Consider the following 72,089-nt stretch of genomic DNA (forward strand, 5'->3'; position numbering starts at 1 on the left):
AGATACGATGACTTTCGGCTGCTTTTTTCTTCATATTAAAATAATGAAGAAGAATTCCCCGCAAAAACACATTATTTGGCACGAAATTCGACATTTTCAAGTGTGGTAAAAATATTGTTGTTTACGCTTCAAATAAAAAACTTATACTGACGTTTGTGCCTTACGACAGTAGCTCTCCAATGAATGTTTGGAAATGTGGATCGATGGAATAATAATCAAGTTACGCCATCTGTTGTAAAACCGCACGAACTTATAAATAGACCTATTATATATCATACAAAAATAATAAAATGTACCCAATGAATTCGAATTTTCGTTAATTTCTTTTAATTGATCACCCTTTATATTTATTGTATTTTAGCCACATATGTTTGTATACTAACCTTTCTATACATTACACACACATATTACCACAAAAAATATACAAATGTATATATGCGTGCTTGAAGAAATGTAAACAAAGTTCCACCAATTTCGGCCTAATAAATAAATACTGAACATTTATACTATGCAAGTTCTTTCACATCTATAACCATAAGGCGATGAGAGATACGCACGCACACGCGTATGCTTTTATATGGTTTGTTTACACCCAACAAACATTTTTGCTTCATATTAGCTTGAGATGTATTGCATATGAAATAGCTTTCGTAAGTTTTCAACCTTAATTCTCAAAAGCATGAACAAGCGGATTACAGACTTCTTAACCTAAAAGCCACTTTTTTAAATTATTATTTTCTCAGGTGTCTAGTTGAGAAATTGGAAATTCTCCACCTGAATTCAAAGAGATTTTTCCGGTTGGTATGAAATGAAATATTTTTTTGATTTCATAATTTTATTTTACTTCTTACTTTGTTCAATGCTTTCAATAAATTATATAAAAATAATTTATTAAAATGGTACGTTCCGCACCAAACTATCAACAATTCTAATTACTTATATTATATTTTGCAAACATTTTTATCCAAAACTTTTGCATATAAAAAAAATTACAAGGAAAATATATTTAAGTGCTTCGAGAAAGTTGTTAATGATTTCAAACAAAAGTACTTGCATTTTTATTTTGTGAGCTCAAGACCGGATAAGCAATGAAATAACAAATAAAGTTGTTATTGTTATTTATTTGTTATATTAATTTGCCGATATTTCGACCTCAATTAGAAGTCAACTTCAGGCACTCTTGGCTGTGACTGTTCGCTTTATTGTTCAACCGACATTGAGCTGACAAAATAAGAATCCAGAAACTAATTATTTTAAGGCTACTAAAGGGTCTTTTTTAGTTGCATGAGAACTATCGACATCGATAACTATGGTTTTACAGCTGCGAATAGCGTACCGTGTTGACATTCCTGGTAATACAGTTTGACAAGTCATCATAAATCGTTTAATTCCAAAACAACGCTTCCAAATTGTGTAAATTTGCTTTGAAAAAAACATAAATCTGTTCGTGAAATTCATGCAGAAGAAGAGCGAGATATTGAAGAAGACACTGAAATTCTTGAATTGAACTCTTGAATTCTTTGTGCCGCATTTTTGCTAATTCGGCTCATTTATATATATTATTCAGACTTATTGGAAAAAATAGTCAAAAATGGACTGATCAAACGATTTATGTAATTCATAGCCGCGGCCGACATTTGCTAGACACCATATTCAAAAAATAAATGCAATGAATTTATCTAATAGATTACATTATAAATAGTAAAAATAAGAAAAATCATTCAAACAATACTTTTGTTTTGTGTTATCATTTTAAGTTCTCAAGCTCTTAAAAAAATACTCGGGACAAAAGCTTAAAACATGTTTGATGAGATGAAGAGTTTGATATCAAATGATAACGAATGGTTGAGAAGTCAGGGTTTATATGATAGTTGTGGTTGTTGTAGCAGCATAAACTTGGCCTTTATATCCGGCTCGTTTCGGTAACATAGAACCGACTGTCGTGGAACCTATAGTCGAAAGGTCTTGCAGCTAGTACTCTCTTTAATGGTATAAGCAATCTTTTAAAAATTGTGGCTTAGGTGTGAGTCAAAGACCACAATTCAAAGGTTAGTCAACAATTTGCAAATTTTAAACAGCTGGTTATGTCAAAGATAGAAAAAGGACTGGCACACCAAAATTACTTGACGTTCTGTTGAGATGTTCTGTTCTGAGACTGTTTGGCGGATCTTTCCTGTAGTACTCACGGTGGACATTTAAATGATGTAATTTTTCACAAGTGATTGCTAAAAGTCGTATTTTGAATAAAAATAGTGAAACCTGAAAGCATCTAAATTTGTACATGCTTTATTTTAAAACGTTCAGGCGCGTCTTTTGAAAGACCCTTTATAATTCGTATATTATTTTAATTTAGAAGAAAGGGAAAAGGAAACCACGCTGAAATTGGTCCCCCGCCTAATGAATACAACAAATTATGTACTATTTAATTGTTTTAAAAACATTTTAACCCACAAGCGGCCATATAAACAAATATCCCCCCTAAGGCGCTGCGCAGCATTCTCCAAAAAATTAGATATTCTGCCTCCGAAAACTGGTAACAAGCCATCACGTCATCCTTGGTGGATCTTTAATAAATCAACCATAAACGTTTGCCTACATCAGTATAAGAAGGCCGCAACTAGTCGTGAAGTTTACAGAGCTCTATTTGGCGAACAATTTGAAGAGTATACTCAAGACAACTGGAGCTTCATCTACACAGATGGATCCAAAACCAATAATGTTGCCACATTCGCCGTAGTTTCCAACACAGAGTTAATCATATCAGGTGCTCGGCTTTTCGGTGGAACCTCGGTCTTAACAGCCGAAGCACTGACAATCAAAATTCCTATTGAATATGCGACAAAACTGAAGGGGAATTTCGTAATATGCACAGACAGTTTATCATGCTTGAGTGGACTCCAAAGCGTAAACACCTTCAGTAGTCTAATTCAAAATATTAAAGCAGCACTAAATACTCATCATAAAAAGATCAACTTATTATGGGTCCCGGGTCATGCTGGGATTCCAGGTAACGAGGCAGCAGATGCGGCCACCAAACAAATCCATCTCCAACCCTGCCTTACTTTTGCAACATTTGAAAAACACAATTCGATTAGGACCGTTGCAGCACATATTCAAAGTGAGGAAGATAAGAATTGGAAAGAATTTTCATCCTGGTACAGCAAAGTTAAGCCATCAGGACAAAAGCCCCACTTTCCAAATAATAGCACTTGGAGCCAAACCACTACCTTTATACGGTTACGCATTGGGCACATCCTCTTGACACACGTACACCTCCTTACAGGGAAACTCTAAAACACATGTCCTTGGTGTGGATCATTTTCCACGGTCGACCACTTACTAGATGAATGCCCCAATCTCCGAAGCCACAGGATCAACATATTTGGCGACATTAAACCCTCCGCACTTCTTGAAAAACCTTCTTCTGAAAACATTCACAAAATATATAACTTTCTGAAACAATGTAAGTCAATAAAGATTATTTAAACTCCATAATTAGAACTAAATCAGCACAGGTGTTATATACTTAAGGAAAGAGTCGTAAGCCCTGGCAGCTAGTACTCCTCTATATTTAGATATAAGCATTTTGATATATCTAATAAATAATAATAATAATAAACAGCTTTATAAACGTTGGAAAACATATTTTCCTGTGTTTGCTGGGTAAGGATATATTCACGTTCACACACACATGTCCTCACAAAACGTGTATACAAAACCACAACAATTCGGCAGACTACAAGAGAAATTCAGGCTAATGAAACCCGTTTCGCTGATTTTCAATTATGTACTCACAGTGACATACATATTTACATGTGTATGCATACTGTACACAGTCCCATAAATTTTATATCTCTATACTTATTTAGCACGCTATTATGTCAGTATATTACTGCCTCTCCTCATTCGCCTTTTGAGGATTGATTTTCTGGCTTCCCCAGCAAACGCATAAGGCATACCTACGCACATATGTCTAATGAATAATCCATCTCATCTTGTTTTCTTTTTTTTTTTGCTTTTTATTTTGGTCCCCAAAGCAGTCAATTAAGAACATATATTTGCCGCGATGTGGTCCCAAAAGTTAAATATTAGGAAACAGGAAGACTGCTAAGCATTTTCGATTGTGTAAATATCAGCAAATACACATATAAATTACTTGATGCCTTATGTGATTTAGATACTAAGTCAATACTGGAGGGCACCACAAAAAAAAATATATATCACTGGACTGATTCAAAAATAAAGCGTAGGAATTATTTGGTAAATAGAAAAATGGTTACAGGCTATGATTATATGCATACATACATACAGTGCCGAACAAAGCTGAGCTACAAAGCCTTTCTTGGTATTTTATCTGTTTAAATACTGTATATTCTTTAACCAAAACTATATAAATAAATCAGGCTTACAAACTTTTTATAAAGTGTAGAAAATTTTCTAACACCACTAATTTTTAGTTTAATTTTTAATATGTAATCTGAATCCTAATAAAAATTCAGGGCATGCAGTTTTATAGCGTGCAAATTTTAAGCGGCTAAGAACGGCTTGATATTTAAAAGTTTTGTATTGTGACGCCTTTTGTGCTTTTGCTCATAGAAAAAAAGGAGTTTATAAAAATTAGAGTTAGTTCTTTTTAATTCTCTGCACGGTTTTGAGTATTTTTTCCCACAATAAATTCATTGGTATATGAAATTTACTTAAGTCCAAAAAGCCTTCAGAAATCAAAAAAACATGTTTTTAAACTCGAACGATTTTTTAGCCACATAAAACTAAAATTTCATTGGCCATTTTACTGCACATCCAAATGTTTTTCAAGTATTCAAAATAAAAAGTTCATAATTTAAGTAACAATTTTTTTATTAGATGCGCAACTAAGTTTGATGAAAATACAACTTCATTCTAAAAAAATGGTTAATGGTTACTTTTTCCCATCTTTCTGGTAGATTTTAACTAAAATTTCATGCGGTTCAAATATCCTTCCTCTACCACAGAACAACTACGAAAATAAAATTCGTTTTCATTTGTCCCCCATATTTCTGAATTTATCTTTACTGGCAGTCATGGTCCTCTTAAATGAAGTGAATGCGCTGTGAAACAACCAAAAACGCTAATTTATTCTATCGTATATCGATTTCCTCATATGTCATTATCTATTCTACTCATAGACGAGTATTCATATATATATTCTACTATCGAAAAAAAACACCGCCGCTGGAACAATGAACTGTATGAGCTTTACATCGACTTAGTGCCTGAATGAGTGCAAATGCTCCAGTTCACAAAAGCATTCCTACCGGTAGCTGCTAGTGGTGTCAAAGAAAATTCGAACCTTTCGTCTTGGGTGCACTTCATGTTTCTAATTAGCGACAGTTAGCAGGGGCTAAAGAAGAAACGAATGGGATCGACCAAAACAATAAAACCATTAGTGGGCCAATCAAGAGGTATAAAATATAAATTTGTACATACGCATACATATATGTATCCAAAGCAATTTATTTGTATGTGCGCCTATATACACTTTATGCAGTAATCATTCAATCATTTCTATAAGGATATTAATAAATATATCCATACATACGCATCGCAACCTAATTAAATTCAGGAAATAAAACAGAATGACTGATTGCGCCAATAAAAGCGCTATTGACTACAAAATGAACGAGCGGAATTTTATGAGTCAACCAACAAGAAACGCAAATATGTATGTATGTACCACACATTAGTCAATCCCTGAGGAATACTTATCAATACATAAGTAAGTGAATAAGTGCGTATGCAGAGCGGATAACGACACAAATCTGCAAACGACCGATGAGCAGACAAGCGCGCTTTGATGAAATACAAATGTACGCGTGTTTCTTTCCTGTAGTAAATCAGGCCCTTTTCAGGCCAGTTTGGAAGTAATACATTTTGGGTTGATATTAGTCGGAGTTATAGGTAGATAGATGAGACAGAATTCATTCAGTGATGTTGTAGAAATTCACTCTATAATGATGTAGTAAAAATTCACTATATGTGACAATCTGAGTAGAGGCAGGAAGGCACAAAAAATGGAGGGCTTCCAGTTATTTCAGCTTTAAAGCAGTCATTTTTGTTTCCTAATTTCCTAATCATAGCATTTTTATTGTTTTAGTATTGTTTATAAGTAGATAGAATTTAAATGTTTCTCTCAATCCAAATGAACAACTTTCTGAATCAAAAGCAATCAAGATTATTTTATATAAAAGGAAAAAATTTTGGGTCACTAATTTAAAGACAAATTTTTGTTTTTAATTTTACTCATAAAGTGACTACTTACAGTGTGGTAAATGTCAACACAATTTATTTTTATTGACAACTAACTATGAAACTAGTGAAAGGGTGACAAATGTAAGCACTATCTCATGTCCTTTTCTGACACTTATATTTACAAATAGAATAAAATGAACAAAAAATATAACTAAAAATGGGACTAGTTTCAAACTAGTGAAAATGTTACCAATGTCAATGCAATATTTTGTCTATATCTGACGCCGAAGGAACTAATAATATAACTAAAAACGGGACTAGTTTCAAACTAGTGAAAATGTGACCAATGTCAATGCAATATTTGGTCTATATCTGACGCCAAAGGAACTAATAATATAACTAAAAATGGGACTAGTTTCAAACTAGTGAAAGTGTGACCAATGTCAATGCAATATTTTGTCTATATCTGACGCCGAAGGAACTAATAATATAACTAAAAACGGGACTAGTTTCAAACTAGTGAAAATGTGACCAATGTCAATGCAATATTTGGTCTATATCTGACGCCAAAGGAACTAATAATGTTGGGCCACCAAGCTTTTTTGGCAGCTATTAATTTTGAAATAAATTAAACACTTTAATTTTCAAACCACTTTATAATTTTATTTTCACAGAGTTTACGCGTTCGTGTGTTTGTTACAAAAGTTAAGTTCACCGGCCTCAGCTGAAGTCGAGCTTCAAGTCTCGAAATATTTGCTTAGCACAGCTTATATACAATGTATGTACATAGAATGCGTTGATACGAACGTTAGGAAAATGACAAGTATAGGATAATGTGTATTAATATAATTCAAGGACAAGTACAAGGATTAGGGTGACCAGGTGTTACGAGTTAAAAATATTACAATCTTATAAGTTAGACTACAATACTAAATTATTAAATAATAACTATACAATTAACTCTATACTTAAATTAGGTCATGTAAATTAGGTGCTGCTCCCAACATCCTCCCCTCCGTTGAAAGTTCAGGGCTTTCAACTGATTCCTTAGTCGGAAGGAGGCACAATTTAGTAACAGCTCGACGTGTAAGGCCAGTGGATGTACGTAGAACAGCTACTCGTGCAACACCGTCCTCACCAGTAATGACTTCGATGACGCGCGCAAGAGGCCACTTAAGAGGCGCTGAATTTTCATATTTAATGCATACAATATCGTTGATTTGCACATTGGGGTGAGGGGTGCGCCATTTTGCTCTTTGTTGAAAAAGAGTGAGGTATTCTTCGCTCCACCGTTTCCAAAATAGTTGTTAGAAGTATGTGACACGCTGCCAGTGACCGAGTGGATTGTAATTCAAATGCGTGATGTTAGGCTCAGGAGCAGCTGTAAGCGGGCCGCCAATAAGAAAATGACCTGGAGTTAAAACATCAAGGTCTTCTGGATTTTCTGAAAGATGTACAAGAGGTTAACTATAGCAGAGATTTGGCATACCAATGTACGCAGTTCATCGAAACCAAGAATTGCAGAGCCAAGAGTGCGGTACAGGTGCTGTTTAGCCATTTTTACTGCGGCTTCGCACAAGTCGCCGAAATGTGGTGAACGAGGTGGTATGAATCGCAAGTCAAAACCATTGTTGAGGTAGTGAACGTGAACCTTACTGCGGTGCTCTTGGCTTAGGAGTAGGCGTTTTAGGTCTCTCAACTCGTTCTTAGCGCCTACGAAATTGGTTGCGTTGTCTGACCAAATACAGCTTGGCATGGCGCGTGTTGTCGTAAATAGCTTGAGAGCTTCCAAAAAAGCACCTGTTGGAAGGTCCTTCACTAGCTCTCTCCATACGGCCTTGGTTGCGAAACAGATGAAGACGCTGATATAACATTTCTTCTTAGGCAAATCAGCCATGATGTGCTCAAAAGGTTTTCGAGCTATTGTTGATAGTGCAGACCGTTTAGAATTTCTGGTGCCTCTAAGGTGTCGCGCGTCATCGAATTTAAGGAAGGTATCCCTTTCTGCATCAGAAATGTGATGAAGGTCCCGCCACAAAATGCACTGGGAAATGTTGTCGGCTGCAGATACGCGAACGCAACGATACATCTTACAAATGTCTCCAATAAGTGCAACGGGAAACGTACGAAAGCGAATAAGAATATCAAAAAGTTTGGGTTGTATGGTCGGCCTCGCCATTAGAATCTCGTTTAATGAGAGGCCCGAAGTTGTGACAGCAGAACCATCAAAAACGACCCTGAGCTTTGTTGTGGAGCTATCTTCCTTGCGCTCAAGGCTCTCAAATCGTCGCTTTGCTTGTGTGTATGATTCGCCTAATGATTCTGTGCCGAGTTTCCAAGGTAAGCGAACCGAGTACTCGCCTGAAGGTAAACGCGAAACATTTTGCTGAAAATGCGCCTTGCAGTCGAGCTCCTCCCTTGCTGTTTTAGTGATTGGCTCAAAAACGTGATCTACTTCCCAGAAGCGACGTACCAAATCGTCTCGTCGGGTATCAGAGTCGATGTCTCTCGAAGACCTTTGATTGGCCACAAATGACGAAAGCTTAGAAGTCTGTTGACCACCACCTGATATCACCCAACCGAGAAGAGTTTTTTGAAGAACTGGAAATCCGGGCGCCAACTGTATCTGCCCAACGCAGAGAAGTTCGAAAAATAGTCCTGCTCCGATAAGCAAGTCAATACGCTGAGGTATGTTGAAATTGGGATCAGCTAGTTGGATGTTCGAAGGGACGTTCCAGTCCGCGATGCTCACTGAAAAACCAGGCTGATTGTCAGTGATTGTTTGAACAACGACGGAAGTGATGTGCGTTGAGAAATCTGAAGTCCGCGACTTCAGTACGACATTGACCGAATAGCCTTCAGTTGACAGGTTGGCATCCCCGATGCCCGAAACTGCCGCCGAATATTTGGTCCTACGAAGTTGTAATTGATTAGTAAAACGATTTGTAATAAAGTGAAGCTGGGAACCCGAATCCAAAAGCGCCCGACATGGCACGAAGGTACCAGCACGATTTTTGACAAAAATGACTGCAGTGGCTAGAAGCACAGCATCAGATGGAGATCTCGAAGTGAGGGCATGGCCAGGGACAGATGATGTTGCAGCTATGGTGTTTGATTTCAATGTGGGTGGTTGCGTGACTGGGCCTGATATAGAAGTTGAAGCAGAAGATGTGCGGTCAAAATGCAAAAGCGTATGGTGTTTCAATTGACAAGCTCTACAGGGTCCAGATTTGCAATCTCTCATTTGATGGCCACCCTTTAGACAGTTAAGGCAAAGCGAGAGCTTCTTGGCTTCCTTTTGGCGAAGATTTGGAGAAAGAGTGGAAAATTGCTGACAGTGGTAAATTCTATGATCAGGGCACCGACAAAACGCGCAACCACCTACTGAGGCATTCGAAACGACAAATGATTTTCTTTTATTTGTACTTACAGTTTTACCGTTTCTGTCAACTTGATCCGTTTGGGTTTGTATGGCATGCTCCACATTTTCGAGGGTACGACACCGCTTTTCCAAAAATGCAGCTAACTGATCCCACGACGGCAGTTCGTTGCTTGATGAATTTTCTTCCCACTTGGATTGAGTAGCCTTGTCCAACTTCTGGATTAGTAGTTCAACTATAATGCAGTCAGCGATTTGTTCTTGTGATCCAAGCGACTGCAACGCGCGTATGTGTGATGTAACCTTGTCCGTCAACTCCCGCAACTTGCTTGCGGATGCATCTGCCCTGTCCAGCCCAAAGATCTGTCTGATGTGTGCCTGAAATATAATTCGCTTGTTATCAAAACGTTTTTTGAGTAAATCTAATGCATTTTTATAATTCGTTTCATTTATCTCCAGAGATTGGATAGTATCCAAAGCAGCACCACTCAAGCAGGAACGCAGGTATTGCAGCTTATCGCTTTGCGTCAGGTCGCCATCCTTGTCAATGACGGAGGTGAACATCGAGAAAAAGTTGCTCCACTCGGTATACGCGCCACTAAATTTAGGTAGCATTAGCAAAGGCAAGCGAGAACGATTGGCATTCACGATGATCGACTGCGAGTCACCAGTGTTCGCTCTGAATGTCGAGCAGTGCTGACCTGTGCTACGTCTCCCAATCTCTCGTTGCAGGTTCGCCTTAAGTTTCACCAATGTAGCATCGAATTTGCAGGGCAGGTCACTGGCAATAGACTCAAAGTCCATTTCCTCCAAACTGGTGTGAGCGGCGGTGAATGTTGCTTTCAAATCTCCCACTGATTCCATGATTGCTGCCAACCCGTACTCATCCATGCCTTGTAGCATTTCGGTGTTCATCTCTGCTGCTGTATGCTCAAGTCGATTAAAGACTGACATTGTTTTCAGCTTTAAATACGACACGCGATCTGAAGACGGTTGCCCACTCGATGGTACAGTATGTGGTGAATCGCTTCTAATGAAGGTACCATTACCTGGACTGAGCGACATCTTCAAGGTTTGACTTTTAAAATTGACTGACCGGTTATATCGATAGCAAACGAATTTATAGACACGGTTCTATGTACACGGAAACCGTTGAAAAAGTTAGTAAATAGAAAACGGTGCAAGTTAATTTTTAGCCGTAAATATAGGTTGCGGTTTTAACTGCTTTGTTTTACAAGTCCCGCACAAAGTTAACAAACGGTTTTATTTATTGGGTAGGTATTAGAAACGACTACGCGACAATAATTAACTACCGTAACAATATTTTCGAAGGGTTAACAAAATTATTATATCGAATAATAATTTCTATTTTACACAAATAGAACACACGAATATCACGTCGGGGTCACCAAAAATGTTGGGCCACCAAGCTTTTTTGGCAGCTATTAATTTTGAAATAAATTAAACACTTTAATTTTCAAACCACTTTATAATTTTATTTTCACAGAGTTTACGCGTTCGTGTGTTTGTTACAAAAGTTAAGTTCACCGGCCTCAGCTGAAGTCGAGCTTCAAGTCTCGAAATATTTGCTTAGCACAGCTTATATACAATGTATGTACATAGAATGCGTTGATACGAACGTTAGGAAAATGACAAGTATAGGATAATGTGTATTAATATAATTCAAGGACAAGTACAAGGATTAGGGTGACCAGGTGTTACGAGTTAAAAATATTACAATCTTATAAGTTAGACTACAATACTAAATTATTAAATAATAACTATACAATTAACTCTATACTTAAATTAGGTCATGTAAATTAGGTGCTGCTCCCAACAAATAATATAACTAAAAATGGGACTAGTTTCAAACTAGTGAAAGTGTGACCAATGTCAATGCAATATTTTGTCTATATCTGACGCCGAAGGAACTAATAATATAACTAAAAACGGGACTAGTTTCAAACTAGTGAAAGTGTGACCAATGTCAATGCAATATTTTGTCTATATCTGACGCCGAGGGAACTAATAATATAACTAAAAATGGGACTAGTTTCAAACTAGTGAAAATGTGACCATGGTCAACAAATATTTCGTCTATTTCTGACACTTAAATTTATAAATAGAAATAAAACTGCTAAAAATAGAACTCCAGGAAGGACTAGTTTCAAACTAGTGAAAATGTGACCATGGTCAACAAATATTTCGTCTATTTCTGACACTTAAATTTATAAATAGAAATAAAACTGCTAAAAATAGAACTCCAAGAAGGATTAGTTTCAAACTGGTGAAAGTGTGAGCAATGTCAACACAATATTTAGTATTTTTCTGACACTTGTATTTATAAATAAATTTAAAATAACTAAAAATATAACTAAAACAGGGACCAGTTTCAAACTGGTGAAAGTGTTACCAATGCCAACACACTCTTTTGTCTTTTTTTGACACATCTATACATATTTATAAATTAAACTAAAAAAAATAAAAATATAGCTAAAAGAGGGACTGGTTTCAGATTAGTGAAAGTGACCCTACTTTTTTTTATAATTAGCTTTATTTGGTTATAATTGCAATTATAAAAATAGTTTTCTATAATATAAATGAAGAATAAAAAAATAAATTTTAATATTATTTGATTTATTGATATTATAAAACAGAAGGAACGAAATATATAGTCTCGAGAAATAATTTTATCCAACTCTGCCATAACAATCCTGATTATACGTGAAACCATGTTTTCGAAACTAGCCCTTACTAATTAAAATGGATTACCCTGTATAACTGTATATACTATTTATCAAGCGCATATAGGTACTTTGCCATCTAAGTATGTACACCAACAGTATGTAGTAGTGTATGTATAATATTTATATAAGTACGCTTGCTTCCCCACATCGCTTCCGAGTATGGCTTTAGTCATGTTAGCCACGTTACCCCGTACACGTCATCAGCCCTTCCTCTGCACAACCAACGTCAACAGTTGTCATTATCTACTTTCCGGCGTTGAGATACGACACACTCACACATCCGAGTATACGCTTGCTAAATGAAGAACGCAAATATTACATATATAGATTTATAAATGCATGCGCGGTCATATATTGTGTGTCTATGTATGTAAATTTCATATGTATGTATGTGTACAAGTGCTTAGATGCACGAGTGTGCGCACATCTGCAGGGGCTGTTAATATTGTTTTTCGGTTCATTTGTTTACTTCTTCCGTTGGCTTATGCATATCTACGCCTTGAAATATGCCACACCACGACGTTGTCGAAGTTTTCCGCATTGACTTCTGCCAGTTTGGTTTTGCAACACCGCTTACGGGTATTCCTTTGATATTAGCTTTTGGGAATTTGCGAATAGAATGATGTGCTTTTTTACTTATACTTTTATCTTACTTTCCCTTTCTGTTTATCTTCTCTTCCTTTAATTTGAATTTCTTGTTACTTTTGATTTTGGTAACGTTTACTAAGTGCCACTAAAATGTGCATATAATAAAGTGTCACTCAGTGATTTTTGTGAGATTTGCCTGCTGAGATTGAGTACTACTCAGTTCGTTGCGTTTAAGTTGTTTTACGTTTTATGTTTTTTTTGTTCATTTGTACTACTGTACTCGTAAATGCATCGTAAAATTCAGTGCATTTGCAATAAAAGTCAGTAAAAATCTACCAAACACAGTGGACACGAGAAAATGCCTTAACATAAGAATGATCTGATCTTATAGAGTCTATTCACTTGCTCACTTGCTCACTTGCCTCTTGCTAAGTACGTAATTTATTTTATGCGTTGATTTATTAGCGATTCATTGCATTCTGAGAAGAAAGAAGAAGAAAAAAAAACCGGAACTAATTGGCTGGGACACATCAAATTGAATCTTTGTATTAGCAAGTTCTCTATAAAAGTTATTTTTATTTCTAATTGAGTGGTTTTCTTACAATTTGATTGATTGGTTCAATGGAAGAGTTGATAGTTTGGATGTGGGAAATAAGTAGTAGATAAGCAGTAAATTTGTTGAGCTCGAGCATCAGCACCACTCGAGTGCTTCACTTAAATAGCTCGTAAAGTTGTGCTGCTCGTAAGCAAAAATAATTCGGAAATTGTTTAGCTCTAAATTAGGTTAGGAAGTACATACACCCTTGTGCAAAAAATGTAATATTAAAAAATTCTATTTGATAATTGCTTAGTCACAGCCTTAACTAACTATAAGAGAAGGACTTATCGATAAGTTTTGAAAATTTATATATTTATAAAAAATATATTTCGCTCTCCTATAAAAACCATATTAATGCAAGACTCTGGTTCAATGCAAATTAAAAAAAATCAAAAAAAATTTCTCAAACTGTTGTTTTCCTTAAGCTTCCAAAATCTTGTAATATATTTTTATTTAATTTGTGTTAGTAGTCTATAAGAATTTTTTATGCATAGACTTTATATGTATATTTTTAATTATTTATTTATTTACGGGCGTGAAATTATAATACAATTATTCTTACACATAAAAAAGGAGCACTGGTAACAGATAGTTAGCTTAAAGGTCAAACATGTAAAAGGGGACTAGAAAACTTAACTAATTAAGACTATGGTTAAAATATAGTAACTATGTTAGGGGAGCAAACATCAAATCAGTTTTTTCAATCCTGATTTAACAAGAAATTCTGACATTTTTGAAATATTTTCTGAGGAAGTAGTTCTTAACAGCATAGAGGTCATTGGTTTCGGAAGATACTTTTCCTGATTTGTTCAAAATGTGGGCAGTCGTCGAGTAGGTTAAAGATGGTGAGTGATCGTGTTGGCAACATGGAGGGCTGGAACCATTAAAAACGTATGAATGTGTGGCAATTGTGTGCCCTAGACGAAGGCGGTCAAATGATTTGATGGGTAGATTGGTTTTATCCTGTTTGGATTATTTACGATATAATGTTGGGAAGAGGATCCCCAATTGACCATTTGTAATGCACAAATATTGCCTGCTTTATATAAATTTGTATACGTCTTTTTTCGAAATATATTCGAAAGTGATTAGTGGTTCTTTCACAAATAAATATCAAATTCTTGTATAAAGGTATTCAGAGAAAATTCGAGTATGCAGTTTAAAACCACTTGAATTCTGGTATCACAAAATGCAAGTAGCTCAAGAATTGTATTGATTTCTAAACATTTTTTTTTTGCGTACGGTGTTGCGTGTTTATCCGGCATTTCTTATACGGCGAAAAAAAAATCAAAAAAAGCCAGAAGCCAAAAAACAAATTGTCAATGGACTTTTGAGTTACTTTAAAGTTACAAATTCTTATTCCAAGATTCAGTCCGCTTTAAAACTAAATACTAGGAGTTATCAACGGATTTCATTAAATGTTTTGATATTTAGTTGAATTTGTGTTTAATTTATGAAATAACTTGTACAAAAGAATGCACCACAGTTTCATTTACAAATTCTTAAAAATAAATAACAAACAAATAAATTAAAAAATGTGTTAATAGATTCATTCCAAATAGCGTTTCTGTTAAAATTTATGAAAAAAGCTGGGCTAATACAAGCATGTAAATAGCGGCCGCCGTAGCCGAATGGGTTGGTGCGTGATTTCCATTCGGAATTCACAGAGAGGTCGTTGGTTCGAATCTCGGTGAAAGCAAAATTAATAAAAACATTTTTCTAAAAGCGGTCGCCCCTCAGCAGACAATGGCAAACGTCCGAGTGTATTTCTGCCATGAAAAAGCTCCTCATAAAAATATGTGCCGTTCGGAGCCGGCTTGAAACTGTAGGTCCCTCCATTTGTGGAACAACATCAAGACGCACACCACAAATAGGAGGAGGAGCTCGGCCAAACACCTAACAGAAGTGTACGCGCCAATTATTTATTTATTTTTTTTATTTGATAAGCATTTGGAAAAAAGCTTTTAACCCTATTGAAGGCACTGAAGAAGTAGAGCCTCTCTGAGACTGTCCTGAGCACGTTGAATATATTATTCCAGTTACACCTGAAGAAATTCGTAGGGAAATTAGCAAAATGAATCTTAGAAAGTCTCCTGAATTTGATTAACTCCCGGCGGAGGTCCTTTGCAATCTGCCAAAAAATTGCTTTGTCTATTTGACCAATTTATTTGGGAAGTGTCGCAACGAAGTGTCTCCTTACAGCCTAATTTCTGTTAACAGTAATGCTGAAGCTTTTTGAAAAAGTTCTTCCAAACCGTTTACAGCATTGGAAATAAATGACTGATTTTTATTCACCAATTTGAATCCAGAAAATCAAAAAATTCAACGATCGATCGAAGTCGTAAGCCACAGAGAAAGCGCTTTAGCGCTCGCACAGAGTCGTTAGCCATATAGAAAGCGGTAAGAAAAAGTGTGTTCAGCCGTTTATTGAAAAATTAAGTGTTTTAAAGGTCCGAGATCAAGATATGTGTGTCTAGAATAACGGGTTAAATTTTTAGCCAAATCGGTTGAATAGTTTTGAGTTAGTGATTCCCCGAAATTTTGAAAACATGGTTTTGATAAAAACGCGTTTAAAGTTTCGACAACAGACGTGTCGTGGCGTGTTACACGCTTTCATACACACTACGGCGCGCTCTCTTATTTTGGCTATAACTTCAAAAATAATTAAAATTTCTGTCTGATATTTTTAAGATATTTTCCTTCCGAAAAATGTAAAAAAAAAATTCGATTTTTTGAACCCGTCACACCGGGCTACTACCTTAAATGTTTCATGAAAAAATTAACCCAGAAATCTTATTTCATATGGCCAAACATTATACATACCAAGCAGAGAATTTATGCTTTAAATGTGATTTCTAATGTTTCAATACAACGTCTGTAAGAAATATGAAAACTTAATTGAGAAATTTATACTACGAATCGGACCCTTAGTGAGCTTTTATATACTCACCCGACGTCATAGTTCTGCGAAAGAATTTCTCACCTCCCAAAAATGGTGTAACACAGTATTAGTAATTTTCTTATATGTAGGTTTTTGTATTGAAATAAAATAAGTTTTTGCAAGAAATAAAATTCATAGTAGTAGTAATTTTTCAAGCTCACAACAAGTGAGTATTTAAATATATGCCATTCTGAAACATTAAAACTGGCTCTAAAAGATATATACTTTTAAATATTCTAGATCATTTATTAATTAGCTCTACACTTTTTTTATAAATTGTGCCAAAATTATTTGACACCACAACAAACTATTCTGAGTAAATTTGTTTGTGTGCATTTGCCTCGTTTTCGACTTTTTTGTTTTTGTTACCTACGACAATCAAAGTGATAGTGAAACAGCAATCACTTTAACACATTAACCCACATTTGTGCTCGTCATCTTGTCGCAACAGCTGATTTCCGCTTGCCATAATTGGTATGCCCTCGCTTTATTTTTCTCTCTCTCTCTCGCTCTTTTTGTCTCTCCATTTATATTTACATTTTTATAGCAACATTACTGCGCATGCTTCCTATCGCAGTGGGACTCTCTCGTTGCATGAATAGTAAACAGCTGATTTATTCAGTAGCTCATGTTAACTACCAGTTTTATTGCTCAAGCCTACAACTGTAATTGCATGAGAGCTTACATGACTTTTCTCTGCTCTGCTTTCGATGCCATTTTGCAACCAGATCTGAGCCTTTCCCAATATATTTTGGCTTTGCTAGTTAGTAGCTGTAGCGTCTTTTCTCTGTTTTTTCATTTGATTACCCTCTGGAGCAAACTAGTTAAGTTTTTGTTATGCATGCAGATTAGAGGCTATATTTGAAACCTTTGATATGTTCATTAATATTTAAATGTAAAAAAAAACAAAAATCAAAAAAATTGCTAACCTCGCCTACGAACATAACTTAAGAAGATTTGGAAAATAAGAATGAAAGTAGAGGCAAGCAAGCTTTTCAATTAAGACTTTAAGAACCCAATTAACAAAAATCAGCACTCGACTTGGAATTTGGGCAGCGTTCATTAAAATTAGCGAATATGCAAATTAGGAATCTCTCTACAGGTACAACTGGCAAATGTAAAGTGCTTTGAAAAAATTGTACTTTTAGATTTAGCAGAAGATGTAGTAGAAGATGTAATAAGCTTTTAAGTTTCGACTCATCGGAGAAATGGCCAGCTTCAATTTCCATTTCATGAAGTATATATATAAAAGGTGATTGGTTTGGAGTAATTTTCCCAATAGGGGGTTTCTGACAGATCACGCGTGACTACTGTCAATCTATAGGGTTTTCCAAACAGAGGTGTTATTTGGATATTCAAAGAAAAACGCTATTTTTTAATATAAATGACCGGATGTTCTTTTTATTATAAAGAGGAAGGTATGTCGTTAATAATGGAAAATAACATCAGGCAAATGATGACCATGACCACGCCTACAGGACAATATCCTTTTCATCAAACTTTCCATAACCGAATAGCAAAGTGGCTGCCCTATGTTCTCGATAGCCTCACGAATTCCTTCTTTGCGGTCTTAAATCGACCCTGGGCTGTTGGCGTAGACCATCCCTTTCACGTGGTCTCAAAGGAAAAGATCACAAGGTGTTAATTCTCAAGATCTTGGAGGCCAATTGTGTTCACCTCTTCGAGAGATAACACGGTCCGGAAACTTTTCCAGTAAAAGATCAATGGTTTCGTTGCTTGTGTGGCACGTAGCGCCGTCTTGGTCAAAAAATAAACGTTGTCCAAATCAATGCCATCCAATACCGGCCATAAGAACTCGTTAATCATCTCTCGATAGAGCAATCCATTCAACAATAACACCTCTTATTGGAAAACCCTATAAATATACAATTTTTTTCAGTGTTCTTTGACATTTCATCATGAAAAGGCTTACGCCTCAGCAACGTTTACAAATCGTAAAATTGTATTATGAAAATCGCCGGTATGTGAAAGCAGTTCATCGTACGCTCAGGCCAGTTTATAGTGTACATAACCGTTCAGCGATGAGGCCTATTTTTGGCTACGACTACGTCAATAAACAAAGTTGCCGTATTTGAGCTGAAGACCGACCCGAAGCCATTTAAGAGCAGCCATCACATCTATTGAAAACAACCGTTTGGTGCGGTCTATAGGCTGAAGGAATCATCGGCCCATATTTTTTCGAAGTGGGCTGGCGCCAAGGTAACAGTGAATGACGAGCGCTATCGCGCCATGATAAATGACGTTTTGATATCGGAAATTGAAGCCCGTGATCTCCACAATATTTGGTTCCAACAAGACGGCGTTACTTGCCACACAGCCCATGAAACAATGGATTTACTGCGTCATCGTGTAGGTGAGGAATTTATTTCTCGTCTGGGACCAGTAGACCGCCCACCAACATCGCGTGATATTATACCTTTGGGCTTTTATTTATAGGGATGTAAAGTATAATTGCTCTGTGGATTGCAGCATTAGAAGGCAACATTACTAAGGTTATTCACGAGATACCGACCGAAGTTCGGCGGCAAGACAGTCAATATTGGTGTTTCTGGATGACCAAATTAATCACCCATTATACACCAAGTTTTGGGAAGTTTCTCCTTCTACTTGTGGTGTGCTTATTGATGTTTCTCCTCAGTTATGCCACCACCGAACGGCAGATAGTTTTTTATTAGCAGCTTTTTTAAGGCCGAAATACACCCAGAGGCTTGCCATTGCCTACCGAAGTGCAACTACTTAGAAAATCACTTTTCTATCAGTTGGTATTTCATACCCATACTGGGTTTCGAACTGGGGCCCTAACGAATGTTAGTCACAAACTAAATCATTCGGCTAAGGTGGCAGCCAATTTTGCAGTTATGTTACAGCACCAGTAAATTTCAGCTACAACTACACACGCTGAATTTTTTGCTCTGTATTCCTTATTTAAACTGTAATTTTAGTTATATTATGTAGACTTAGATTTTTTGTCTACTTAATTAAAAAAAATTCAACTAAAAGTTTAACTCTTCCTATCAAAAAACTGAAACCTGCAAGCATTGATAAAATTAGCAAAAAATTGCATGATTCAAAATATTTATATTAATTTATTAAAAATTGCATGAGATAAAAAAGTAATGACTGTAGGAATGAATATGGAGCATGATATATTTTTTTATTTTTTTCCCTTCAACGCATTCCAGAGAAGCGCGTTTTCTGTTATGTTTTTCTCTCCCGATTTACTGTTGTTAATTTTCCACCCGAAGCTCTCTTTTGCTATAAAAAGGATGCTGTACAGAATATGAATGGAAATTTAACTCGTTAAATTTCATTCAAGGTAACTGAGTCATACTTAGTGGTATCCGTGGGAAACTATTCTTTTTGCACTCTATTAAAAGCGCACAACAGTATGAACTTGAAAGAGATGACATTTCTTTAAAATAATATGCAACAATAGGATTGAATTTGTGCGGACTAAAGCCAACGGATTTAAATGACTTGGAGTTATTATGAAAAATTTCTCCATAAACAACTGAAACAATGCTGCTCCCAGTTTGTTATTATTTTTTATGTTGCATATTTTACACTGTTTAGCGCTCTCTCCTCATCGTTTTCTCACGCATACATACACATACACACACACAGACTCTTGGTGAGTTGCGACGACCTTTAGCGTTATCTTCTTATGCGCTACTTTCACATTTTGTCGCTCCCATGCGTAAACTAATCATTACGCTCATCAACTCATCTACTCGCTGCTGTCAACGCCGTTAACGCTGCCCAACCGCCTAACTATTCATCCTGCAGCGCCTTGCCAAAAAATTGTGTCTACCGTTTTTAAGCCTTCTTCTTGTGAGCATTCACATTCACCTACTGCCTATTCGTTGCGTACGCTCGCGTATCTGTCGTCGCATTCGTTACTTTCGAAACCATCGTGATTACAGTTGCTTACAGTTAGCAGGCTGCTGTCGTTGCTGTCCGTCGCTGTTGAATGTCGCTGCTCGCCGACGACGATGTTTCGCACGCATCAAAAATACGCCATTCAGTTACTGTTCGACCGTTCGCGTGACGGGTGTATTTAGGCGCATCAAACGGCGAGTAAAGCAGTGCAGCAGCAGCGTAGCGCAAAGCTGAGCTGAGCAGAGCAGTGTTGTGTGGAATATTAAAGCACAATAGTGAATTGGCTGTCCCGATAATCGTCAATGAGAACAGCTGATGGTTGAAATATTTTGTGAAAAAAACACGAGTGATCAAAAAAATTTTAATTTATACATTTGATGAAAGAGAACCAATCGCTGGTGTTTTCATGATTTTCGGTTTTCAAGATTAGCCTATAATTAAGAAAGGTGTTGCGGCAATTCTTGCAATGCGTTGCCGCAAAGCTGACCATTGTAGTGCGCTAACAACAGATGGTACATGACGACGTACATTAGTGGAATAATAAAAAGAAAATATTTACTAGCACCATGTGAATTATCATAAATTTGAAATAAGAATAATAACAAAATATGCAACAACCGACTATAGCAAGCGCACAAGAAAAATGTGAAAGTGTTAGTGACACATAAATAAAGATAAATAGCACATCCGTAGAAATCTCCAGCTTCCTGCGGAAGTCATTACGCTTACGAATGAGTTGGCGCATGTGAAAGTGAGTGTGCTGTTTTTGTAAAAAATACGTAAGAGTAAATACTCGTACGTGTGTGTGCACCTATAAACATCCATATGCTTGTAAATATTTGTATAAATCTATTGTCGTGCCCACCTGCAGGTTTCAGGCACACATGTGTACATACAAACTGATATAGTGAGATCCCGTGCTATGGCAGCAGCCATGGCGTATGAGCAACATATTTTATGCAATTTAATTTGCACCCAGTGCATATATGCGGACGCTCATGTGTATGCGTGGATGTACATATATCCGTGATTGTTTTATGTGCGTTTATTTCTTTTTCTGCTACACAATTTCTGCATTTTTACATTCTCTTACTTTAACTCATTTTTCTTATTTTTTAATATTCAATGAAGTGTGTGCTTTTTGCTCCCTTTTGGAGAACAAATTTACTTAGCTCTTGTTATGCTGTCTGCTGCCTTAAAGCTATTACTTAGAGAGTTAATCAAATAGGCTGACAATCAGTCTGTCAGCCAGTGAGTCAGTCACTCAGTTAAGCAGTTAAGGGAAAGTGCATGTAAACGCACTGGGCGGACTGAGGATTGCTGGTTGTTGTTTTGAGTTTTGGTAACATTATATTTTGCGAATATTTTAGTTATCTATGCCTTGTCTTTCTTTGTTACTAATATCATTACTTTATCTCTTCATCTATTTTTACCATTGATAAGGGAAAGATGGAATATCAAACTTGGTAAAACATAAATTTCTGCTAAAACTATTTTTTCCAATCGAAGTTTTGTAAATTTTGTAGCATTACTTTAAGTTCTTAAATTAATTTTATGATTCAATAAAAATAATAACATCAATAATTTGATAAAAAAGGGTTTTAAAAAAAGTGCTTTTATTTTAGATTTCGCCTATTTTTTCTCCTTTTATTAGCAGAAAGTGCAGACTAACTATTTATTATTTTGGTAGTTTCTGCTTCTCTAATTAACTTGTCCTACTTTTAGTATATTATTATTTTTAATACCTTCAAGAAGTGATAACCCTACTAATCTAAGCATGGCATGATAAAGAATGAGCTCCGAGCCTAGATGGGACTAATAACAGAGCACAATATATGATGACAAGGATGATATGCTGCTACTATAGGCATCGTACGCGATTCACGATATTGTTTGGACTAGACTTATATAGTACATTTTAGCATTTGTCTATACAAACTGCTAAGATTCATACAAAATTTGAGAAGCTTACAGAGGACTAATGTATTCCCATCATACCCATCTTTCCTTAAGTTAGGTTAGGTAGTGCTGGCTGATCTGTAAAGAGGTCTCACCCCTAGGGTTTATTGTGTTACCTGTGCTATGTATTTTGGAGTCGATGATATCATTTTTTCGAATTCATAAAGTGCGTCTTTGCGAGTTTTACTAAGCCATTCAGCTATATCCTTCAAGCATGGAAAATATGTTGACTCTATGCACATTTGTCAAGCCCTACAGAGAGCAGGGCTGTGGCGAAGTAGATATTCCAAAGTACCTCTAGCATTCCGTTCGTTGCATGTGTTACGCGCATTGCCCTGGAGTAGTCCTATTGTGGGGATTAATGTGTGGTGACACAGTATCCCGTCAGTACTCCAACCAATATTTTGCAGTCTTTTCTAGACAGTGATAATATAAACTTTGCAGTTTTGATATTCCAAGTCCTAAGCATTATTTTGGCAGTTTCGTACGAGGTTGAGTGTTCCCCTATCGACTGTGTTTTCAAAGCTACTATCCTCATTTAATTCCGTTTTCAGAAAAGAGAGTTATGGGTATATGTCTGACGTGCTCAGTGACGTGTTCGGCAATGAATACCTGTCTCAGTTCCTTAGTATCTTGGCATCTCATTGTTTCCCCAAAGTTCATTTATTTTTGATCTGCATTGTTGAACACTTTCCAAGTTATTGCAAACAGCCATAATTGCTTTAATAGCCGCTTGACTACCAATGAAATGTTTGTCCGAGCATTAAGAGGAGTTAGTTGAAGAGCTAATTCAACTGCTTTTGCTGCAGGATAGAAGCTTAAAATATACTACAGTAATTTGGTAGTCTGAAAGACTTTTTGGGATCAAATTGCTGTCAAAAGACAGCCGCTTCTACTCCTTCTGCCATTTTGGATCCATCTGTAAAGAAAATGTATGAATGGTATCTGGATTTTAGACCTTTTGTGCCATCCATTTTGCCCTATACTGACGCTAGGCTTTCGCACAAATTTAACTCGTGGAATCACGTGGTCTGAGCTTTGGACTCCAGAATATCGCTGTGACCAAAAAGGTTCTGTGAGAATCGTCCTGACATCTTCAGTCTTCGAGCAGATCATTTGGTTGAGTTTCTTACTTTAAACTTTATAGCCTCTGTATTGGAAAATTCTGGTTCTTCTCAATTCTAATTAATCTACGGTAATGAAAAGTAGACAACCGTGTTTTTGACCCTTCGTCCCATTTGCGCCACTAAACCATTGACTGAAATGAAAATGCCAATTTGCTACAAAATCAGTAATTCCAATTTAAGCAACAAAAAACGGGAAATTAAGTTAAAGTCTGTATATTTATAAAAATCAAATCAAACTACGTTGGGAACTGAACACAAAATACAAAAAAAAAATATTATTTTGCTTCACTTTTTGCACACAAAATGAATCAATGTTGTTATCAAAATTACACAAGGAACTGATGCGTGTTAATAGGTGGGTGTCTGAAAATTTATTTGTTCAATACCAGGTACTACTGCATATACTTTTTACTGATTCTTCGTTTGTGAAATGAGTTTGGGCTGGATTTTTATTTTATTTAAATCTAAATTAAATTAATTTTGTTATACTAAATTTTATGATTATTCTTACAACTTTAAAAAGTTTGAAACTTCAAAGCAGAAAAGACAAAATATTGCACTTTAATACGAATCAAATGGAAGTCAACCTAAGTGACAAAGCTTTTAAAGATCTTTATATGGTATGGGCTAACATTTATTTGAATTGTACGTCAGGATAGGTTGGCTGCTATTAGGATGGGTTGAGTTAAGAAAGCTGGCACTCTCAACGGATTTCATAGTATTTTTGGAAATCTTCGAAATTCTCAAAGTGTATTGGTCTTTCTGGAATTCAAAGAAAGTCTTGTCAAGTTGGAGATGGCGCACTTTTCCCACAGTAGGGCAGTGGCCTCAATAGTATTCGATACCCCTTTTCATTTTTGCAGCTTCCAGAAAAAAAGTATTAGAAAGCCAATTTGCCGTGATTATATTATTTTATTAGCCTAACTTAATCCTTGGCTGTTAGTGCCAACATTCTACTTACACACGAAACAGCTAAAGACTTCAAAAACTACGAGAGCAGTTATCCAATAATAACCTATTCCTCACTGATTGCAGCGAATACTTTTCACTAAATTAAAGTACTTGTATTCGCTTTTATTCATTGTTGAAACGATCAATAGGCTGAGAAGAAGGTGTAGCTTTAACGACTAGAGTATTGCACCTGGAGGATTGGCTTTCTTCATGAATGTTTTTTAATATTAATATTAAGATTTCACAAGAATAGGTGACTGGTGGCTGAGTTTTTGTACATAAATAAAAGAAATGCGTTTTATATTTTGCGCCCAATAACACCACAGAGCAAAATTTAATTATATTCTGGGTATTGGAAACAGCTAATTTATTTTGAATATTAAGTCATAAGTAAACAAGGAACTTCTCTTTTCTTCTGTGCTTTTAGATTTCGATATTGGAGTTTTAGTGAATAATTATTTAAAATTAATGTGTGCAAGTAAGTGAAAAAGGAAAAATATGGTCGTGATCCGCTATTCCACCAACTGATAAGCTATATTTTTTTCGAATAAAATTGTTAACAGGTGCTTTAGGGGTCAAAAATCAAATCTTAGAAAAAAATCTCATATTAAAAAAAAATATTATCAATTTTTAAAAATAGGTGTTGCCGTATTGATCATACGGTCTCTTTTTTTTTATAAGCATAATTTTAAAAAGAACATTTTTTTTTTATAATAAACAAAATTTAACAAAACTAAAATTCAATCTTTTTACTGCTTGAAAACTCTTCTGTGAGCCAATACGTGCAAGCTTGCATTGCCTTAGTGAAGGCTGGTTCATCTTCAGCAATTTATTTTCCTTAATTTTCCTAAAATTTCTGGCAAACAAGTGCCACTAAAAATTTATTGCTCTTAGTTTCTCTACTAGTACATTAGCGATTTGATCAGATTTTCCGAAAAAGCAGGCGGCTATTCATTTTTACGTACTTTCTCTACGAACCACTTTTCTGAGATTAGGCTCAACTTGGAGCATCCATAATGTCAATTGCTGTTTTATTTCCGACTCATATGCATAGATCCAAGATTCAACATCTGTTACAATTTCCTAGACTTTTTTCAACCACCGTTGCTGAATTTCTTTATTATTTTTCTACAATAATCGGCACGATTGCTTTTTCGGGCCGTTGCAAAATTATGCAATATTGAATGTATGCTAGGTCCTCTAATGTCCGGATACCTCTATCTCACGATATGTCACATGACGATCTTACGTTATTGACTGACGCACAGCATCGATTAATTTTAGCACAACAACTGCTTTTGGACGACCTTCATCGAATTCATTTTGTAAAGATCAACGGCCACGTTAGAACGCGTTGTGAGGTGCTTCGACGCCAAAAGTCCAGGTCAATTGATCTGTGCACTCCTGATTCGATAATGCGCATCGAAAATCGTAACGCACGTAAGGTTTCACGAGTTTGTTCCATTTTTTGTGCGAGATGAATTTTTCAACTCACTGAAAAAAGATCAAGTAAATCTTCTAAATTTACTGATACATGGAATATACTAGAGTACAGAGGCTCAACAACTAAGTTTTGTATCCATTATTTTGGAATGCCCACATTAATTAAGAGGTCAAATGAGAGCTTAACGCCACTAGGCACAAAATAATGGGTGAAACGTGCAATTCTTCTGTGAAAAAACAACTTCAGTTATAAGATTATAAGATAACAACAATGTTACGCCTTTGTAAGTAAGAGAAAACAAATTGTGAAGTAGCACTGTTTGGGCTTGCAAAGCGTAGCATATTTCAGTGTATGCTACTGTTTTGTCCTTACTTTATACTTAACCATCTGCTTCTTATGTTCCTCCTGGTGTAGTTGTAATAATTCTCTTCCCATTTATCTACATCTTGGGCTTCATGCTACTAAAAACTAATGTGGTATTAGTTGTCCTCATTTAAAACACTTTTTTCTAACTCTCCTATTCCAACACAGCGAACCGCAAAGAGCATTTCGCTGTTACTCCCCCTCTTCAACTATAACCGAAAGCGGATGCGGATGCGAGTTCATTGCTACTACAAAATAAACAACAAACGACCGCCGGGAATTGTGCGTCGTATGTACTTGTACTTTCATACATAGACACTTTTGCATATACCTATATCTTGGCACAGGTACAAATATATATGTTTGGAACTAACTCTGAGGCTAATGCAGTGCTTTGTCGCTTTAGTTACCATCTGAGACGCACAGTCTACTTATTTGCTATTGGTCTGCTGGCAACAACATCAAATGTTAATACGTTTATAAGTCACTTAGCTGGGGCGCATCAAAGCACATTTTTGTGTCGCCAGATATTTACTTTGCTACCTGCCGAAGTATACAGTGCGTATACGTAACTAGTTAGTCCCATGCTTCGTGTATATATTTGGTAAAGTGATAAGGTAGATATATATATATATATATGTGATAAATATTTATGGATTATACACTGGAGCTATGCACGGCTAAACAAATTTCTTAAATTTATTATAAATTTGCCAGCTGATCGCGGTAACTCTCAGGCGGAAACCCTTGCTATGAGGAAAGCAGATAAAAGATAATCGAAGGAAACTAAATTACCAAAACGGTAACCGAATGTGTCACATATCGCTAAAAAACAAGAAAAGTTCGCATATTCAAAAGGTGCAATAGTAAGTACTATGAACCAAGTACCATGATTAAGTCCCCACTTCGAGAACAATACTGGCTGCAAAGAGGTATATGCTTTTGCATCACGGGTGCCATGAGTTGAACATCCGGCAATCCCTTAAATGCTATGCTTGATTTCCTCACCTTGGATCTTAACAACTGGAAGCAATAAAAGCAATGTGTAGACTCCATAAATATATCCTTATGCACGAAGATGGACCTTCGGGGCACATACAAGTCTTTAAGATGCAGCCTGAGCAGTAATACTATTTCTGGCACTTCAGGACGACTATAGTTTCATTTGTAAAGAAATCTTATGCCACTGGAGTAATCCAGAGTGCATTCCAAGAACTTTGACGAATATTTTCTTAACCGATGTGTCCAAGAATGAAATAGGGTCTGGAGCCGGATGGTACACAAATGATAGTAGAAAGTATCACTATGCCATGGGAGAAATGGCAACGGTTTTCCAAGCTGAAATATTCGGCACTCTGAAAGTAGCAGAATGGATAATTGAGAAGAGATGGAGCGGGAAACAGATTGGAGTCTTCAGTGACAATCAGGCTGCACAAGAGATTCTGCAGAGCAAACTGCAAAGATTTTTCAGGAATGAAAGTTAGGTTCTGTTGCAAGACAAGCTTGTATTTATATTGATTCCAGGACTCTGCGGTGTTCAAAGGAATGAAATTCCCCATAAATTGGTCAACTCAGCGGTTATCCCACTGAGACCAGAGCCAATAATCGAAATCAGTTCTGCAGGAATCATGAATTGGATCAGCGATTATGTACGCTATTTAAATAAAGAGCGATTGTCTTGAATGAAGAATGCTGCAGAGCTGCAAAGTGTTTTGTGAAAAGCCCAAACAGAAAACTGTCGAACTTTCTTCTATAACTTGGAAGAATAGGCGTTCGCTTGATGGTCGGTATTATTACAGAGCACAACCCATGGGGTCGGCATATAACCACCATTGGAATCATTGAGGACAGGATTTGCTTGGTTTACTTAGAGGAGATTTGCCAAAGGATCTGGAAAATTCTCACTGGTCTAGTTACCTCTATGTCCTTATTCTATGCCATCTCTTTCTTTTTGTTACTTCTCTCCTATCTTCCTTGAATATCTACGATTTTACTTTCCAGAGTTTTAAGTAAAATGGGTTTTTTTAAGCTGAGGGTTTTAGTAGTTATTAAGTCCCACGGCGTTCTTGACTCAACTTTTTCAAATTTCAATTTCAAACACAAAAGAAGAGAAACGTTTTGCCATCTCTAGCATTTATTTGCTCCATAGAAAAGGAGGGCTCTTAGGTAATTGGAAGTCTCTAAATTTAGGAAGGTAGCTGGGGTTTCAAAAGCAAAACGAAAATCATGACTAAAAGTTGCGAAAAGCGTTGATACTGTTTCGCAATAAGTTGAGCGCAAGGATGGCCAAACATATCCTAAGTTACTGGAAATGACTTTACTCCAAAGTGCAAATATCAGCTGATAAAATAAATCAAAAATTATAAAATTGTATTGAATTGTATTGAAAATTATATTTAGAATTTGAAGGGAAAAACCAAAAAATTAGGAAATTTTAAAATATACTTCATTTCATAAGGGATATGATTGCACTATATGCATAACTTCTATCAAGCGATAGAAAAGTTTTTTCTAATAGCGATCGCTCCTCGGCAGGCAAGGGCACACAAATATATTTTTGCATAGTGGAAAAATATCAAGACACACACCACAAATAGGAGGAGTATCTCGCCCAAGCACCTCAAAGGGTTTAAGCGTCAAATTTTAATTTAGTTAATTTTAAGCATTTCATATGCTTATGCAAAATATTATTTAGCGCTGTTATCCCATATAATTAATCATAAATACTTTTTCCAATTTTTAAATAAAAAAAAAAAAAAATACTTTTACCAAAAATTTATTTATCATCACAGGGTAATATTTATTTTAGTGTTATTTGCGCTTTAGAGTTTGTGCCATCTAATTTTTTACTCACTTTTTCTTTGCTACAAAATTTGCGTAGCCAATTTTTTATTATATTTTTCTACTCAAAAATTTGTCACTCGTCCACAGCTCGTTACAAATTTATGCGTCTGCTCCTGTCACTATCTCATGCTATGCATTCTATTCTCTTACTGCTTTACTGCTTACGTCCACTATACTATCGATGTGAAACTTACGAATATATTTTCTGTTCTTCTTTTTTTCCATTTCAGTTATTTCTACTTCAAGTACTTTTGCAGATTGGATTTGTGCCAAAGTGAAGCATGTAAGCTGGCATTGCGTGGCAGTTGACCGAGTTTCTTGAATATTAACAGATATTTGTATATACCCGTACATGCTGGTGTATGTGTACTTAGTATAGCATTTTGTTTGTGTTTGTGTAAATGTCTATCATATCTCCAGTTATGACTATTTTTAAAAAATTCCAGCCACAGAAACTCAGGTTACTTTGCAGCTGCTGGTTGTAGAGATCAATGAAATCCGCAACTCAGGAATAAATATGCATAGATTTATATTAGAGTAGGAAAATTGAAGAGCGCTGCAGAAAAGACTAAAATGTAGATTTTTATAGTAATGAAAATCTGAAGAAAAAGTTTTTTGATTTGCGCTTTTCTTTACTTACTTTCTTATTACTTGTGAATTAGCCTCAAAAAAAAAAGAAGAGAAAATTTGCATTTTATCCTGGGTTGATATGTTGGCAGGAATTTTTGGTTTGTTTTTTTTTTTATTTTAAAGAAAAAAGTATAGTGGCTCATATTTAAATTTCCTTTGCACCAATTGAAATTGCGATTTACCTCACTGAAGGCTTTACAAAATAAAGATCAACAGGATTATTTATTTATGTTATAAAATGTATAGCCAGTACTCAACATTTATTTTTCATATGGAAGGGAGTTCTCAACACCGTCAAGAAAAAAAATAAAAAAAGCAACGCAATTTTTCAGCTACTTCAAAGTTACAAAATTCAATGGGCTATAAAACGGGTAATCAATTTTTTGAATTCTAAAAAAAACTTGTGATTTTTGATGGAAATTTTTGGATTTTTTTATATTTGCACAAAGTTTTCAAATTAGATTTAAATAGTTTTTTTTTATTTTTATAGCAAAACCATCAAAGTTAAGTAACAACCAAATAAATTGCCAATAAGTCTTTGTGCTTTAGTTATTTACGTAGTGCAATATACCTGAATGGATTGGTGCGTGACTATCATTCAGAATTCGGAGTACTTTGGTTCGAATCTAAGTGAAACTCCAAAATGAAGAAAACCCTATTTCTAATAGAGGTCCCCTTAGGCGGGCAATGGCAAACCTCCGAGTGTATTTTTGCCATGAAAAAGGTCCTCATAAAAAATAGCTGCCGTTCGAAGTCATCTTAAAACTGTAGGTTTAACATTTGTAGGTCTAACATTGTTATTGTACTATTATTTAACTCTTAGTACCTTTCGAGATTTAAAATAATGAGTTCCAGAAGAAATAAAATATTTATGTGGGCATAAGATATTTATCAAAATTTTTGATTCTTGGAGGAAATAAAAGTGCATTAATATTTTAAGCTCGTAGGTGAACCACCCTGATTGTTTTATATATTGTTTTATGTTTTTTTTTTAGAGCTGCTTTATACTATATACATTTTTACCAATAAATTAAGACTAGCTTAAACTAATTACTAAGGATGATCGAAAAATAGTTGCCAGTGGCATGTCAATAGAGTGCAAAGGACATAAAAAATGCAAGACAAAATTACTTTGTGTGAAGTTTTCGCTTGCGAGGAAATCAAAATATATAGATTTGCATCGTAACGCGCCCACAATACTGTCATGGCTTGAATAAAAGTAGTTTTCTTTATAATTGCATATCTTAAAAGTTTGGCTTGTAAACATGACAAGTTTGTCATTTTTGTATTAAATGTTAGTTGGCAACGCGGTTGAAAAAATAATTCTGGTTTAAAGCTTGCGGTTGGATACAGTTTGATATTATTGTGATATGGCAAAATTTTAAATACTTTACGCTAGATGACAACCTTATGCAAATATTCTCAAGAAGAAAATCTATCCATATAAGTCTAAGACTTGATAAACCAGCCAAATCAGATATATCAATCATTCGCTTAATAAATAACACAGGCCGATACTATTTTCATCATTACTTTTACATCCGGTTTTTAAGTGTCAAATTTTGTTTTCTTTTAAGCTACTTATGAGTGGTTAGAGAAACTTTGTTTTTCATAAAAATTTGCTTTTATAATAAGTGAAAAAAGTAACTTTCGTCCTAATGCTTAATTTTATTTTCCACGTACAAATAGTGTGCCTGTTTTTGTAAAGTAGTTCATGCTGAAGTTGGGTTACGATTTTATTACAAAACCCTTGAGAATAAAATATGTAAATTAAAATAAAAAATGTTATCTGCATGCAAAGCATATGAACAATTGAGTAATTTGGGTAAATCAAAGCAATAAATAATGTAAAGTAAAACACCAAGAGCCGATCAGTGGGGCATTCCATAAGGTAGTTCGCCCATGTCAGAGTATTCACCATTCAGAGGTATGCAAAAGTAATGATTTTTTAAAAAACAATTTACAATATTTACCAAGGGTAATGGAAATTTTAAATTTACTAATTTCTTAACAAGTCTATTGCGATGTCGAATCAAAAGCTATCTCAATGTCAATAAGCATTAAACCGGTTGTTATCGAAATTAGATTTGACGTGATTATAAATTCGTTTAATTTGATGAGTCATACCATGGTGTTGTCAAAATCCAAATTTCTCCGTGCGTATAATCTTATGGGTGTCTAAGAACAGAGATATTTTATTTTTAATATTTTTTTCAAAAATCTCGCTTAAGCGGTTATATACCTTGTGAGCCCGAAAAAATGGACGATTGTCATAATTTTTTTTAAATACGTTTCAGAACTTTTATTGAAATGAGGCATATATCATACTGAAGGCTAACTCACGCAGAATACATTTTGGTGTTTTTATTTTAAAAAATGGTATTATTTATTGTTGATATCGCCCCTCCCCCGAAACGCCGTTCTTTAGAAGAGCCTTGCGGTGATCACGGTAGCGCATGAGCAGCTCAATTCAAATCGAAAAAATTAAGTGATTATTGTAGAAAAATGCTCTTTTGTGAATCTGAACGGTTTATTTACCAAATAATTTTTTTCTCGATATGAAAATCGCTTTGCACCAAAAAAACGATTTTTGAGAGGTTGAAAAATTAAAAAAAAAAATAGTTGCAGCGAACTATGAAAATACTTATAAAAAGTGAACCGTTCAGATTCACGAGGTTGTAACTTCGAATAATTAAAAAAAAAAGTTTATGCAAATTGGTCGAACAGTTTTTGATAAATAATGATCACCGCGATGGTAATTTTTGAAAAACACGACTTCGAGATAATCGCGTCTAAAGTTTCGCGTGCACTTTATTTATGGATAAGGTCGCGCGCTTCTACAATCTGTAACTTTCGTTATAGTGCTCCGATCTTTATGATTTTTTGAATTTATGTTTTTAAAATGATGTACTTTTAGAATATGTTATACAAAAATTTTTGATTTTTAGCCCAACACAAGCTGCTTAAAAGACTGATAGCTATTCAGCTTTGTTTGCTGGCTTGCTCGGCTGGCGAATTGGAATTATTTTCGCTGTTTTCCACGCTTTGGGGAAATTTTGTAATGCCATGCAAGAATTTATCAAAAAAGTAAAATATAACACGGCCCCTTTAGGTAGTTGCCTGAGGATAATATTTATTATGCCATTATGTCATGCAGATTTCCACAGTTGTGCGTCATGCAGAAGATCCTAAACATAATCTGAATCCACGAACTCAGATATTGGAGTGTCTTCATCTTGCGAATTTAGTTGATTTATAACTGCATGAACTAAATTTGTGTGGGACTTCTAGTTGATTGGAGAAGTTATCAAAATTTACTTTTGCCGAAAAGACAGCATTTTTTTTAATTTTAAAAACAGGTTACTGATTTTTCGTAATTAATTTATAAATACTAATTTTAAACATTTTGCTGACAGTCAAATTATTTTTAATTCGGGAATAGCGATAAATAATAGCATACATATGTAAAATAAACAAACAAAAAATTCTGTTCAAAATTGAGCATTTTTAGAGGTTTATTATTATTATTATTAATTTTATTTAAAATAAGAAATAAATCACAAATTTTATATTTCAATTTCTAACATTAGCAGCTGAACGCACTTGGCCAGACTTAAATTCTCTTATGCTGGTATAGACTTTCAGTTAACATCTTCAGAATATACTTAACGACGTAAAACATGCGAAAGCAAACTTTAAAAGCTTAGAATGAGTAATTGGGTGTTTTTCGATACCGATGCAATAAAATGGAAAATCAGTAAAAAAATTGTTTATCGACCTGTGTAATTTATATCAAGATAATCAACACACTAGTTGTGTCTAAGCCAAAGCTCAGAATTTCTATTCTATTTTTATATTTTTTTATGCAAACAATGATGATGACAATGATGAGTTCGCAAAAATTTATGTTTGCGTAACTCAGCTTGGTAGCTTGTGCGCGTTTTACGGTTTGATATATGTATATATTTTACTTAGTATATACTCGAAATGACACCCTGAAGCTAAGAATTAAATAATAATTTTATATAAAGTATTATTTGGGATCCACACAAATTTTAGTAGAGCACAAAGTGTGATATTAGTATTGCAGAAATGTTGTTCCAAATCGTAAAATACTTTTAGATGCTTTCATTAAATAGAATAGGTTATACATAATTATGCATTTTATGATAAAAGACTTGGTGGCAATCCAAAGTATGTTCCATATCCAAATTATAGCATTTTATACATATTATTTGCAAACAGCGGGAAAGAGGTTAACACTTTATTTCAATATACCCTGGAATATTATCAGATTAAATAAATTTAGGAATCAAAGTATATTAAACTATAAAGTTTCTCCCAAATCATAAAAGGCGTTAACGAAAAAAAAATTCAGATTGATATTTACACCTGTTTTTAATATTTCCAGAATTTAAGGGGGGAGCCTGGTTTATAAGTTCAAAAAAATCAATTTTTTTTCATTTTAAGCGATTCCTAATATATTTCAGAATGTTCACACAAAGTTACAGAGCCTAATTCTCAATATTTCCGTAGATACAAAGCCAAAGGTAGGCGAGCGTTAGGTAGTTACGCTGTCACCGGACAGCTCTGGTACAAACTTTATCTGCTTTTCTCGACTTTTCATTTTTATGATTTCTTTGAATTGGCGTACATGAATGAAAAAAAAACTAATGAACCTTTTGAAATGAATCATAGCTTGTTCCCTTCAGTATTAAATTCTCTTCTATTTCAACTAACAAAATAGATAAAAAATTTTTTTTCAAGATTTTTATACCAAGTTGAAGTGAATTTTTTTTATAGAAAGGCATTTTTTTCTTTAAAACGTCCAAAAAGTTGAAATTTTGGAATTTCTCTCAGTTTTCTTAGTTCATCTAGAATAAAAAATCATGATAATTAGAAATCCATTTGAATTTTTTGCTTTAGATAATAATTACGAGCTGTATCTTTTACGCCAGTTGGAAACTCCAGCGTTGCAGCGCTCTACTAATTTCTATGTTAAACATTTTTTTCAACTTATTTTAACCAGTACACAAATTTTGTATACCTTTTAAATGTTCATTAAAAGATAGAAAAAACTTTGCAGCGCTAAATTAATTTTTTCCTAAAAAAAAATCGGAAAGAGATGCAATTTTTAGACCTCATAAACCAGGTTCCCCCCTTAAAACAAAGATCAGAAATATTTAACAATTTTAGAAATATTCTGGGTATGTCGTTCTAAAGCCCTAAAGCCCATTCAATATATGTATAAGAAAAAGCAAGTTTCAAGTGGATCAGAATTCTCTTTAGTTTTGATTTTTTTTTTGCTCAGTTGTTGCGCATTTTCTTAGGTCAATTTGGGTTGAGCTAGTCGACTTGCAGTCATGCAAAGACCGGTTCCGTCCATAACGATACCAGTTTCCTCAAGAAGCTGCTTAATTATTTTAATACTAATAACTTTGATAATAATTTTTTTAAATGTGTTACATTTTTCTGACTTTTGTGTTAAGTAATTTGACCTTTACTGCAGGCATTTATAAAAAGTCATTAAACAAAGAAATAAAGTTACTAAAATTGGGTAATGCCCGCCTGATTTTTTTAAAACAGATATTATTTTAATTATATGAAAAAGAAGTGGCAGCTCTGGAATCTTTTTCTAAATTTTGAAAGAGATTTGGAGTTTGAGTTTTATGGTTTTTGCTGCAGACTGCACTATACAAAATAACTTATATTAAAAAAAATGACTAAAACTTGGTAATTGGTCGCACAACTATGATATTATAAACGCTTTTCCAATAACAGGTGTTATTTTGAATAGCCCGCTATTTCGGTAGATGCCACTTTTGAAGCTGTCTTTTTTTGATATTTGACAACCAGAAACTATGTCATTAATAAAAATGGAACGATGCACGCTTAAACCAAACACTAAAATTATTAAAATTCACTATAAAAATGGTGAAAATTTGTCAGAGACGGTTCGTAAAACTCGAACATTTTTGGGTCATAGTGAAGCATCTTGTCGGACCGCAATACAGAAATTGGTGAAAAAATTCGAGCTGTTGAGACAAGTTAGTGATGGATGCGAAGAATAAAACCTGTGCACGCCGCTCAAGAGCAGCCGAAAATATTGCTGTTGTAGCCGAAAGTGTTGAAGAAGACCCAGGTTTGTCCATTCCTCGTCGTTCTTTGGAATTAGGCATTTCACAAACGTCATTACACCGTATTTTGCATAAATATTTGGGTCTTAAGGCTTATAAGGTCAAGTTAACACAAGAACTTAAGTCGGCCGATCATCAGCAACGTCGGGTCTTTGCTGATTGGGTTGTTGAAACGCATGAAAATTCTCCGGAATTCCATCGAAAAATCATCTTGGGTGATGAGGCCAATTTTCACCGAGGTAGCTTCGTCGGCAAGCAAAATTGTCGGATCTGGGGCTCAGAAAATCTAAGAGTTATTATTGAAAAGCCTCTCTATCCTCAAAATGTGACTGTTTGGTGCGGTTTATGGTCCGGCGGAATCAAGGGACATTATTTTTTGGGAAAATGAAGCTAGAGAAACAGCTACGGTGAATGGATTGCGCTATCGAAAGATTATTAACGATTTTTTATGGCCGGAGTTGGATGGTATTGATCGGGACAACGTTTATTTTCAACAAGACGGGGTCAAGTCTATTAAAAAATTCCTATTCAATATCCATTTTCAATTTAATTAATTTGAAATAGGTAGCAACCTTGTGCAAATATTCTCGGGTTAAAAGGCTATCTAAATATCAAACTCGGAAGCCATTGGATGTATATGAATTTGTAGATATTGCAATTAATAAGAGAATAATAATAAAATAGAATGAATGCCATTTTCGCTATCAGTTGCAGTGTAAGAAAAAACTCAACTTTAAAAAAACCGCCCAAAGTTTCGACCAACCCTCGTGCATATCCTACAGTTATTGTTATTTACATTTGTGTATGTATATGTACTTGTAAATGTTTGGGACTATAAAGCGTTTTGCGTATCCCCATACACGAACACTTCGCTAGCCTGCTTTAATGCTTTATTTTGATTGATGAAATACCAGTACATCCACACTCCAAAGCAAGCGAAATAAAATACAAGCTTTTGTTTTAATGTATTTCACGAATGGTTGCCGATAATTCAGCTACATTTCAGTACACCACCAACACACATCCATTCACAGATTTAACAAATATTCTTCAAGTCAGCCCCGTCGCCGATAAATGCGTATTTCCTTATGGCGCAACCAAAGCCGCATATGGCATGATGAAAATAAAGGGCGAAATAGAAAATCATGTGGTTGTTTTTAGGAAACAAAATTCTCTGCAAACAAACCACAAACTAAATTTTGTTATTTCTGTTTTTCAAAGCAGACCAAATGAAGCATGCCCATAAAATTTGGTATTTTGTTACATTGTGTTTAATTCGGTTGGTAAGATGGCATAAAATGCGGTTTCTTCCTGACGAAAGCATTTTGATTTATTCGCAATGTTCTTGGAGTATAAAATAAAATTGAATGTTGTATTCGCTAACAAAAATCCATAAAAACCGCAGCATGAAAATATGAGGTAAACATCAATATTGTTTCTCACATAAAAATTAAGTTCTTCAGACTTTCTGCTTTCATAAATATTTTCAGTTCACAACTGAAAGAGCTACTTCTTTATTTTTTCACGCCAAATAGGTTTAAAAAACTGACAGGACACAATTGAAAGTTTTGACAAATATACAAATGTCGAGTAATATAAAAGCAATCAGGCTATTTTAGTTTAAGTTAGGTAAAGGGATCTCACTCATCTAAAGGTTCACTCATTGAGTACTTAAGCACATTGTATTCAATCAAAAAACAAACAAAAATTCTCCCAGTCGCTGTTGTTGTTGTAGCAGCACGAGCACAACCCAAACATGTTTCAAGAATGCTATTGCAGTCATAATCTTTGGCCGGATAGAAATCCGGGTCGTTCTGGTAACGCAAAGACATCCCCTTCTTTACACGTCTCTGAACCATCGCCAAATGTAAATAATCGTAAATTTATTAATTAAACTTTCCATGTTCTTGAAGAGGCGCATTCTTCAACTGGAATATTGAATGAAAGCTACCTTTTTGTCATCTCTACAACTTCTACAGATGCGATTTTAAAGAGTTTAACTATTCCATTGCTTGAATATGACCGCCGCTACTACGAGTTACATGAATCATTCGAGCAGTGCAATTTTTGACTAATTTTTCCCAATAAATCTGAATAATAAATCTAAATGAGCCGAATTAGAAAAAATTGAGCCACAATTCTTCCACAAACTGTATTTAATAAGCACGTAAGCCATCACTCTTACGTTAAACTTTCCTCGTACTTGAAGGACAAAGACCAACAAGTTGAGAATGAAGACGAAGCGACATTTCCCTGTCTTCTTCAACATTTCGCTCTATGAACTTCGTGGTACCGCTCAATTCTCTTGCCATATCTGTACTGCAAAAAATAGATGCTCCTAATAAGGGATTTATGCAAAAATTAAAAAATTGTTTATCCGCTCAGATCGCAGCCGTAGTGGTAGTTAGCATACAGATTACCAATCAATCTCATGCAAAAATTTTAAATTTGAAATTCATTTTTAAAGTTTATATTTAGATGCTAATTTTTAGATGACATTTGCACGCTCTTCCGAGTCCCCTCTTCTCGCTTGAAAATAAGCGTCAATAAGCTCGGCTCGACTCCGCTCGGCATCAGCGCTCACTCTGCTCGCACCCTTATGGCGCGGGGATTTTGCATAAAGAATCAGCCTTATGTGAAACAATTTGTAGCATTTTTAAATAGTGCACGAATTCTACTTACCATTTTTTAAGCCATCCGAGAGGTGCAGAGATGTGTTAGACAAGCATTTGAATAAAGGGTCAACTAGGTGTCAGTAGTGAATAATTTTTAGATATAAATATGTTAAATCTTGAGAACGGATAAGCGATTTTTCACAATGATTTGGGCAAAATTATTTTTACCATTTATTTATTTTTTTCTTTTTTATTTTTGTGTTAAAGTAAAAAGTAAAAATTAAAAAAAAGTAAAAAAAAGTAAAAGAGAAACCAGGTAAAGCGCATTTTTGAATTTCATACAAATTCCATAAACTTTTCATGCTAATTCCATGGATTTTCCTTTCAATTTCTAAAAAGATTTTTGGCATTCAGTTATAAAGCTAATTAAATCTTAATAATGGTTAATGGTGGTAAAGGGTTAGGGTATGGGCCTTTAGCACTGCGACCATATTGATCTATTGTGCACCCTATTGACTGTTAAGTATGCTTATGAATTGTACCAGCTCCTTCTGAGCGAGTGATTGAAGGTCTTCATCTGTAAGCATGCACTTTTTTAAAAACTTTTTCCTTCTATGCGTCAACCCCGGACATTCGATGATAAGATGTTCTATGGACTCCTCATCTTCGCAGCAAAATCTGCAGGTGCTGGTGTTAGTTATGCCTAATTTATGCAAGTGTTTGCTGCAGGTGAAGTGACCCGTGAGGGCGCCTGTGAGAGTGCGAATGCTCTTTTTGTTTAACGTGAGGGCCATGTTAGCTCTTTTAGCATTGAAACTTAAGAACTTTTTGAAGTATCTAAGACCCTCTACGTTGTTCCAATGCTGATTTAATAGAGTTTTGGCCCAGCATTTTACTTTTTGTTTTAGGCTGTTTTTGTTAAATCCAAACATGAGACTAGGTCCGATGAAATTTATATCTGCCCCTTTTTGGCTTGAAAGTCTGCCTTTTCGTTGTCGTCATATCCCTCATGTTCTGGTATCTAAATTAATGAGACATTGTTTTTGGATGCCAGGTTATTGAGTGCCTTGTGGCATTCTAAGAGAGTTTTCAGTTGTAGGTATAGCTATCTAAAGCTTTTAGAACTGATTGGCTGGCCGAGAGTATTCTAATCTTTACTTTCTTGTGCTTTCTACGTTGCATGATATTTGCTGCTTCCATTATGGCGTATAACTCCGCTTGGAAGATGGTGGTGTCCCTGGTGAAAGTGAATGATTTGTGGATTCTGGGTCCCACTACTCCTGCTCCTACACCGTAAGGTGTTTTTGATCCACCAGTGTACCATTTTTGTGAATCATCATTCATCCATTTTGGGTTGTTTTCCACTCGATCATCTCAGGAAAGGTAACTGTGTATCCTTTTGTGAAACAGAGCATTGGGTCAATGTGGTCTGAAACTTGAGCCATGCTTATGGTGTTTTTGATTTTATTTAGGAAATTTGAAATTTTCTTTCATGTGTAGCATGAGTGCTTGCGTAGCTGCTTCCTCTTGGATTGCTATATGAAGTGGTGGGAGATTAAGGAGTGCTTCCATGCCAGCTGTTGGGGTAGTTCTCATAGCCCCTATGATGCATAGGCAAGCAAGCCTTTGTACTTTTCCCAGTTTGGTTATCACTGTTTGTTGGATAGATTTGCTCCACCATACTTGTGTCCCATACAGTATGATTGGTCTAACCATTTGGGTGTATATCCAGAGGGCCATACTAGGGCTGAGGCCCCAGGATCTCCCTAGTAATTGTTTGGTTGCCCACAAGGATTTCGTGGTTTTTTTTGTTATATTATTTATATGTGATTCCCAAGTGAGTTTTTTATCTAAGGTTAAACCTAGATATTTGACCTCTTCCTTTAGTTCTATCACTGTTTCGTTTATTTTCAATATAGGAAACTCCAACTTTCTTTTTCTTGTGAAGGGGATAATTGTGGTTTTGTTAGGGTTGATCGACAACCCTCCTTTTTACACCATTCCCATGTTCCGTTCAAGGCATTTTGCATTAAGTCTGTTAGTGTCCTTTCATGATTGCCTTTTATTATTACAGATATGTCATCTGCATAACCAAATCTTAATATAAGTTGCTAAAAAATCCTGTTAATTTTTACAAATCGTTTTTCTTGAGGGTGATGCTCCATATAAAAATCTGTGCTGCTTGCGTTGTTTCATACTTTTCTACACCAAATGCTATTGAACGCTAGAGAAAGTACTAACCAGTCCCAATTTGTTGAAATTGTCCCCATTGAAGACAGTTATGGGAACTCAAAAATAAATGATATTGCGCTTTCTATACTATTACGAAGAATATAAAAGCAAAACAGCAGTAAGAAAAATTTTGAAAAATTGCAAAAAGACTGTGTAAGTCGAACAGAGCAAAACACAAAGGAAATTCAATAAGTGCTCAGAAATTAAGAGTTAGTGATATATATGCAGTTTTACTCATAAATAATCGCTCTTTCTTTATTTAGGACTCAGAAGTTAAACTTGGTTATTAATTTTCCCAAAATAGGGCAATAAAAATACAATACAAATGTAAGGGTTAGGTAACAAAACTAAAGAAACTAAAAAATACAACGCAAATAGCTTACATTTTTTTCTGATTTCCCTAGAAAAAAAGAAGTTTTGTTTGAAGTAAGTCACTGGCCTTAAATGATTTTCCGATAGCACCAAATTTTAAAACTATTTGCTAACTAGAAAGCTTAATCTTTGCACATAAAAATAGCGCCAAAGTGAAGGCTAAACAGAATTATAAGTCAGAAATTAGCAAAAAACAAAAAATTTGTTACATAGTTTGGTAATTTTTCGTCTTTTGTCGATAGGTGCTCGATACTGTAAATCCGCCTTTTTTGTTTTTCTCTATCATGCTAAGCTTTACTTTAAAGGACTTGAATTTAACAGTTGGATTCCAGCATTAATGAAATTGCAATTACGTAACAATTGTAAGAATTGTAAAAATTAAATGATATCAAAGAGACATATGGGTGTCCAATGAAAAAGAAATGCAAAGAGCCTTCAAAAATATTGATGTATTGCTTATTGTGTTTTTCATCAGAATATATGCCAAAATATGTGTTTTTTTAATTATCCTTGTTCAATATATTTCAAGAATTCCATGGGATTCATTCCAAATAAGCGATGTGAATAATTTGTATTGTAACTCTATTTGTGCTTCTTTAAAAGAATCAGCAAATACAAAAATGTGAAAGAATATATAATGCACATTTAAATACAGGGTGACCGATATGAAGTGTTACCTATTCAAAACACCATGACTTTTTTGTGTGAAATTAGTTTTTATTGATTTCAAAGACAAAATTGTTGAAAAATTATAACAAATGTTCACTTTAGCTCGATATGACCACCTTTTGCCTTGACTATAGCCTTCAAACGGTCAAAAAATGAGTTGCATGCTGCACGAATGTGATCTTGAGGTATTTTGGCCCATTCTCGTATAATCGCTTTTTTCAGCGCATCCATACTGGCTTGCGCTATTTTCAGTTCTTTGGCTATTTTTCTTCCACTTCGACGTGGATTCGTTCAAGTCGAGTTTTCACTTTCCGAACCATTTCTGGCGTTGTTGCGGTTCTTTTTGGTTCATCTCCATGGCGTTTCGCAATGCTACCAGTATCATTGTAACATTTTATAGTGCGACACACAAACATTTTATTCACTTTGAGGTGACTGAGCTCACGAAGAATGGCTGGTTGTGAATTTCCAGCCAAAATATAGCCACACTGTTACGTTTGAATTCCACCACAAAAAAAAAAAATCAACAAAACTAAGACGCAAATGCTTTTGATGGCTTATAAACAATATATTGAACCGTCATTAGATCAATTTTGACGTTGATGTCATGAGCTGTTTTACAGATACAAGCAATGTGAAGTTGGTAACACTTCATATCGTTCACCATGTATAGGCAATACAAATTTAAAACTTTCGCTTTTAAGGCTTTTTGTTAAAGGATTGTACTCAAATTGATTTCTTTGATTCAAAGAAGTTCAGATGACGTTTGCGTTTGCGAGTAAGTTGGCTTAAGTCTCTGTGAATAAGACAATCAATCAACCAACTCTTCTCACATATAACACGCGCTCTTCGTTTTGCGGTTCTACCATTTATTCGATGTATTTATCGACACTTTTTTCCTGTTAGCGCAGCTTGCCGGAGGGAAATCAAAATCACTATTTCAAAAGTAAATTTACATATACACCCTCATACAGCGAAAGGTTTCCATAGTTTCAGATACAAAACTGTGATAGTCTAACGCTTTACGGTTACCCAAGAAATACATATTCACATTGTGTATCCCTTTAAAAAATATTTTTGAGCCCTCGCATTTTATTCTTTGATACCCATAAGCCAATGTGGTATAATTTGTGTTATAATAAGAAATATTTAGGTAGTGAAAAAAATTCAATATTTGTATGAGTTCTAAATTTTTATTATAAACCTTTCAACTAATACTTCAGGTGCCACGGAGAGCTGACAGTACGTTGGAAACGTCATTATGCATTTAAAGAACCTTCAACTCACATGAAAATCAACTCTGCTAAAATCACACCAGCTAATAGCTAACGTATGTTTAAAAAGTAAAATAAAATAAAGAATAAAACAAAATCTGAAGAAACTACAATAATAAACTGTGTCATATGCACTGAAAATTAAGCAACACACAAAAAAAAAAATCAAATAAATCATGGCAACAGCAGCCAACTGTGAAAATTCCCGCGAGTCGGAAAAAGTGAAATTGTGCGCGAAAATTTCGAATGATTACTTTCGATAAACATAAAATCATCAAAATTTGTGTAGATTAAAAACGGTGCAAATTCACTGAACAAAGAAAAAAAACAAAGACAAAGAAACAACTGCCATAGCGAAAAGCGGCACATTTAAATATTTGAAACAAAAAACCAAGTGGAACAAATTTGGCAAAAAATAAAAACAAAAAAACGAAACTAAATGAAATGCAAAAGTGTTGTCGTGCAACAAACCGCGTAAAAACATGCGCGAGTGCTTGAAAACTTGAATATCAGCGAAGCGAAAACAAAGAAAGTCTTTGCTACACTACATTTTAAATGGAAAAGTGAATGAAAAAAGCAAATCGAAAATCTAGTTCAGCAAATTGTGAAAATGCTTTGCCAAGCACAAACTATCGGAATTGTGGTGACTTAAAGGCGTGCTAGCGTTGCAAACTGTCGTCACGTAAAACTATGCGCTAATATCCAAATATATACGTATAGATGTGTGTGTGTGTGTACGTATACGTGTTCGTGTCTGTGTTCGTGTCTGTGTTCGTGTCTGTGTTCGTGCGCTCATACTCTTTTGAGACTTTGACAGCAGTACCAGAGCGCGTTTAGCATAAATAAAATATTTTCGATAATTTCAATGCATACATTTTGAATGAAACAACAACAACACAAGCAGCTGAGCTAAAAATTACTGAAATTTGTGACATACACACATACGTAGGTAGGTATACGTGTGCGTGCAAGAGCATTTAACAGACGTTGAAAATGTGTAGCATATTCCCAGGCGCGCTTATGTATGCACATAGATGAGTTTGTGTGAAAATGCTAAAATTATTTTCAACTAAATATTGCCCCAGCAACAATGCAAACAACAAACTTGTAGTGGTAAAAAATAAATGAACGAAAGAGTATTTGCATTTCCACACATGCACAATTTTCATTTCATGTGTTCGTGTGCATGTGTGTGACATGCTCATGTGCAGAATTAGTGCTGAGTATAGCTGACAAGGCATTCGATGATTCCTGTGTTACCCAGCGAAACGCGTTCGCATAAGGAGGTATGCGCGCATATACAGATATGCGCATACATACATTTGTATATGTGTGGGTGTGTGCTTCAATAATGCAACAGCCGCTGAAATGTGGCAGCAGCTGCTAAAGCGTTGACAATTGCAAATTTCCTATACATACATATATATACATGCGTATGTATTCAAGTGGATATGCGCAGATAGTTGTCAAACTGACATTCAAAATAACATACACACATACACGCAAAGACAGCAGCATAGTTGAAATCATTAATAATAAAATAGTGAGAGAAAAAGTGGAATATGCTGGAAACTATGTCAATGTCATGAAAATAAAAATAAATGAAAACAAACACACAAATAAAAAAATTAAAAATTCGTTCTAGGGTCTTCTAGCTTACCACCAGCGGTGCTCTGAACTCCCCTGAACAGCTCTCGTTGACCTTATTGCCGGTCATGTAAACAGAAAAAAACTCGACAAAAGTGCGCTAGTGCTTGGAGTTGGGTAAACAATAATTTGTAAATTTGTGGCAAAAGTTTTATGTTGGTCAACAAGTGAAGGTCCAAGTGCAAGTTCAACAAAGAAGAATATAATGCACACTGTAGAAATAAAAACTGAACAAAAAAACAAAAAAAAAATAAGAAATTAAAAAAATTTAATTAAATCCAGCACAACAACATAGCGGAATTGCTCAATTTTAGCGAATTAGAATTGAGTGCTCTTCAAAGAGAATTCATAAGAATAAAGTAATCAAATTTCGCAATCCAACATGTTCACGCAGCGTAGGCCGAGTGGCCAGCAGACCGGCAACAATTTGCTGCGCATCACTATGATGATAGTCTTCGGTTTGGCGAATCTAAATAATGGTGAGTGTTGGGAAATTTTTAATCTATTTTGCATAGGAATTAAAATTTTGAGCAACGCAGCGTAGGAATTTCAAATGACCCCTGGAAATTTCGTTAGCTAACCCAGATGCTCAACTAGCTGGTGAATATAAACATGAGGTGGTTTTATATATTTTATGGCCCATTTCTATTAATAATTAATTTACACGTGCGGCGTTTAAAATTCAGTAAAATAGCACAAAGAGAATATTTGAAAATTTCATAAATTGTTTATGAAATGATTTTCATAGATGTGACACTCAAATTACCGTAGCTGGCAAATAAAAAAAATGTTGACCGATTTTCTACGAAAAATTTACACTAGAATGCGGTTATGAAATCTGTCATCTGTTGTCAAAGAAATACAAGTTTTTTCGATATTAGAATGCATTTTGTTTCTCACCTAAATGCACCAATTCATGAGCAACCATATAACGTAAGTTTAAATTTTTTGAATTCTCAAAATGTGAGATAGAAAGGAGTATTGGCTACATTGCTTTCTCTAACATGGGTCATTAGCTCCACCCGAAACTACTCTCGTCAATAGTGACTACTGCCCAATACTATATAGGATTTCGAGACGAAGTAATGGTACTTTTTTTTTAGAATGAGAAACAAATAATATTCGCAGAAAAAAAGAGCTAATCAGATGCTTCTGATGTAGAAAATTTAATTCCACTTTAAGTGTGCAGACATATGAAAAACTTAATCATTTTTCCGTTCTTATGAAATTTTTCACCCCACTAGTTGAAAACGCCATCCGCTTACTTGTTATTTCTTTCATTTAGGTATTACACCTTTTTTGATAGTTGATAAGACATATTAGTTACTCAAATAATTTTCAAAGTTTTCAGAAAGTATAACAATTTCCATACTCATATTTTTAAACGGAGTGAAGTAGAAAACACTTAGTGAAAAATTGTAAATTCAAAACTTTAACAAGCATCCATTTTTAACTGGCAGTGCTTGGTTTAAAATTCGATTGGCAATTTTTAATATCTGTTGCACCTTTTAACTAAAAACAGAAAAAACGCATCTTCCAACTAACAATGAAAAAGTGGGTGATATCGAATATCTATAAGACAGTTAAGTTTTGACCCTCATAAAACCAAAGTAATCAGAAATGATCTTAACAAGGGTCTAGGGGGTTTTTTCCGCGAAATCTAAGCCTGTTTCATATTATTAATATGTCATTAACCCTTTCGGTTTTTTGTTTTGCTTTGATTTTATTGTTCCACTTGAATTCGTATTATATTTATTCTGGAAGTGCTTACATAAAATTTGAAGGCGCTCGTCCATCTCTTTGAACACTATAGAAAGCTGACTTTGAGCAAATTTCGGAACTGTATTTCCTTGAAAAAGTATAACATATTTATAACTTTTGGTATAATTATGAGAAAAAACTTGTATTAGAATTCTTAAAAAACTGTCGACCAACCTTATTGCAATTTTCTAAAAATCACTTTGGTAAATGGATCAAAAATATTGTACTATGTGATCACACTTAGTGCAGATACCCAACTTACGGTACATGAAGCAAAAATAACAAGCTACCTTATAAATACATAAAGTCGCTCTGAGGCAACATTGAGTGCGAATTGGTTAATAAAGTAAAGCGTTTTTCAGTAAGAGCGCTTCAACTTTTTTTTTTTGAATAAAACTCAAACGGTTTGACTTTGTTAACTAATTTTTTTTTTATTATAGAGTTTGAACATATACATTTAAGTATGAAATTCGATTTCTTTTGCATGACCACCGCGTGCACGTTTTACGAAGTCCAATCGTTGAACCCAATTTTCGACCACTCTTTTGCATAAATCGGCCGAAATTCCAGCAATTTCGCGTTCAATATTGGCTCTGAGCTCACAAAAATCGTCGCCGGCTTCTTACTGTAGACCAATGACTTCACATAACCCCAAAGAAAAGAGTCTAGAGGCGTCAAATCACACGAGCGCGGCGGCCATTCGACCGATCCATTTCTGGGAATAATGCGCTCATCGAACTTACTCTTCAACAAATCAATTGTAGCGTGTGCTGTGTGGCTTGTGACCCCGTCCTGTTGAAACCACATGTCGTCTAAGTCCATACCATTCAATTGCGGCCAAAAATAATCGTTTATCATGTCGCGGTATCGATTTCCATTCACAGTAACGGGGCGATCGTTCTCGTCAACGAAAAAATATGGGCCAATTACGCCGCCGGCATGTAAACCGCACCAAACAGTGATTTTTTCGGGATGCAACGGTGCCTGATGAATCACGTGTGGATTGCTTTCTGCCCAGTAACGCATATTTTCCTTGTTGACAAAGCCATTGAGCCAAAAGTGAGCTTCATCACTGAAGATGATTTTTTGGAAAATTTATAAATTTTCATAAAAAATTTACACGATTTGCAATCGTTGCTCAAGTGTGTAGCGTTCCATGATGAAATGTATACTAATGAAGTTTACAAATGACAAGCGAAAAATAAAAAATATTGCGTCGTTCGCCCTCCCTATCGGAAAAAAGTTGAAGCGCACCTATTGAAAAATGCTTTACAAAATTCAATAGGAGCGTATTTTTGATGTTGCGGCGAAAAAAATAATGTAAATTTTGGAAACATTTTTCAGCAGAGTAATAAATGGTATATTTCATAAACCGTATAAATAAATTTGGTAAAACTGTTTTCGGAGAAATTCCATGGAACGACTTATCTGTGTTTAATGCTGAAGCAATTCCAGCTTGCAAAGTAAGATAGGTTTGCCACTTGCCCATTTTTGTCGCTCGAGAGCTTGCTAAAGTAATTTCCAAAATACTTTTCCAATACATTAAACATAGTAATAAAAAAATATATTACCATATATAATTCGAAATGAGTTCGCTGGCCGCCCTGCCAAGTTACCAAGGAGTCGCACTGGCACTTCAGGTTATGTTTATGTGTAGACCAGAGTAACCTTAGGAAATACATGCAGCATCATATTATATGTGTGCAATAAAGGATGCAGGATGACGGAGTTTTGTCCACAAATATGTAATTATTAACCCAGAATGCCACAAAATGGTATACCCTAGTAGGACCACCCGTCACCAACCAACTACTTGTGCACAATTAAGGAATGGCGATACCAACTTCACCCTCCAACTTTCTGTAGTTTTTCTTCAAACTTGCATCGGTGGAATGATGAACTTTTAGTTTTGCAGTAGATTCGGGCTGAAATATTTTGGTTTTGTAACCCAGCCATTATTTTAAAATTTTATTCATTGCTCTAAAATAATATTCTATACATTTTTAACTACTCTATAATAAAAAGCTCCTGCCCCAATATTAGCTCTTTATTATTTGTGTTCTTATTTATATTCTCATATTTTTTTATTAACAATAGAGAGTCGATGGCCTTAACTGGTTGTACTATATTTAGATATTTAGAGATATTAAGTTTTGTATTCCAAACTTTACTTCATTAATATAAATAATAATAATAGTAACAAAAAAGCTTCTCTAAATAAACATGTACCAGCTGTACCTGAAATTTTTACTTACGGCAAATAATTTTTGTTTCGATTACAGCAGTGCATAGCTACACACCGCACACAATACCTGGAATTCCTTTTATATCGATTTAATAATGTAAATATTAGGACAAAGTAATTCGATAATTTTTTATTGTATATATAAAATATTGTTTATTTATTTTTTTATTTAAATAATAGTTTTATAATAATGTAGTCCAGTTTCTAATAAAAACCATATAACCGAAATTTACAAAAATTCCACAAATTTTTCTCAAAATTTCGAAACTCTTAATTAGAATTAAAAAGAAAATTGGTTACGTAATTAGTTTTATAACCAATTCAATTTTAATACAACAAAATGCAAGTTTCAATTGACTACAAAATTTCAGTTAATTTTTTATAATTTCTGCCCCGACGGTGTTGCGTATCTTCACCATATAAAAAAAATTCGGATATTTGTTCGGCACAACACCGTGATTTGGGTTTTCGCCGTGTTGCTGCAAAGTTGGTTCCGAAGAACCTGAATTTCATGCAAAAAAGAGACGGCGTTGATATCGCCAAAAACATGATTTCCGAGGTTGAATCCGACCCAACATTCATTAAACGCATCTTTACTGGATACGAGACGTGGATTTATAAATACGCACACACTCCAGATATCACGGGAATGAGTGGAGAGCTTCAAATGAACCAATGAACCACACTAAAAAACAAAAACCACTTGAGGTGGTGAGGCAGTTAATGAAAACTATTACTTGGCCGATATGAGATGTTTACGTGAAGAAATTCGCCAAAAAAAAAATATGAGAGAACTCGTGGATTTTGCACCGTGATAACGCATTGTCGCACAGAGTCATCAATATCCGAAAAGTTTTGATTAAGAACGAAACAAATACCATCCAGCCAGTTCACCTGATATGACTCGCTGCGATTTTTTTTAGTTTGATTGAGTTAAAAAAGTAACGGTAAAATCGTAGACGGCTCCGATTGCTATACTGAAAATAGACTTCCAGAAATGTTGTAAGAGCTGTATCGCTGGCATAGTGCGTTGCAATTGAGGAATAAACTTGTATTTGAATCTTTTTTTATACAATATATTCTCGATATTTTTCATTAAAGTGCTATGGTAATAAATTTGTAAGCTTTCAGAAAATTTGCAGCACTAAAAATATAAAACTAACTAAAAAAACTTGTTAAAAAATTACAATTAAAAAGGAAATATTTCAATTACGGGTAAAAAATGTATACAATGTGATTTTGGCTAAAAAGTTTTGCCAATTGCTTTACTTACCTCTTTGCGTACTACACAAAGCAGCATTCTTTACCAAATTCGGTAATTAAACTCAAATACTAACTTAAGTACATGTAAGCAGCTTCAATACAATTACAAACCTTTGTATGTGTTATCCTCGTTGTTTCGCAAGTTTTTAATTTCAGGGCCACCCATACAAACTTTGTATGATGTCAGATGAAAAGTATAAAGACCAAAGTGCGTAGGAAAAACTTGCTGCTCTCACCCACGTCAGTTGGAAGAAAGTTTGAAAATAAAAATAATTGGAAAATGTGTCACTTCGGCGCCAAGTTGAACTATTTACTTACTTACAACGAAGGTTAATGCTTTACGGAAAAGAAATTTACAGATACAGCGCAGCATCAGTTGTAGCCCACACATACATGCGTACGTACATATGCAGACTACTGTATTGAGTTTCATGCGAATAGTGGAATGGCAGAAGACGAATTGATTTTCATGCCACTTTATCCGCCATTGTATCAGGTATGTCAACATTTTTAACTAACAAAAAGTCAAACTTGTTGAAGTAGATGGACGAGCAAGGAACTTTTCGAGGTATTAAATGAAGAGAAATGGAAGAATATAAACGAAGTAGAAAACAATATAGCAAATTTGTAAAACAATGGCGTTTTTCCCCCATGTTCACATCTGAATTCGAATTGAACTAGGGACAATAGGTGACATTTGAATAAGCGTACATCAGCGTTGCGGAAAATAAATGAAATGAAAAATAAAAAGAATAAAAAGTAAAGAAATGCGCAATAAAGGCAATGCAGAAACTGAAAAGTTATAAGTAAAATTTGCGGCTTCGGCCAGAGTGTAGCGCAAAAAAAATTATAATTTAAAAATATTACTTAAAGGTACTGTGAAAATTCAAAAACACTGTACAGTAGGCCGGGTCGATTTGTGGAGAGGCAAAAAATCGCCCACTGCTCTGTGAAAATCATATTCTAGGGATCAAAATAAGAAACTTTGCCGAAGGAACCATACCTCTAAAACGAATTCTGATGTCCCCTAATTTGGGTAGAACTTTTTAGTTTCTTTTCTATAACTCACTTAAATTAATTTTTTCATTTACATATGTTCTGACTAAATAAATTTCTTAAGATAAAAAAATAGATATTATTATAAATAAATAATAAATATTATTATAAATAAATAAAAATAAAGAAAAAATATAGCCACTTAGCCATTTTTTCATGTAAAGGCCAAAAATGGTGATATTTTGAATTTGGGGGACATCAGAATTCGTTTTAGAGGCATGGTTCCTTCGGCAAAGTTTTTTATTTTGATCCCTAGAATACGATTTTCACAGAGCAATGAGCGATTTTTAAATCGACCCGCCCTACTGTACAGAGTTTATTCCGAAAAAGTGTTTTTTATAAAATTTTTTTTTTATTATTCTGAAAAACAAAAAATTAAATTTAATTGAAAATTTAACCGAAAAAAAATTTAATTTAATTAATTAATTAATTGAATTAATTAATTAATTAATTTAATTAAATTTTTTTTTTTTTTGATTTGAAACAATTTTTTTTGTTTAAATTGTTTGCTTGTTTACTGAATACAATTTTATTCCGAATGTTTTTTTTTTGTTTGAGCAAGTCGAGTACAAAAAAGTGCAGAAAAAAATAAGTATTTATATTTCCTTTAATTTCTACTGTCATTGTGGCCGCTTAACCAGTTAACTGTGGCTCTCCCATTTAAAAGTGCGCACAGTTTTGTGTCGCCAGAATTGAGCTATGACGAGTATATTCGTCAATCACAGGGTAAGTTGCGCTGGTAAGATATTGGATAAAAAGGATGGGTTAATTTTATAAAATTAAAAATTTTATTTTCTTTGCTTCTTTGGTTAACATAAGCATATATTACATACATATTAAACTAAAAACGCAATAAATTCAATTAAATATTATACATATAAAAGTAAGAATTCAAATTCTTGTTGTGGAGTGATACTCAGCGAAACAGGGTATTATATATATATTATATATAGGACTATGAATAAGTTCGTGCGGTTTTACAACAGATGGCGTAACTTGATTATTATTCCATCGATCCACATTTCCAAACATTCATTGGAGAGCTACTGTCGTAAGGCACAAACGTCAGTATAAGTTTTTTATTTGAAGCGTAAACAACAATATTTTTACCACACTTGAAAATGTCGAATTTTGTGCCAAATAATGTGTTTTTGCGGGGAATTCTTCTTCATTATTTTAATATGAAGAAAAAAGCAGCCGAAAGTCATCGTATCTTGGTGGAAGTTTATGGTGAGCATGCTCTATCTGAGCGAACGTGCCAGAAGTGGTTTGCACGCTTTAAAAGTGGTGATTTTGGCTTGGAAGACGAAGAACGCGAGGGTGCGCCGCCAAAGTTCATGGATACCGAATTGGAGGAATTGCTCGATCAAGATCCGGCTCAAACGCAAGAAGAGGTTGCAAAAACTTTGGAGGTTGATCAATCAACCATTTCCAAACGTTTAAAAGCCATGGGAATGATCCGAAAGGTAGGCCATTGGGTGCCGTATGAATTGAAGCCAAGAGACGTTGAACGCCGTTTTATGGCATGCGAACAACTGCTTCAACGGCACAAAAGAAAGGGTTTTTTGCATCGAATTGTGACTGGCGATGAAAAGTGGGTCCATTACGACAATCCAAAACGTCGGGCAACGTATGGATACCCTGGCCATGCTTCAACATCGACGTCGGCGCAGAATATTCATGGCCTGAAGGTTATGCTGTGTATCTGGTGGGACCAGCTGGGTGTTGTGTATTATGAGCTACTGAAACCGAATGAAACGATTACGGGGGATGTCTACCGACGACAATTGATGCGTTTGAGCCGAGCACTGCGAGAAAAACGGCCGCAATACGCCGATAGACACGACAAAGTTATTTTGCAACATGACAATGCTCGGCCACATGTTGCACAAGTGGTCAAAACATACTTAGAAACGCTCAAATGGGATGTCCTACCCCACCCGCCGTATAGTCCAGACCTTGCGCCATCCGATTACTATCTCTTCCGATCGATGCAACATGGCCTGGCTGACCAGCACTTCCGTAATTACGATGAAGTCAAAAAATGGATCGATTCGTGGATTGCGGCAAAACCGACCGAATTTTTCACAAAGGGAATCCGTGAATTGCCAGAAAGATGGGAAAAAGTAGTAGTAAGCGATGGACAATATTTTGAATATTAAATTTGTAACCATTTTACGTCAATAAAGTTTCAAATTTCGAAAAAAAAACCGCACGAACTTATTCATAGTCCTATTACAAAATGGGACTTTGCAACTCGAACACCAGTACCGGGATTCCTTCCTGATTTTTGACTTTTGTCTTTGCCCCTTTTAGGTTAACATCTAAAAAACGTTATCATCGCACATAAATAAATTCATTATGCGAACTGGTGAACTTTTTCAACCAGTGCATACGGGGAAGCATGACATCATCTCAAACAGTTTATATTTTCTATTTGTTTGTTTTATTCCGGCATAGCCTCAAAATATTCTAAACATCTTGAAATTTGAGAATACGTGTTGTTTTTCTCAAAAATTGTAATTTGAATAGGCAATGGTCACTAATTTATACGCATGACGAGTATTCTCGTCAATACACAAAATTTTGCCACTTATCCATGACGAGTATACTCGTCAATCACAGTTAACTGGTTAAGAAGTGGTCCTTCAATTTTCAAAAAAATTCGACCAAATGAAACTAAACATGCACATTAGGTCAAATGGCCGTTTTTGTTGTGCAAAAGTGATACGAATGAAAGTGCTATTTTAGTTTTATTGTTGCTGTTTTTTAATTAGAAATACTTCAAAACAAAAGTGCGTGGATTTTATTTTCACTTAATGAAAACACCGTTACACAGGCACGCGTCAAAGCCAATTGACGTAATTTTTCGCATAAATTTGATTGCGAGTTCAGCAGTCCTTGGGGAACTTTGAGTGCGCGTTTCTCGAATTGTGTTGAAAATAATTCATTAGTGTAAAATGGAAAATAAAGAACCGTGTATATATGTATATGTATTTATTTAAAACGCTTCATATTTATTTATATTGTTATATTTGTAAATAACTTATTAGCCTACATAACTTTGTAGTGATATAAGTTATCTTCCACATTGCCTTTCTGGAAGCCCTATCAATTTTTGACCCCATTTAACCTCTTTCAAACTAGAAAAAATAGATGAAATGTTATTTAATGAATTATTGACAATTTCTTTCAAATTGCGATTTTTTGCGTTTTAAGAGTAATTCCATTTTTTTAGGCATCCTCGGTATAAGAAAAACGATATGTTTGAACTCGCCATAGTTCAGAAGAACGTTCCAAAAAAACAAAGAAAAATGTATGCCTTTTTTAATCATGTTCTTGGAAAAATTAAGGACATTAATATTTCTGAAATGAAGGAGGATTTAATGCAAAAAATACATTTTTTTACTCTAAAGTTAACGAAAAAGTGGAAAAAATGCCACAGAAAGATAAATAACTTTAAGGATTAAAATCATGTGCGGTTAAATTCGGAGTTAAACTTGGTGGTAAATAGCATTCTCAAAAAAGCAACTAGTACCCTTGTTGGTCGTCCGCGTATGCCATTCAGCGAAAAATCAGAATTTCGCCAAAGAAAAGAAGCCGCACACCTTTCAACGGAGAAAGCTAATACTAATCTGCTTGTACGTGCAGCAGCAGCATCGGCTCGTAAGCAAGGAGATACCGATTTGGCTGTAATCCTGAAAGAAAGTATGCAAAGCCCAACCAGCCCCGCAAGATGTGTATTCAAGCTACCAAATCGCCAATTCAACTTTCTGCAGATAAGGCTTTAGCTTTCCTTCTTGAAAGTAATTTTTCAAAATAGCAGTAAAACGCAATGCGCTACGAAAATAAGTTAAGAAACTGTAACATTTATCCAGACTTTTCTAAAATTACAGCCGCTAAATTCAAATGTCGACCTCAGGGTATACAAGCAAAAGATACCCTTGTAAAAGTTTCGTTGCAATCTATTTTAGAGCATACGGCTGAAAGAATTGTTGAGATGCAAAAAGAAGTTTTTCAAGCAGTAATTGAAGAAGAGAGCACGGAGCCTGTTAGATAAATGTATTTAATAGGGTGGTCGACACTTCAAATACATTAATTTGCACACTATTCTTAAATTGACGCTTACGAAAGCGCAAACCTTCCACACTTCCTTCAGAAGTAATTCAACTATTATGTTGCGAAGAATTTAATCTTAACAACCAAAACGATGAAATTAATGAAAGTGAGGATTTTATATTTAAACTAAAACTACAAAATGAATTATATTTAAGGAATTAATAACGTTTTCTATAATTAAAAAGAGAATAAATGAGCTTTCACGTTTACATTAATTGCTGCAAAAGGGTTAATTTTAATTTGTGGTCGTTAATGGATTCAATTCCATTTTTTTAGATTTATTCCTACTAGTGAATTTCTGACTAGTTTTGGATTGAATATCATGATTTTCTAGCTGTAGTTAATTTTGCACAGAAAAAGTAGTCATTTGACCTATAGTGCAATGGCTGGATAGATGAAGTTGAAACTATCATACTTACGATTTTTGTGGGTATATAGTAATAACAATAGTAGAAAATAGTTTTTTCTCAACAACTTTTCAGAAAGATTCAAAAAATAAAGATTCAAATAAAAAATTGGTATTGAAAAGTGAATTCATTATAAATAGTTTATCCTAAAAATTAAAAAAAAACATGTAATTAAAAAATTAAAAAGTTACAAGGTGTTAAACACCTCTACATTAAAATGTCAAATTGATTAAAACTTTTTTCAAAAAGAACTTTTTTTAAAAATAGGTTTTATCTAATAGCTAAAAAAATATAAAAATGGTAGAAAAATTTGTTCCAAAAAAAATTTTTTAAACAGTTTATTAAAAGTAGCAAAAATGAAAAAAAAATGTTTCTCGTAAAGAAAGAAACTATTAGAAAATAAATAATTGAAGATATATATATAATTGGCGCGTACACCCTTTTTGGGTGTTTGGCGGAGCTCCTCCTCGTATTTGTGGTGTGCGCCTTGATGTTGTTCCACAAATGGAGTGACCTACAGTTTCAAGCCGACTCCGAACGGCAGATATTTTTTTTCTTATGAGGAGCTTTTTCATGGCAGAAATACACTCGGAGGTTTGCCATTGCCTGCCGAGGGGCGACCGCTATTAGAAAAATGTTTTTCTTAATTTGGTGTTTTCACCGAGATTCGAACCGCAGTTCTATCTGTGAATTCCGAATGGTAGTCGCGCACCAACCCATTCGGCTACGGCGGAGGCCATTGAAGATATTTGATTAAAAAACTCGATACCAAAATATTCAGGAATGAATAAATCTTAAAAGGATTAAATTTGCAAAAATTTTGTGAAAAAAAAAATTTTTTTTTAAGTACGTAAAAAGTTAAACCAAACAAACCAAAAAACAAAACAAAATTTTCCTTAAGGAAGATAAATGAATAGATAAATCTCAAACCAAAATTCTTTGAAAACAAAAAATAAACCAATATTTTACATGTATTTTTAAGAACCAAATCACTCAATACTCATTTCAATATAATTCGAAAAGTTGTGTGAATCCCGCTTTGAAACTTTCAGAGGTAACTGAGAGGATTATGTTAATGTTAGTGGAAGGGTGTTTTACTCAAATTCTAAAAACATGTTTTCTCTTAAGGAAATAATTTATTATTTTTTAAATAACCGAAGCTATATATTTCATTTAACCCCTTCGCGCCGGAGTTTTATTTTCGCTATATATAATAGAAAAAATATATTCTGCATACTTAAAAAGTCCTTAATTCCTTGCATTATCCTGGGACATATTGTCCCAATAAGGATTTATATTGGGACAATTTAATAAACCGTGGAATTTAGTTTTAAAAAATTTATTTGAAAAATTTAGTATTTTTGTGTTTTATTACAGAAAAAGTATTGACTTATGATACGAGGCAAAACATTTGAAACAAGGTGCATTGTTGTATCCAGAGCAAACGTAATTTGTTCTCGTTTCTTTTTGCAGGGAAGTGCATCGTACGCAACGACGTCGAGAACTACCTTTTAATGGTAAATGATCACCATGTGCTTGGTTCCTTCCGTAATAAGGGACTCTGCTAATGGGACTATGAACTGTATAAGTGTTGATTTCTTACGGTTCAGGTCGTTATGCACAATCCAAGCATTAACAGTTGAAAGCATCAGAATCTTGAAAAAAAAAACCTTTTTCCACCACTTTTGGGATTTTCGGTTGATATCGTATACCGCTGCTTTCTGATCAGCTAGATCTACGACCCCCATCAAATGTGGACTCTAACATTAGCTAAGGGGCGGGCAACTTTTTTCTTCTTACCGTCCTTTTGCTTCCTATCTACTTCTCCTATGCTCGGTTTGTGACAGTTGGAGACAACAAGTACTTTTTTCGAGTCCATCCAACTAGTAGACCATCGCAGTTTATTTGGAACTGGCTTTGTCCACGTTCTAGTCGCGACCCGACCTCCGAAAGGGTTAAAAGAATTCCAAAATTTTCAACATTTAATAGATTTCAAATTTATAATTTTTATTCAATAATTTTCAGTTCACTTATTATTATACTTAAGGGGTTAGGGGTAGTCAGAATTTTCAAAAAAACGATTTTTTTTTTTGCATTTTCTTAAAGTATAATGTTTTAAAAATATTGTGTAAAAATTTGAAGTGAATCCGACAAATACTTTTCAAATTATTCAACAATTAACAAAGGGCGCTCGGCCGCTCCGGTGCCGATAGCAAAACTTTAAATGCGTTTTTCTCAAAACTATGTTTTTCAAACTGGTGAACACTGTAACTTAAAAACCGCTACGTAGATTTCAATAAAATTTATACAGCTTTTGAAAAACATAAAAAACTTGTGCCTGATCGAAGGATTTTTGTTTTTTTTTCAAAAATTTCGATTTTTTTTTTAACAATTAACTGTTGGTTTTTTTTTCTAAAATCTGGAAAAAATTTTCTGAGGCCGCCATTTTGTTCATTTTGAAAAAAAAAAAAAAAAAGTTTCGATCAGGCACAAGATTATCTATTAATAAAACTAATTTTTCTTGTCCGATTGGTTTTAGATGAATCTGCAAGGACTTGTGATGTTCACCGCAAGGGACTTCTGGAGAAACGGGCTTCACACAAACAGCGATAACTTTTGCAATTATTAATTTTTTTTTTTGAAATTTTGGTCAAGTCAAGTTAAAACATGATGTTTTTATGCTATGTTTTTATTTTTGTTAAATATATTAATTAAGTAGCAAAAAAAAATTCGTGAAAATCATCATTTTTTCGGGCCTCTGACTACCCCTAACCCCTTAAGCTTACAAATAAACGAATTGTCAGAAAAAACCAAAGACCTTGTCCAAAATACATGGCTTACTTGACATTTCCCTTATGTGCGTTTTAAGTTCGAAGAGAAGTTCGGAAAGCGAAAATGAATAAAAAAAACTTCATCTGTCAATTGCACAAATTCTTTTAATATACATTTAATATACATTAATAATAAGGAATTTTGAAATTGATGATTCATTATTCTATTAGAAAATAAACTTAGTGAATTCTGACAACTCCTTCTTTTCTTGCCAACAGCCACATGAATATTTCCAACTCCAGACAAAACGAAAAGCCTTAACCCAGAGCGTAAAATAAGTCTTTTTCAATTAATCCTCTCTTGTTTCCCTGGAAAAAAAACTTTACTTTTTCCTCAATTCCATATATGAATTTGAAAATCGAATAGAAAATACATGCGCACATACTCAAAAGCGATACGAAGCAAAAGAAAACCCCAGCATCATTTTAAATACTTGTCAAAATGTTGTGAAGTACCGAATCTTGAAGTTATGACACAAAAATCAAAACTATTCAGGAGCACCATACATAAAAGTGGCAATAAAAAGGGGTGGTGTAAGAAGAAAATAGGCAAGAGCAAATAATAAGAACACAAAAGAATGAAAGAAAATAAGAAAAAATGAAGAAGAAAGCCTAAACTACATCAAAACACCAAAATAGTAGCCGAAAACTAGGCGAAGCTTGTTGAACCACTTGCGTTATGACAGCAGTTAGACAGACAATGCGCCGAAAGACATGCAGTTCATCTTGAGTGAGTGTGACGATTCAAGTGCTGAAAATTGCTGTTGACTACGAATCGATAACAACGCCAACTAACAAAAAAAAAACCAAAAAAAAAAAAACAGAAAATCAAATACAATTTTCGAGCACACAAGCAAACATAACAAAAATACTCATACATCAATATGTAGGCACAATTTGGTATGCCTTGCAAGTGCTGAACACCAAGTTCGTACAAACACATATGTAGTAAAAGAGTATTGTGCATGTGTGCAAGAGTATGCATGTTTGCTCCTAGCAATTTGAAATTGTCAATTCCTAACCGCAACCAATTGTTATGACTATTTATTGGCGGCAGCGTTGTCGTTGACACGTTTTATCTAACAGATACATGCACACTTACTCATACATACCCTGCTGGAATATACGCCGGCATCGAACTAGTGTGCTTTTAGTGAATTTAGTATGCATTCCTTCACTTTCCATTTATGAAACTGGTAAGCTTTGACACACTGAGATGTGTAAATTTTTATCCACTGCGTCGCTTGAAGCGTATTTGAGAACTTGTACAAAATTTGTCAGATGAGATTTTTAGAAATTTGAATAAAATAAAATATCATTTGAGATATATAATTGATTCAGACTTCATTTCAAAGCAGCATTATGGTGCAACAATCAAGTAGCCGCCTTGGCTTCGCTGGCAGCGCTTCATGTGGACGGTACAATTTTTGAGGGCTCGGTCTTATACATATGCGCGCCAATAGCGTATCGCATGTTGATCTCGAGCTCATCGAAAGTGGTGGGTTTGTTACCGTTGGCTAAGGATTTGCGCAAGTGTTAGAAAGTGTAATCTAAGAAAACTAGAAAAACCCACATCGCGTGATCGGTGCGGCTAAATGTTGAACGCTCGCCATGAGAGACCCATTAGTTAAATATCTCATTCACAACTTGGAGCGTAGTCTCGTTGTATGTCATGTAGCACCCTCTCGATGGAACCACAACTCGGTTGCTGTATTGCTTTATTGAGTTATGGCCACGGAAAGTTGACCACTACCACTCTAAACTGAGAACATTGATGATAACACCCCATTCTTCTTCTTTAGCCCGTGGTAGCGTCCTGTTTTCGTTTGAGAAGACACCGGCTGACATTTTTCGGGTAATATTTTTGCGGAGTATTTTAACTCACTAACGACCCTACAAAATGAATATTTTTGAGCTTTTTGAAAAAATGGTCAAAAATACCCATACAAGTATAAGACATGGGCTTCAAATGTTCCATAAAAATATGTGGCATTAAATTTCATTATAGGCTCTTAAAGATAATATTAGTGGTAAGTGTAGTTTAATACGATTTTGAAGTGAAAACGTTTTTAGAATCGTTGAGAGTGATTTGAGACTCGATGAAACGAAAAAGCGACACTAAAAAGAGACATACATATAGATCTTATAGTATATAGCATGCGAGAGAATGAGATAGATCACAGTTATACAGCGTTCCCTATTCTCCGTCTCCTCTTTGTGCGGTACTTCGTAGCCTCCCCACTCTTGGCTACGAAACGTTATATGTTGATATACGTATATGTGTGTGGGTGCGTACTGCTGAGCCACGCTAGTATAGTGAGTATTATAGTATGTTTACTACACTGCCTATTACTTGCTTTGGTGTTTAGTTCCAGCGTAATACGTATGTATGTTTGTATGTATGCTAGTACGTATGTATGCGCGCCTGTTTGTTTTACGGAAGGTTTCACTTCTATCGCGTCTAACCGTTAGACTGGTATTTTTTCAAATAATTTAGATCAACTAGAGACATCATTAAGAAAAGCCAAATTCAAAGGCAAGGAACTATACTGAACATGTGCCACATACCTGTATGGTGGTTACGTAGCGCTTTTTCGTCACACATGATTTCATCTATTGCAAAGAAAGGGATTAGAAGTTTAATGAAATTAATTTACTAAATACAATTTTTTATATGATACTGATACTTGATAAAGATCCATTTTTAACACAAACGTGGTTACTCGAGACAGGAAAAGCAAACTTTAGGGGCGAAATTTTATTAGTTCTATACAAGACGACATCAGCACAAATAGGAAGAGGAAAAAACATCCAAAAAAGGGTGAACTTATAAGTATCATAAATACAACAAAATTCTATCACAAGTTCCGATTCGCCCTGTAGGCTAGATACACACTTACATATGAATATGTATACATATGTCACGAAGTCAGCAAAAGTCTGCACGAGTATGGTATACACGTACATCAGCAAAACAAAAACCAGAAACAAACATAAGAAAAAAAAGCATGCTCACACAGCAATCAAATAGGGCAAGACAGTGCATATAAAAAAATACCAAAAAAACAAATTATAAAAACAAAAAAATACCAAAAAAACAAATTATAAAAACAAAAAAATACCAAAAAAAAACAAATAAATATCAAATATATGTAACCAAAAAAAAAAATGTAGTTTGTTGAGCAGCCTTTCAATACTTTGTCGGCTGTAAAGATATTCGCTCAGCATACAATCAAATATTTAGGGACATATACAGTATGTAGCTGCCTGTAAATTTGCCAATATATGCATGTTTTGAGGTTTATTCAGCTTTCCAATATATTTTTATGTACTCCGGCTCATTTTGCTATTTACACTTGCTCTTGTTGATTTTTATGTTGTGCATTTTTTTCGTTTCCTTCAAAATTAGAAAATTTCATACACATCGTCACTACATTGAAAGGTGTATAATAAATAACCGAAAATCATAAATCGAGCATGTGGCAGATACGTGTGAGCTAACAATTTGTATGCCATTTTTATTATTTGATTTTTTGAATTTTTCCGCTTTTTGTATGCCGTTTTTATTATTTGATTTTTCGAAGTTTTCCTTTTTACTCCCATTCGGATGTAAGCATTTTTATTGAATTTTGATGTGCAGACACATAAAGTTTGCAAAACGTTGCGGCAATAAAAAAAGACTTCGTAATGTTATGTGACGAATTTAAATTTCTGTTATGATAACCAATTGTGAGTATCAGCGCATATCAGCGCATTTTTCAGAAGAAAGGGCTTCTTCGTATAGATTTGGCTACCAACTTTAAATCGGACGATCGAGCTTTTATGCTTCCGAATGAAATATGCGATGTAATAAAAAAAAAAAAGTTGAAAAGGCGTCAATAAGAAATAAGTTTGTAAATTGTGCCTACTACCTTTATGATACCGCCAAGTCACATTTCATACAAGATGTCCATGCGCTGTAAAATAGGCTTCACTTCTTGGCAGCATTTCTGTCGGTAGCTGAGTTCTTTTTAGGTATAAGTGTTTCTTTCTGAGAAGCTGGAATGCAAAAAAGTAGGTGATACTAAGTATTAAACAGTTTCTCCAAAAAGCGATTTTACAACTTTTAAAAATGTGTTCGCGGTCTCTTAAATAAATTTTTGGCTTACTAAAATATATAAACGGACTGCCCATATTCGACGAACCCATGTGTTTTTTTTAAATCAAAGAAAAACACAATTTTTTTGATGTTGACGATAATAATCATTTTATTTGGTTCAAGTAGATTTGTTGACATCACTTTTTGAATATGATATCTCTCAAATGGCCGCCTTGAGCCTGTATGGCGTATTGCGCACGTTTTGCAGCATTTTCCATAGTTTTAGCTAACATTTCGGCTGGAACAGCGAATAGCGGCTATTTCCTCACGGATGTTGTTCTTGAGCTCTTCTATGGTCTTTGGCTTATTAATATAAATCTTTGATTTTAAATAACCCCACAAGAAGAAGTCATGTGGCGTTAAATCGGGCGAACGTGGGGGCCAGTCAAAATCGCCATTTTTCGACATCAAACGACGAGGAAAAAATTTCTTTAAAAAATCGATTGTGGTGGAGCGCCGTCTGGTTGAAACCAGAACTGCCTCATACGCTTTCGACGAATAATTGGCATCACAAAAGTGCTTATCATATCGCGATAATGCTCCTGATTGACGGTAACAGCTTGACCATCTTCATTTGTGAAGAAAAACGGCCCAATAATCGTTTTCGCTCTAACGCCGCACCAAACAATGACTTTTTCGTCGTAAAGAGGTACCTCTTGAATTTCGTGAGGATTTTCAGTGGCGTAAATACCGCAATTTTGCTTGTTTACCATCCCATTCAAGAAGAAATGAGACTCATCGGACATGATGATTTTGTTCTTCTTCTTTTGACTTCTTTTGTGGAACGTAAATTTCAACAATTTGGGAGCGCTCTCGTGGCGTGTACTGTTCCATGGTGAAAATCTGCTTGGACTGACGCTTCCAACGCGGTATGTCATTAAGCGGTCTGTCGTCTCTGTCAAAAGATACATGGTTGCCAGATGGGTCCGTCGAATATGGGCAACCCTGCTTGCATAATATATGTATATTTTTAATTTAAAATAATTACCTATTATCTTTAAAACTGTATGACTAATAAAAACAAATAGATATAGTGAGTAGACTTCTTTAAAAGTTACGAAAACCAAAAAAGAGGGTAATTTCAATGCCAGTCGCAAGAATTTCAACAATCTTTTTTTTTTTTTTTGTTGTTGTTGTGAAAATAAAATAAGACCAGAATTGCTATTTATATATTTACTTTAACAATGAAAAAATCAATATTGGTGGCTGTAAAAGTTTTTTTTCAAAATATTTTCCAGTATAATCAGTACACTCTTGCATTCATTTGCACCACCAATTTTCACAGCACTTTTGTAAATTGTGTGGGACTCACAAGGTGATCATACAGAATCTTACCGATGCTCGTCAGGCTAATGCCCAAGAATGAAAGAATTTCATGTTTCCCAGAATTTGTGCTATAAGCGATCACGAGAAAATGCATTCTATCAGTTTTCGACGGTGTCAAAGGAAGTGCTGGTTCTCCGTAGTAGAGTCTATTCAATTTAATGTTTGATGATTATTTCATGCAAATGTTGACCGCGACTGCGTTTCAATTGGTCCATCCGCTTAGTCCAATTTTGGCATACTCTTTCCAATGTTTCGGCCGGTATCTCACATATAAACGCTTTAATGTTGTCTTCCAATGCGTTGATTTAAGCAGGCTTGTCTGAATAGACATGAGCTTTAACATAGCCCCACAAAAAATAATCTAAAGGCGTTATATCGCACGATCTGGATGGCCAATTGACAGCTTCCGAACGTGAAATAAAATGTTCACCGAACTCGCCTCCCAACAACTCCATTGTTACGCGTGCTGTGTGGCATGTGGCACCGTCTTGCTGAAACCACATGGCATGCAAGTCAAGCTCCTGCCTTTTGGGCAAAAAAAGTTGGATGTCATTTCACAGTAGCGCTCACCAATCACAGTTACGTTACGATTCGCAACATCTTTGAAGAAGTACGCTCCAATGATACCTCCAGCCCATAAACCGCACCAAACTGTGAACTTTTCTGGATACCTTGGTAGCTCTTGCAATTCTTCTGGCTGATCTTCACTCCAAAATCGACAATTCTGCTTATTTACGTACCCATTGATCCAAAAATGAGCTTCGTCGCTGAACACAATTTTTCGATAGAAAAGTGGATCTTCGGCCAACTTTCCAAGAACCCATTCACCAAAAATTCTGCGTTGCGGTAGGTCGTGCGGCTTCAATTCTTTCACCAGCTTTATTTTGAAAGGCTTCACACGTAAATCGTTTCGCAAAATGTTCCACGTTGTTGAGTAACAGAGGCCCAATTGCTGCGAATGGCGACGAAACGATAATTGATGGTCAACATTAACACTGGCCGATACAGCTGCGATATTTGCTTCAGTTGTTATTTAAATAATAAATAAATAAAAAATTGTAAAACTTATAAATTAATATATATATTATATAATATTTATTAAATAAATAAAAAGGACTGGTTCAAACGGTAGGAAGCACGTGCGGTGGCCAAAAGGTGCAGCACTTGACCCAAATTTCGTCGCACCAATTATAAAGCACGTGGCGGACTTAATAATGGGGTGGAGCCCCTTCTCCTCTAACGGTTTTGGCCCAATCAAAGCTAATATGTTTGTGGTCGAGTACATTCATATACTTCAAAATATAATGCCACTTATACCGGTGACTTGGAAATTTGAAGAAGACTATGAAGACTTCTCGTGTGGTAAAAAGGAAAAACTTTTTACCTACAATTTGATCCCTGTTCTGTATTGGAGGTCTCGGTAGTCTAGCGTAAATGCACTAACCTGCCATCCCAGAGGTTGTGGGTTCGAATCCCACGTAAAGCACGGTCCTCGCACTTTTCCAAATTTACCTGCTTTTCCTGTTTCTAAAAAACAAAACAAAAAAAATCCCTCCAATTCCATTCCACAACCCCAAAAACTTATCCTTTCTATCCTTACTCCCGCACAATAGTCTGCGCATTATTTGCATTGTGGTTGGTAAAACAAGCAAAAAACAGAGAAAAACACACAGTTATACATTGCATCAGTGGCGCCAGCAAGAGAAAGCGAGCGACCGCGGTAATAGCGCAGACACACGAAATTTAGCGAAGTCCTCAACCATCTATGCGATCCTTCTGCCAGAAAAATGTGAAACACAGATGGCGCTGCAAGCAGTAAGAAGGCGTTGTTCCTAAGCACTGACAGGTATTCCTACTACCTAGGACTGGTAGCGGCAGGCTAGTCACCTATTCTGTCGGAAATGAAAACAGATTAACGACACTAACGCAAGACTGAGTGTTGTCGAGGCCCTATGCGCCCGAGAGGAGAGAACAAGAAAAAAAAACATTTTTTTAATGTATAATTCGTCCGCATTTTTTATGATTTGACTATTATTTTTCTCCGTTCTTAAATATTTTTCATGAAAGAATTTCGCATTGTATCAACTTTTGTTCATGAAGTAAAAAAATTTATGTTTTTCTTAGTTAAAAAGACTGATACAGATTGAAAACATTTGTAATTTATAAAATAAAACCTAATATGCAAAAAATTTAAGTGATCTTATTAAAACAAGTCTCAAACGGAAAGAACTGGGTGTCCCTCTTAAGTATTTTTCAAAGGTTGTGTACTACAACAGTATTTATATTAGATCTGTTGATTAACATTAAAAGTAATTGACCAAATTGGCCAAGCAATCTACACCATTATTAAGATGTCCGTCCTTCTTAGTAACAAATGATTAAAGAGGTCTCAATTACTCTGTTATTCCATCATTTTATTTCCTTTTAAAATTCTGTTCCTTCGTTCTCGAATGACTTTAATAAATCATTTATTTATCCGCAAGTGAAGTGTAATTTGTCAGCTACTAAAGAAAAATTAAATTTACACAACCATTTCAAAACACAAAACGATATATCAAATTTCACTTGACGTCTTCAAGAAAAGTAATGAAACCATAAAAGGAAGCTAACAAAAGAAGTCACTTAGATATATTAATAGGACTATGAATAAGTTCGTGCGGTTTTTTTTCGAAATTTGAAACTTTATTGACGTAAAATGGTTACAAATTTAATATTCAAAATATTGTCCATCGCTTACTACTACTTTTTCCCATCTTTCTGGCAATTCACGGATTCCCTTTGTGAAAAATTCGGTCGGTTTTGCCGCAATCCACGAATCGATCCATTTTTTGACTTCATCGTAATTACGGAAGTGCTGGTCAGCCAGGCCATGTTGCATCGATCGGAAGAGATAGTAATCGGATGGCGCAAGGTCTGGACTATACGGCGGGAGGGGTAGGACATCCCATTTGAGCGTTTCTAAGTATGTTTTGACCACTTGTGCAACATGTGGCCGAGCATTGTCATGTTGCAAAATAACTTTGTCGTGTCTATCGGCGTATTGCGGCCGTTTTTCTCGCAGTGCTCGGCTCAAACGCATCAATTGTCGTCGGTAGACATCCTCCGTAATCGTTTCATTCGGTTTCAGTAGCTCATAATACACAACACCCAGCTGGTCCCACCAGATACACAGCATAACCTTCAGGCCATGAATATTCTGCGCCGACGTCGATGTTGAAGCATGGCCAGGGTATCCATACGTTGCCCGACGTTTTGGATTGTCGTAATGGACCCACTTTTCATCGCCAGTCACAATTCGATGCAAAAAACCCTTTCTTTTGTGCCGTTGAAGCAGTTGTTCGCATGCCATAAAACGGCGTTCAACGTCTCTTGGCTTCAATTCATACGGCACCCAATGGCCTACCTTTCGGATCATTCCCATGGCTTTTAAACGTTTGGAAATGGTTGATTGATCAACTCCCAAAGTTTTTGCAACCTCTTCTTGCGTTTGAGCCGGATCTTGATCGAGCAATTCCTCCAATTCGGTATCCATGAACTTTGGCGGCGCACCCTCGCGTTCTTCGTCTTCCAAGCCAAAATCACCACTTTTAAAGCGTGCAAACCACTTCTGGCACGTTCGCTCAGATAGAGCATGCTCACCATAAACTTCCACCAAGATACGATGACTTTCGGCTGCTTTTTTCTTCATATTAAAATAATGAAGAAGAATTCCCCGCAAAAACACATTATTTGGCACGAAATTCGACATTTTCAAGTGTGGTAAAAATATTGTTGTTTACGCTTCAAATAAAAAACTTATACTGACGTTTGTGCCTTACGACAGTAGCTCTCCAATGAATGTTTGGAAATGTGGATCGATGGAATAATAATCAAGTTACGCCATCTATTGTAAAACCGCACGAACTTATTCATAGTCCTATTAGTAGGACTATGAATAAGTTCGTGCAGTTTTTTTTCGAAATTTGAAACTTTATTGACGTAAAATGGTTACAAATTTAATATTCAAAATATTGTCCATCGCTTACTACTACTTTTTCCCATCTTTCTGGCAATTCACGGATTCCCTTTGTGAAAAATTCGGTCGGTTTTGCCGCAATCCACGAATCGATCCATTTTTTGACTTCATCGTAATTACGGAAGTGCTGGTCAGCCAGGCCATGTTGCATCGATCGGAAGAGATAGTAATCGGATGGCGCAAGGTCTGGACTATACGGCGGGAGGGGTAGGACATCCCATTTGAGCGTTTCTAAGTATGTTTTGACCACTTGTGCAACATGTGGCCGAGCATTGTCATGTTGCAAAATAACTTTGTCGTGTCTATCGGCGTATTGCGGCCGTTTTTCTCGCAGTGCTCGGCTCAAACGCATCAATTGTCGTCGGTAGACATCCTCCGTAATCGTTTCATTCGGTTTCAGTAGCTCATAATACACAACACCCAGCTGGTCCCACCAGATACACAGCATAACCTTCAGGCCATGAATATTCTGCGCCGACGTCGATGTTGAAGCATGGCCAGGGTATCCATACGTTGCCCGACGTTTTGGATTGTCGTAATGGACCCACTTTTCATCGCCAGTCACAATTCGATGCAAAAAACCCTTTCTTTTGTGCCGTTGAAGCAGTTGTTCGCATGCCATAAAACGGCGTTCAACGTCTCTTGGCTTCAATTCATACGGCACCCAATGGCCTACCTTTCGGATCATTCCCATGGCTTTTAAACGTTTGGAAATGGTTGATTGATCAACTCCCAAAGTTTTTGCAACCTCTTCTTGCGTTTGAGCCGGATCTTGATCGAGCAATTCCTCCAATTCGGTATCCATGAACTTTGGCGGCGCACCCTCGCGTTCTTCGTCTTCCAAGCCAAAATCACCACTTTTAAAGCGTGCAAACCACTTCTGGCACGTTCGCTCAGATAGAGCATGCTCACCATAAACTTTCACCAAGATACGATGACTTTCGGCTGCTTTTTTCTTCATATTAAAATAATGAAGAAGAATTCCCCGCAAAAACACATTATTTGGCACGAAATTCGACATTTTCAAGTGTGGTAAAAATATTGTTGTTTACGCTTCAAATAAAAAACTTATACTGACGTTTGTGCCTTACGACAGTAGCTCTCCAATGAATGTTTGGAAATGTGGATCGATGGAATAATAATCAAGTTACGCCATCTGTTGTAAAACCGTAACGAACTTATTCATAGTCCTATTATATACAAATACACACAAATATATGGCACAAAAATAAATAAAAACAACTCACCAATTGAAGCTTTCACGCTGGACACCCTAATCATTGCTGGCTTCTAATGAAATTCGTCTGGCACATTAACTGTCAATAATAGCTACAAAACAGGCAGACATAAAGTACACAGCAAAGTAAGCACAATCTCTGTGGCCGAATAATTCAAATAAAAGAAAAGCGGTACAGGGCAGTCAACTGAGATGAATTTATTTGTAAATAAAAGTCAAACAAGACGCATAAAAATACCAAAACACGAAACAATTTGCAGAAAAAGTAGAGCCAAAATTATGATAAAAATTATGTCTAGCACAGTAGGTGTCATGCAGCCTGCAGTAATGATTGTATATATGTACATACATATGTACGTATGTATGAATGTGTATTCGCAAATGGAAGATTATTGGCTGACGGCTGTCTTGTTTTAAGCCGTGTAAGTGTGATCACAGTATTACGAGCATTGTCTAACTCACGAATCTAAATTGAAAACTCTGCTTCGGAAATTTCCTCAACTCATTTTGCTGCTACGATTCCTAGCTACTTAAATGGATTTTATGTTTTTTTTTAATATTTCTTTTATTATTTATGCCCTCCTTCTAAAATAAATCCAGAAAAGTACTACAAATTAAGCGGCAACGTATGCATGATTTTAGCTGGCAAAATATACAACAGAAATTCTGAAAAAAGGTTTACGTCTATTGCAGTTGAATGCTTCCATGTCAAGTGCTCCAAATATTTGGCTTAAAAGTAGTGAAAAAGCAGAGTGGAAGTTCCCACTTGCCTTTATCAACAAGCAAAAAGGTTTCTAATTAAAGCACAAAATTAAAATTGTATTTTTATTTATAGCGCAGACTTAGTGGATCTGCGCAAATATTTATTCGACTTTATTTATTTATACACAATGCAAAGTGCCCTTATATAAAAATTTGCCATGATATGCGCCGCTATGCGTTGGCCTTGGAAATGCTGCTCACAGGAAGAAGCTTTGCCACCCTCTGATATATGGTATACACATATGACCAATTAATAGGATCGCAATATATCGATCTTTTTGGACTACTTTTTTTGTTTTATTTCCATAGTTATTTTTTTTATTATAAATAATGCTTATTCTTTAAAAAAATGTTACAAGTCAAAGTTTTTCAAAGTTTACTATTTAACCCTCCGTTGTGTGATGTGGCCTACGCAGGCCATTCCGAATTTTAGAGGGGTATATCTTTTTGTTTCGTTAAGTTTTCAAAAAACGGCGAAAATATACCATACAGGTCTGTTAGATGAATCTTCTGAAAATTTTATAACCATTTCCAGCGAAGTGATTATGAAAAAAAAATACATTTTACACAAAAACTTCATATGTTAGGGTAAATGGCCTGCACAGGCCACCACTGCAATTTTAGTATAGTCATGCACCGTTCTTGGTCTTCTGACTAATTAGAGTACAAGAAAGAGTGAATACGGTTCTCTCTCACTCATAAGTTGAAACTTTAGTCGCTCTCTCGCTCTCTCGCTCTCACCGCATTTTCGACAGTTTTACTAATTTTAGTAAAAAAAAACACGAGAACAGGCGCCAGATATATGCCGTTAGAATTGAATTTGGTTCTATTTATTACAGGTGCACATTTTATTGTGTATGATTGATTTTGCTTTTTGCAATCATTTTTGGTTGAGTGGAGAAAAGTAAGTATTTATTAACAATTGAAATGGTGTTCTGTATTATTCATAAAGTGCTTTGTGCCGGAACAGAAATGTCACTTTCAAACGAAGTAGATAGGGCTCTATTAGCTATCGGTAGAAGAAGTAATCGTCTATCAAGTGAGCAAATGCGCCATCACGAGGAAGTGTTGAGCAAATTTATTGCAGCGCAGGATGAGGAAGATGATCCGTTTGTCACCGACGACGATAATGATGAGGATTATGTTCCTGTTGATGACGGAGAGGTGTCTGATATTGAGAATGAGCTTGAGGTTGAAGTAGAATTGCCTGAAAACGAAGACTTTTATGAAGTTGAATGGGATGAAGTAATCGAACCAGAGCCTAGTGTCTCAAATCTTGCCAGTGGAGTGAATCGATTACTAGGTGAAAAAAAGCAATGTTACGAGTGCAAGATTGACAATATGTTTTGGAAAAAGGAGCCGCCGAAAAACCCGATTTACTTGCCACATTTACAAAGATGCAATGTGCTTAACTCACGGTTTAAAAACCAAAACCTACACTTGCAGCATATGTCTAGCTGCAGTAACTACGTCAACTTCATAAGCAACTTTTAAAATTTTATATTTTTATTTATTTATTTATAAATTGAATTTTTCAAATAATTTTTAAAAAACAGTAAGAAGGATGAACCCTGATAAATAAATTTCTTTTAACACTAATCAATCTTTTTTTTTATTAATCGGTACTTCACTTAAATTGATTACAGACATAATTTTCGTACCAGACTATAAATAAAGCACGTATTCTCATAGGTGGCTTGGCCAGGCCATTTTAAACAACGAAAGAATATAAAACTTTCACACAACGGACGGTTAACACTTACTCCGAAAGAATCTTTCAAGGATCACTCCAAGGATTAGAAACTGGCATTAAAGTAAATGGAACAAACATTAACAACATCAGATACGCTGACGACACACCGCTCTTATCAGACAGTCTAAGTGGACTACAGGCGCTAGTCAATGTTGTAACGCGTTGAAGTAAAAACTTCGGCTTAAAAATCAATATTAATAAAACTAAATATATGATTGTCAGCAGAAAAAACACCCATATTGACACAAGCTTAACAATTAATGACATTCTCATAGAAAGACTAAAAAATTTCAAATACTTAGGTTTCTGGATTAAGGAAAGTTGGAATTCTTGAAAAGAAATAAAAGTTCGAATTAAAATTTCTAGGGCTGCATTCCATAAGTGCAAAAAGGTTCTTCATAATCATGACTTCAATATTAAATTAAAAATTCGATTCGTTAAATGTTACGTGTTGTCTGTACTTCTATATGCTATGGAGATATGGACCATTAAAACCACTGAAATGAATAAAATAGAAGCATTTGAAATGTG

General features: G+C 35.1%; 1 protein-coding gene and 1 long non-coding RNA gene across 4 annotated transcripts; one reads left to right on the forward strand and one right to left on the reverse strand.

Moving 5' to 3' along the window:
• Nucleotides 1-7,535: 7,535 nt before the first annotated feature.
• Nucleotides 7,536-10,672, reverse strand: LOC128867049 (uncharacterized). The gene is made up of 2 exons (XM_054108144.1): nucleotides 7,726-10,672; nucleotides 7,536-7,672 (listed from the first exon to the last, which is right to left on the reverse strand). Exons 1-2 carry the CDS (start codon nucleotides 10,670-10,672, stop codon nucleotides 7,536-7,538), a joined length of 3,084 nt encoding a protein of 1,027 aa, XP_053964119.1.
• A 9,866-nt stretch (nucleotides 10,673-20,538) lies between these two features.
• LOC128866925 (uncharacterized) lies at nucleotides 20,539-45,124 on the forward strand. Of its 3 annotated transcripts, none has more exons than XR_008454970.1 (3): nucleotides 20,539-21,420; nucleotides 29,300-29,352; nucleotides 42,948-45,124. It is a non-coding gene; the product is annotated as an uncharacterized LOC128866925 (long non-coding RNA). The 3 variants fall into 3 exon arrangements; XR_008454969.1 differs by having other exon boundaries at nucleotides 20,539-21,132; nucleotides 29,300-29,429; XR_008454968.1 differs by having other exon boundaries at nucleotides 20,539-21,132.
• The last annotated feature ends 26,965 nt before the right edge of the window (nucleotides 45,125-72,089 follow it).

This window comes from Anastrepha ludens, chromosome 6 (assembly GCF_028408465.1).
Source record: "Anastrepha ludens isolate Willacy chromosome 6, idAnaLude1.1, whole genome shotgun sequence".
Classification (NCBI taxonomy): Eukaryota; Metazoa; Arthropoda; class Insecta; order Diptera; family Tephritidae; genus Anastrepha; species Anastrepha ludens.

Bases quoted from the DNA above. Each gene is read 5' to 3' on its own strand.
- LOC128867049 (XM_054108144.1), bottom strand. From the start codon at position 10,672: ATGTCGCTCAGTCCAGGTAATGGTACCTTCATTAGAAGCGATTCACCA. The intron at 7,673-7,725 runs GTACATTGGTAT...TACATCTTTCAG, and splicing joins TCTTGGTTTCGATGAACTGC to AAAATCCAGAAGACCTTGAT.